The sequence below is a fragment of the Cetorhinus maximus genome, chromosome 21, assembly GCF_964194155.1.
Source record: "Cetorhinus maximus chromosome 21, sCetMax3.hap1.1, whole genome shotgun sequence".
Taxonomy (NCBI): Eukaryota; Metazoa; Chordata; class Chondrichthyes; order Lamniformes; family Cetorhinidae; genus Cetorhinus; species Cetorhinus maximus.
Genome location: NC_135899.1, coordinates 62,780,775 through 62,852,863, shown reverse-complemented (window position 1 = coordinate 62,852,863; position 72,089 = coordinate 62,780,775). Strand labels below are relative to the sequence as shown.

General features: G+C 41.5%; 1 protein-coding gene across 1 annotated transcript; it reads left to right on the top strand.

Moving 5' to 3' along the window:
* Positions 1-15,157: 15,157 nt before the first annotated feature.
* Positions 15,158-55,392, top strand: sf3a3 (splicing factor 3a, subunit 3). Its single transcript, XM_078566995.1, has 17 exons — positions 15,158-15,329; positions 16,896-16,943; positions 19,000-19,052; positions 19,626-19,731; positions 20,561-20,633; positions 21,423-21,514; positions 23,001-23,083; positions 30,321-30,459; positions 37,086-37,154; positions 39,030-39,097; positions 39,664-39,768; positions 41,100-41,169; positions 45,893-46,057; positions 47,622-47,732; positions 49,287-49,377; positions 51,737-51,792; positions 54,816-55,392. The coding sequence occupies exons 1-17, from the start codon at positions 15,234-15,236 to the stop codon at positions 54,891-54,893; spliced, it is 1,503 nt and encodes a 500-aa protein (XP_078423121.1). The 5' UTR covers positions 15,158-15,233; the 3' UTR covers positions 54,894-55,392.
* The last annotated feature ends 16,697 nt before the right edge of the window (positions 55,393-72,089 follow it).

The following is a 72,089-nucleotide window of genomic DNA, read 5'->3' as shown; positions in this document are numbered from 1 at the left end:
CACACTCACCGATCGATCCTCACACATGCACACTCACCCATCGATCCTCACCTATTCATCCTCACACAATCGCATACTCACTCATCCATCCTCACACACGCACACTCACCCATCAAACCTCACCCATTTATCCTCACACAATCACACACTCACTCATCCATCCTCACACATGCACACTCACCCATCAAACCTCACTCATTTATCCTCACACAATCGCATACTCACTCATCCATCCTCACACATGCACACTCACCCATCCATACTCACCCATTCACCCTCACACACGCCCACTTGCCCAACCATTCTCACCCATCTACCCTCACATATGCACCCTCACCCATCCATCCTCACACACGCACACTCACCCATCCATCCTCACACACACACTCACCCATCCATCCTCACACACACACACTCACCCATCCATCCTCACACACACACACTCACCCATCCATCCTCACACATACACACTCACCCATCCATCCTCACACACACACACTCACCCATCCATCCTCACACACACACACTCACCCATCCATCCTCACCCATCCATCCTCACACACACACACTCACCCATCCATCCTCACCCATCTATCCTCACACACACACACTCACCCATCCATCCTCACCCATCCATCCTCATACACGTACACTCACCCATCCATCCTCATACACGCACACTCACCCATCCATCCTCACACACGCACACTCACCCATCCATCCTCACACACGCACACTCACCCATCCATCCTCACCCATTCATTCTCACACATGCACACTCACCCATCCATCCTCACACACGCACACTCACTCACCGATCCTCTCTCTCTCACACACACACTTACCCATCCTCACACAAAACACACACATTCACCCATCCTCACACACACATACTCACCCATCCTCACTCACACACATACTCACCCCTCACACACATGCACACATTCACCCTTCCTCACACACACACACTCACACGCATCCTCACACACACACATTCACCCATCCTCACACACACACACCCATCCTCACACACGCACTTACACACACACTCACCCATCCTCACACACACACTCACCCACCCTTCCTTCCTCACACACACACACACACCCATCCACACACACGCAACCCCACACACACCCACCCACCCATACCCATCCACACACACACCCGCCCATCGACACCCATCCACACATACCCATCCACACACACACACACACACACCCAACAACACCCATCCACACACACCCATCCACGCACACACACACACACACACACACACACCATCGACACCCATCTACACACACACACACCATCGACACCCATCCACACACACCCATCCACACACACACACACACCATCGACACCCATCCACACACACCCATCCACACACACACACCATCGACACTCATCCACACACACCCATCCACACACACCCATCCACACACACCCATCCACACACACCCATCCACACACACACACACACCCCGACACCCATCCACACACACCCATCCACACACACACACACACCATCGACACCCATCCACACACACCCATCCTCATCCACGCACACTCGCCCATCCATCCTCACACACACACACACTCACCCATCCATCCTCACCCATCTGTCCTCACACATGCACACTCACCCATCGATCTTCATAATCACACACTCAGTCACCCTTCCTCACACACACACACCCACTCATACCCATCCACACACACACCCACCCATACCCATCCACACACACCCATCCACACACACGCCCATCCACACACACACCCACACTCACCCATCCCAAAACACACTCACCCATCCTCACACACACACACTCACCCATCCTCTCACTCACACACACTCACACTGACCCATCCTCTCTCTCTCACACACACACCCATCCACACACACACTCACCCATCCTCACACACACATACACACCCATCCTCTGACACACAAACACTCACACTCACCCATCCTCTCTTCTCTCACACCCACTCATCTCCTCTCACTCTCTCTCTCACACACACACACACCCATCCACACGCACACACACACATCCACACACACCCATCCTGACTCACTCACCCATCCTCACTCACTCATCCATCCTCACTCACTCACCCATCCTCGCTCACCCATCCATCCTCACTCACTCACCCATCCTCGCTCACCCATTCACTATCACACACACTCACTCACTCAGGTGTGGGGCTAGGTAAGCCTGTTGGACCAGGACACCAAGATCCCTCTGTTCACAGAGTTCTACAATCTCTCTCTATTTAAATAATATGCTGCTTTTCTATTCTCCCTGTCAAAGTGACAAGTTTACATTTTCCCACATCATACTCCACCTGCCAATTTTTCTCTCCCACTTAATCTATGTCCTTTTGCAGACTCCTTATGCCCTCTTCACAACTTAATTTCCTATCAGTCTTTGAGTCGTCAGAAAATATGGCAACCAGACATTTGGTCCCTTCATCCGAGTCATTGATATAAATTGTAATTAGTTGAGACCTTAGCACTGGTCCCTGTGGCACTCCACACATCACATCTTGCCAACCTTAATATGAACCATTAGTGTTTACCCTCTGTTTCCTGTTAGCTAACCAATCCTCTATCCATGTTTGTATGTTACCCCTGCACCATGAGCTCTTATTTTGCGCAGTAACTTTTAAAGTGGCACTTTGTCAAATGCCTTCTGGAAATCTAAGTGCAGTACATCCACAGGTTCCCCTTTAATCACATTGCATGTTACTTCCTCAAAGTCGCTCCAATAAATTAGTCAAACATGATTTCCCTTTCACAAAGCCATGTTGCTCTGCCTGATTGCTTTGAGATTTTCTAAGTGCCCCACTATAACCTCCTTAATAATAGATTCCAGCAATTTCCCTAGATCTTAAGCTAACTGGCCTGTAGTTTCCTGCCTTCTGTCTCACTCCATTCTAGAATAGAGGTATCACACTCAGAAGAGAGTAAGATGGGACTGTGCTGTAAAGCACTCGCAACATTCCGGCACTCACGGAATAAGCTCATTCATGACAGTAGGTTACGCCGCTGAGGTACCAGGGGGCAGTTGAACCCATGGAATTCTATCCTCACATGATTCAACCTCATCAGGAGGGGAGGCATGAAGCTTTGAGGAAAACTGGACTAGCTTGCTGGTAATTACTGCCTTCCCGTGATTAGTCAAGTTAACAGTTTCTGGTGATAATGGCTGAAGAAGGAGTGCTTGGGTGCAATTTTAACTGCATAAGTGAATGGGTTTTGAGTGAGTTAAAATCGGGACTCAAATGGCTGCATTCCTCAATAGGATTATTTTTATACATTCTATGGCATAGGAGTTATGATTTCCAGCTGTGTGAATTCAACTGGAAGAATTTTACCATGTTTATTTAAAATCAAGTTATTTGGTCCCTACACTTAACTTCTGGGCTAGATATCCCTCCTGCCTGCCAACAGTATTTCTTGTTTCCAGAAGGCAACTGAGTACCATTGATGAGCTGACTAGTACAATGATGCTTTTACTGTTAGAAAACAGTGGTAGAGACCATTACCCACCTGTTGCTAACCCCATGACACATCCATGCAACAGATTATGTTAAAATAACGTAGAATGTTTTACGCTTCATTTGTATTCAGCACCGACGCGTAGAAATCTGACACGATAAACAGTTTGCCTTTCTTTTGTTATCGCCTCCTCCCTTAAGTAAATTTCGAAATACAATTCTTCTTGTATCCCTGTGGTCGAAATCATGAGCACCGAAGTCAAATGTTGAGTCTGAATCAATTAGAATAAGCTCAGCTTTCTTCTATTCCACAAGAACAGATTTTTAGCCTATTTAGGGTTATCAAGCTTGAAATAGCCTGGCCGATTTATCCTTACATTTTCATGCCTCCATTTTTCTCCCTTCCTCTCCTGAAGGGTTTGATTTGTTGCTGTGTATAACTCCACAGGCAGTACTCATATTCCATTACCTCGCGCGCGTGGCCAGTGTCTTGATAGAAACCGTGGATTGTCCGTCCAACTGTGGAAGGCATCACAACCAAGCCTGGTCATTTCCTTGTCCAGGAGCAGGAACCCAAGCTAATGTTTTCCCTACCAAGCTCACCGACACTGAGGCCAATTGTGAATCTTACCTTGGGTGGAATGGGGAAAATAGCATCTCACTATTCACTTTTGTTGCTGTCTCTTTCTACATACTCTTCTTCTGACTGATAAATTCTTCAGTTTTTTTTTAGCACTACCTGACAACAGTATTTTAGAAATTGTCGACATCAGTGTTTTGGTATAAGATATAAAAATGTGTACATGAATGTCTGGCAGAGTACAAAATTCAAAATAGCGCCATGGGATCTCTTACATCCACCCAAGAGGATAGTCGAAAATACAGAACTTCCAACAATGCAGCACTCCCTCAGTACTGCACTGGGTTGCAGCACCCAAGTCCGAGAGTAGGACTCGAACCCACAACTTTCTCATTCAGCGGTGAGTGTGCTATTACCTGAGCCACAGCTGGCAAATGTTAGAAGCCGTTGTTAAGAGTGGGGGGGTGTTCATTGATTATCGCACAGTGTTTAGTTCCATTTGCAACATTTCAGATACTGAAGCAGTCCGTGCCCCATTTCAGCAAGACCTGGATGATATTCAGGCTTGGGCTGATAAGTACCAACTATCATTTCCACCACACAAGTGCCAGGCAATGGCCATCTCTAATGCTAGAGAGATTAATCACCTCCCTACACATTCAAAGACATTACCATCAGCAAAACTCCCACTAACAATATCCTTGGGGTCATCATTGACCAGAAACTTAACTGGACCAGCCATATACTGTGGCTACAAGAGCATATCACAGGCTTGGAATTCTGAGGCGAGTAACGCAACTCCTGACTCCTCAAAGCCTGTGCACAATATACAACGCACAAGTCAGGAATGTGATTGAATACTGTCCACTTGCCTGGATGAGCGCAGCTCCAACAACACTCAAGAAGCTCAACACCATCCAGGGCAAAGAAGCCCACTTGATAGACACCCCATCCACCACCTTATACATTTGGTCCCTCCACCACAGGTGCACAGTGGCAGCAGTGTGTACCATCTACAAGGTGCACTGCAGCAACTCACCAAGCCTCCTTCTACAGCACCTTCCAAACCCATAACCTCTACCACCTAGAAAAACAAAGGCAGCAGATGCATGGGAACACCACTACCTGCAAATCCCCCTCCAGGCCACACACCACCCTGACTTAGAACTATATATCTGTGTTCCTTCACTGTCACTGGGTCAAAATCCTGGAACTCCCTTCCTAACAGCACTGTTGGTGTACCTACACCACATGGACTTCGGCAGTTAAAGAGGTGGCTTACCACCACCTTTTCAAGAGAAAATAGGGCTGCGCAATAACTGCTGGTCTTGCCAGCAATGTCCAAAGTCCGTGAATAAATGACAAAAGAAATGCAGACCCTCCAGTGACAGTGGACAAATGCACCATATGCGGAGGTACTGTATCATACATACCAGAGGTATACCTGTGGTACTGTATAATACTGGCTGTACTGTATATACCTATGACATTGTATCTACCTGTGGTACAGTATCATACGTGTGCTATTGTATATACTTTTGGTACTGTATCATACATACCAGAGGTATATTCTGTGGTATTGCATATACCTGTGGTACTGTATAATATCTGTGGTACTGTATCATACCTGTGGTATTGTATATATATCTCTATATATATATCTTTTATATATACCTGAGGGAATGTATGTATCTCTATATATATATAGCTTTTGTATATACCTGAGGGACTGTATATACCTATGTTATTGCATATACCTGTGGTACTATATAATATCTGCGGTACTGTATCATACCTGTGGTATTGCGTATACCTGTGGTATTTTAAATACCTGTATTACTGTATATACCTGTGGTTCTGTATCCTACCTGAGGTATTGTATCATACCTGTGGTATTGTGTATACCTGTGGTATTTTATATACCTGTAGTAATGTATATACCTGTGGTACTGTATCCTACCTGAGGTACTGTATCATACATGTGGTATTGTGTAAACTTGTGGTATTTTAAATACCTGTGGTACTGTATATACCTGTGGTACTGTATCATACCTGTGGTATTTTATATACCTGAGGTACTGTATCATACCTGTGTTACTGTATCATACCTGTGGTATTTTATATACCTGAGGCAAAGCTTGATTCTGGGTCAATTCTAGTGCATGAAGCTGGAAAATTATATTCAAACTCACAGCCTCTTTATTAAGGAGCTTCTCCACCATACAGTCTGAAGCAGCTCAAGAAGCATCTTCTCTGGGCAATGAGATATGCACAATAAATGCTGAACTTGCCAATGAAGTCCACATGCCAAGAATGAATTTTTAAAAAGGCTCCATTGTTGGTGGTAAATAAATCAATTAGAATTCCTGATCATTTTCAGTGACCTCATGTTGGAACACAATCTTCTGTCAGCATCATGTATGAATATAACTGGTTCCAGTTATGATGTCATCCAGAATCAGATTTCATGCAATACTCACTATACACATATCCACTTGGGCAAGGTACTGGGACCTATGGCACCAAACTCCAGTGCCAGATGTTAATAGACAATTAGTTAAGAGGGTATGCTCATTTCCTCCCACTGTTTGTGCACCTTTGACTTTGCCTCTGCAATGCTTGATCTTGAATACATTTTTTTTACCATAATTCTAAGGAACAGTAAGAGCAGCAAGGCTAGCTCTTATATTTGTCTCTGTAAATACAGATTCCTTTTTATTTTCACGCATCCATTTAGAAGGGTATCTTCACCACCCCCTTCAATGAAATAAAGTCAGCCTCGAAATAACTTTACCCCAACCTTAAGATCAACCCGAACTCAAATTTAAGGCAATCTAAACCTGAATCTAAGATCAGAGCTAAACTTCAAATTAAACCATGGCCATTTTTTCCCCAACTTTCATTTGGGAATGTTTTCTGGCACCAGGTCAGCAAGGGCATCAACAAGAATACGGCTGACAACATGGACGTTGGGGCTGAGAGAAAGGTAACTGGGAATTACAAGGGCACTGGGAGTGGCAACAACAAGGATGCTGTGAGTGAAAACAGGCAGACGAGGGCACAACAAAGTTGGCCAAGACAAGCAGTAACCGAACACAAAGCTAAAAAAAAAGGACGTATCTCCACAAATATTGAGCTGGTCTGGGATTTTATGCCAGCAACTCTGGAGGGCAGGCAATGAAGCAAATGCAAAAGAATTTCATAGTTTGACACAATCCAACAGGCAAAGAAAAAAAAAAGCTAACTTTGGAAATCTTGTGAGAAAATGAAGGAGTGAGGTCCTGAAATTCAAGCAATCCCCCTCTGCCGGCAGAATTGCGGCAAAGTGGAACTCCTGGCTGGATAAAGATGCCACCTCAGCCCAAATTACAGGGTTACAGAAACACAGAATGATTCCAGTGTGTACTCTGAGGACAAGGCAGCACTGGTAACTAGGTTGTGTGTGTTTTCAGTCATTTCACTCAGGAACCTTCAATACAACAATCCAGGAGATTAGGCTTTCATTTTGTCTATTTTACTTATTCTAACATTTATTTTTATTGAAACTCCCAGCATATTTGTGGCATAAACTAGTGCCTTTTGGACTCAGACCAAGAAATGTAGCTCATTTTACAATACCAGTTTTCATTTAAAGAGCCAGATCTGGCGTCATTAAGAATTTCTTACTTGCAAATTCCAAATTCCTGCTGACAAACGTTAAGAACAGAAATTCTTGGCAGCATCATGGTTTAAGTAAGAGCAACAGGCAAATTGAGTCTGCCAAATATTTACAGTAAATGCCATTCTGGGCAATTTTGACAACGGTATGTTCTTGTAAATGATATGACCTCTATCACCAACCACTTCTTCACAATAATTATCTATATTTCCCTACACTTCATCTATTGGTGCAGCTGTATCAATAGTGATAACTTACTCTCAACAGGCAATGAAGTTTCCCCCTCTCTTTGCTCCGATGCCCATCAGGTATAGCACATGATTTACTCCTTGGCCTCTGTCAATGGCATCCATATGTCAGCATCCGAGGAAACTAGAGAACAGGTCAAGACAATGTAGCCCATTCTCTTCCCTTTGTCTCCTTGTTTTAACTCCAATTTCATTCCTTCCACTCCTTTCTTACCCTTCCAACTTTCTCCTTTCCCCCCTCCATGTGGCCAATCTTCACGCATGTTGATGAGTATCAGCCGTATTTGACTATGGCAGCAACACAAATGGGCACAATTCTGTGCTTACCCAGCGCTCTTACATCTGCACTGTGGCTGGATAGTAATCAGGAGCAAGAATCTTGTTACTCTGTTTCTCCCTGGCCGAGCAGCCTTAAGTCTAATTGTGGCTCTTGTCCTGTCGGTGAATAGCAACTGAGCCAGTGATGGGCAACCTAGGCTAGTGAGTGGGCTCCATCAGTGGTCCTCCTTCATCTCAGTGGGCTGCAAGATTGAAATTGGGCACGTGCACTAACCATGACCCCATGAATAAGAATTTGTGGGGTGTGCCGATTGAACTGTAGCAGCGCTTTGACTGGACGCAGAGGGAGCGCACGGCACTCACAGTTAATGTTGTGTGCAATCTGCACGCACCTCACTTCACGTGCCCTTGCTTTGTGTGTGTATCACTTTAGTAACACCCGTAGGATAAAAACCTACGCAGACGGAAACCAGCGGAATCTGGCAGCCCTGTGTGTGGGCCACAGTCAACAAAATGCAGTCAGAACCCTGATGGGCCGCAGGTTTCCCACCACTGAACTGAGCACAGAATGTGCGCTATATCTATCTGCTGTATTTAACCACGAAACTATCAGGGAACTACTGGGACCTTCCTGTCCATGGGGAACAGCTCAGTCTTCATTCCCCATCTCCCCTGCCTAATGGATTCGCCAGGTGGGGAACTAATGACTTAGGTTCAGCCATTCCATTGCACACTGCTTAAAACGATTTTAAAAACTGATTAAATCAACGGTGAAGTGAATGTTTTTGATTCTTCAGCCCCCACACTTATCCATCCATTTCTTAATTTGCGTGAGCCAATCTTATGCTATAGACTCTCATCCACTGGGAGCTGGATCAAGACTGTTGCCCAGAACCCTTTCAGTAAATGTATAAACTCTTACAGCTAATGGAGACAAAGAATATTGGACCTGGATCCAAGAGGCTGGTCTAACACACTCCGGCATCCAGCTCAATTCTTTATGAAGATAACCTCAGCTCAACTGACCTGTCACAACTACCATCTAAAAGATGGCCTCTGATGCCATCTAGTGATCATTGAACAAATAGCAACCACAGGAGGGGTGAAAAGCAGAATTGCTGGAAGAGCAAGGAGGAAAAAGGTTGGAGAGACTGAAAGTTCAGAGGAAGAATTTATATCTGAAACATCAGCCCATGATTCTTCAATGGAAATTCCCAGAGTGTTTCCAGCATTTTTTGCTTCCATCAATAAAAACTGTGAGCATTTGCTTTTACAATTGGCCCGCTTTTGAGGAAGTCACCTGTGCATAGAGGCAAAAAATTGGTTCTGCATTTCTTTAGTTGAACATGCTTATGTTAATCCTTAATATCAAAATTACACAAACTAAAACATGCATTAGCCACAGATTTTTAGCTATGTTGAAGTACATCCTTTTATTCCAGTAGTCAGCAACTGGCACAAAACAAAAATGAAAATGACTATTTTATCAAAAATATGATGTTACACAAAAAAGTAAAAAGAAAAATCTCAAGAAACGCTTCTCCTCACAAAGTGCAGTGGAAATCTGGAGCTCTGCCTAAAAAGTGCTGAGGCTAAGGGGCAAATTGAAAATTTCACAACCGAGATTGTTAGATTTTTGTTAGGCAAGGATATTAAGAGTTAGGGAACTAAGACATGTAGGTGGAGTCAAAACACAGATCATGAATGATCAAACAAGCCTGAGGGACCCCTGTTCCCATGTTCCTAAAAAAAAGATTGAAATTAAATATTAAAAATAAAGATGACAATCTATTTTAAAGATTGGTGAATGTGGCCCTCAACTTAACAGGATGTGTATTTCTATATTGATTCACAACATAGGGGAGACCATATCATAAGCAGTAAATCACTGCAGGAGTTCCTCTGGGTAGTGTCCTAGGCCCAACCATCTTCAGCTATTTCATCAATGACCTTCCCTCCATTGTAAATTCAGAAGTGGGATGTTCGCTGATTATTGCGCAGTGTTCAGGTCCAGTCGCAACTCCTCAGATACTGAAGCAGCCTGTGTCCGCACGCAGCAAGACCGGGACAACATTCAGATTTGGGCTGATGAGTGGCAAGTAACATTTGTGCCAAACAAGTAGGGATTGACCATCTTCAGCAAGAAAGAACCTAACCATCTCTCCTTGATGTCCAGCAGCATCAACATTGCTGAATCCCCCATGATCAACATCTTGAAGATTACCATTGACCAGAAACTTAAGTGGACCAGCCCGTGTAAATATTGTGGCTTCCAGAGGAGATCAGAGGCTGGGAGCCCTGCAAAAAGTAACTCACAACCTGACTTCCCAAAGCCTGTCCATCATCTACAATAGGTAAAGTCAAGCATGTGACGGAATGTGATGGATGAGTGCAGCTCCAGCAACACTCAAGAAGCTCAACAACATCAAGAATAAAGCAGCGCACTTGATCTGCACCTCATCCACCACCTGAACATTCACTAGTTCCACCATTAGTGTAGAGCGGCAGCAGTGTGTGCCAGCTGCAAGATTCAATGCAGCAACTCACCAAGACTCCTTCCACAGAACCTTCCCAACCTGCAACTTCTACCACCTAGAAGGACAAGGACAACAGATACATGGAAAGACCACCACCTGCAAGTTCCCCTACAAGCCACACATCATCCTGACTTGGAACTATAATGCCATTCCTTCACTGCCACTGGGTCAAAATCCTGGAACTCCCTTCCTAGCTGCACTGTGGATGTACCCTACATCACATGGCCTGCAGCTGTTCAAGAAGGCAGCTCACCACCACCCTCTCAAGGGCAATTTGGGTTTTGCAACAAATGCTGGCCTTGACAACAATGCACATAGTCCGTGAACAAGTAAAGGAAGTACAGTATACCAAATTGGATGTATATACATTGCTGTTTCATTCAGAAGACCATTTGGGGCGCTGAACGATAGGAAGTAAGGTGTTCCATTCCTGCCCTTGCATAGGAAGGTGCCAGGGGAAGGGGATCAGGTGTCCATCTTGATAGGAAAGTGGACCAGATATCATGGAGAAAACAGTCCCTTTTCAATGCTTCAAGGGGAAGGGAGGGGAAGATGGGTTTCATTGTGGCATTGCACTTCTTCTGGAATGAACACTGCTGAGTTGAGTTATTTTTAAAAATCCCTGTCTGCGGCACCTAGATAGTCAAAATTAGCAAACAGGGTTCAAAACTGCAAGTTGAATGGAGAGGGTGGGGGTGGGTGAAGGAACCCACTCAGGGTCTTTTTCCTTCAGCATCTCAGATGCTTGCTCACTCTGCAGAGAAAACAGGAAAGGTTGGCCTGTTACAATGACCTTCTCTCTCCAACTGCCCAGTGACCCAGATGTGGTCATGGTTACTATATACCAGTTACCTTGATTAGATCATGGCTGGGAATTCCTCTCTCAGCCAGGCTGCCACTGTCCAAGTAGTAATTTCTAATGGTCTGTCTCCACCCAGTTGAACACCCATGTGCTTGTTTGGATGCTTTGTTAGTAGGTTAGGAGATGGCTCTCACTCATCTCTTTCAAGGCAGTTGTTCCTGGTGCGGCTTTGCAGACAGGTTATTTCAATAATTTTGGAATGTAGAAGGTACAGTGATGCAAATATGCAGCCATCGTTAGCTGGAATGTGGCTGTAGCATTTTACTTTTTAAAAAAGATTAGTTAGGGGTTTCCAGCTAGTACATTCCGAAATCATTTTTCGGCATAAAGCATGGTCTCACAACAGACTGGAACAGGGTTCTTATGGGAATTAAGATGTGAGGAAGTGTAAGGAGGCTGTGGAAGTCAGGGAGTTTGTAGTTCTCAGTGATGGGCAGTTTATCCTCAGGCTTGGAGATACAGAAGTTGAAGAAAGGAAGAGAAGAATTGGAGGCCAAGTGAGAGTTAAGAAGCAAAGTTGATGGCATTTTTCCTAGTTCAGCGAGAGAAAAAAAAATCACAGACAAAGTCACATGTACCAGAGAAAGGGGTCGGGGTGGGAGAACACTTGAGTAGGACAGTAACAAAGCATGTGTAGTATAAGCGTATCTGGCATAGCTGGGGTTTATGTAGGGCTGGGGAAATAGAACCGTGCACAGTGTGATATAAAGAAACACATGACCTGAGGCTAGAGTAAATTGTGGAAAGGACAGAGACCTGTGTAGAAGTGTTATGAGACAGCCTTTCGGTACAGCTGAGTTATTTAAAAATTCCAGAGAGAAACTTTAAACAACTGTCATAAGCTATATTTTTATGTGGTATGTTTGAGGTGCGACTCTAAATTCAGGAATCAGACCACCAGTTCTCGAGAGGTTTTATATTAAACTAAGTGAAACATTTTATTAATTTACACAAGTTAACTATATACACATGGCTACAAATTACTACTATCATAACTTTTAACAAATTCTCAAACTAATCTCCATTAAGGCAACAGCAACCCATAGATTTTTAAGCAGACACCAGGCAAAGCATTTTCACCTTACGAATTCATAATGAGGTTCCTTTCACTTTGGTTCCTGAGGAGGCAGTTGGAGGCTTACAGTGGCTTTTGTCTTACATTGCCTCTGCTCTGCACACACAAAAACTGCTGAAGTTATAGCTAGCACAGCTCATTGAATGTAAATTCTCATTATATCACCAGCCTCTTTGAATTCCACCTCTTCTAACAATAAAACCCCTTTCATAGTACCAATTTTATTAATAATATAAACATATTGCTTGGTCTCTGCTAGCTAGATGCCAGATTTCACTCGCCTTCTTGAATGCTCTATTCAAAAAATGCAAATGCACTGTACCTTTTACATCTCAAAACTAGGACACATCAAAGCACCCAGACCAGCTGGCTTTAACCCAATTAAGACACATCCACAGACTAAGCCTCAATTTTAAAAGAAAAATATTTCTCGATAATATTATATACATTAATATCTTCATGACAAGAAGCAAGCATGGAGTTAGCTCATAGCTTGGGCCATACCCTGTATGTACCTGGGACATCACTGCAGGAGTTCCTCAGGGTGGTATCCTAGGCCCAGCCAGCTTCAGCTATTTCATCAATAACTTTCCTTCCATCATAAGGTCAGAAGTGAGGATGTTCGCTGATGATTGCACAATGTTCACCATCATTCGTGACTCCTCAGATACTGAAGCAGTCCATGTCCAAATACAGCAAGACCTGGACAATATCCAGGCTTGGGCTGACAAGCGGCAAGTAACATTGGCGCCATACAAGTGCCAGGCAATGACCATCTCCAACAAGAGAGAATCTAAACATTGCTCCTTGACATTCAATAGCATTACCATCTCAGAATCCTCCACTATCAACATCCTGGGAGCTACCATTGACCAGAAACTGAACTGAACCAGCCACACAAATACCATGGCTACAAGAGCAGGTAGCTGACTGGGAATCCTGTGCGACTAACACCTCCTGACTCCCCAAAGCCGGTACACCATCTACAAGGCACAAGTCAAGAGCGTGATGGTATACTCTCCATTTGCCTAGATGAGTGCAGCTCCCACAACACGCAAGAAGCTTGACCCAATCCAGGACAAAGCAGCCCACGCAATTGGCACAGCATCCACAAACATTCACTCCCTCCACCACTGACGCACGGTGACAGCAGTGTGTACCATCTACAAGATGCACTGCAGGAATTCACCTAGTCTCTTTTGGCAAAAACTTCCAAATCTATGCCCTCAACCACACAGAAGGACAAGGGCGGCAGACACATGGGAACACCATCACCTGCAAGTTCCCCTCCAGATCACTCACCATCCTGACTTGGAAATATATTGCCATTCCTTCACTGTCGCTGGGTCAAAATGCTGGAACTCCCTCCCTAACACCTCATAGACTGCAGCGGTTCAAGGAGAAATCTCACCACCAGCTTCTCAAGGGTAATTAGGGGTGGGCAATAAATGCTGGCCCAGACAGTGATGCCCACATACTGTAAATGAATTTTAAAAATGTATATATTATGTGTTATGAATAAAAAAGTTAGTGTTCAACCATACAAGCCTCAGAACCTTTTTGTGAGGCCTACTGGACAAGATATACAACAGAATGCTTGAAATATCCCACACGAGTGCAGATGTTCCATTGCCAATCCTCCAGCTCCGATTAAAGAATTTTTAAAAAAACCTGCAGGGCCCGGCTGCCAGAAACCCAGGCAAGAGGCATCATTTTCTTTGAACACTTGTTCGCTTAGAAAACATATTGAAGTTTGTGTGAAATAGACTGTTTGACTGGGTGAGATGGTTCAATTGGAGATGGATCCAGTCAGTTAATTCCAGTCAGATAAAAGCAAAATACTGCGGGTGCCGGAAATCCAAAACAAAAACAAAAATAGCTGGAAAAACTCAGCCGGTCTGGCAGCGTCCGCGGAGAGCGATACAGTTAACGTCTCGAGTCCGTGTGACTCTTCATCAGAACGAAAGAGAAATAGAAATGAGGTGAAATATGAGCAGGTTGGGGGGGGGGGGGGGGTGGGACTGGTGGAGCAGGTTGGGGGGGGGTGGACAGGTGGAGCTGGATAGGGGGCCAGTGATAGGTGGAGGTAGAGGAGAGATGGCCAAAGATGTCGTAGACAAAAGGACAAAGGGGTGTTGACGGTGGTCAACATTCCAGTCGGATATGGGTTCCCATAGCAATATCTATTATCTGCAGATGAAGTGGAACTTGTGGAAATGATGAGGTGTTTTTCTTAACTGAGGCAACCAGAGATAAAGTACCTTCCACGGAGATGAAGAGTTTTACTCAGAGACACCTCCCTCCTCCCCTCGACACTGGGAAGGCGGAACCTTTCTTCAGCGCTCACTGAGCGGCGGCGGGTGCACGGGTGGGGCGTCGCCTCGTACGCCGGAAGGCTTTGAACGTCACATCCGGCGGGCTGTCCAATCCGGGAGCGGGTCCGTCAGCTCGGGAGAGTCCGCGCGTGTGTGTGTGTGTGTCGCCGCCGCCATGGAGACCATCCTAGAGCAGCAGCGCCGATACCATGAGGAGAAGGAGCGGCTGATGGATGTGATGGTGAAGGAGATGATGGTGAAGAAATCCACGGTGAGGAGAGCGGGGGCCCGGGGCGGGCGGGCGAGTGGGTGATTCCCCGGGCGGCGCTGCCCCGGTTTTAGAGAGAGAGTGGGGGGAGGGGGGATTGTTGATGAGCGCTGAGTTCCAGCCGCTCCATTTCCACTCACTTTCCCATCAGTGGCCCGGAGAAGGCGTCTCTTCCCCCTCCCTGAGTTGTTCATCTGCTCTGGAAACCAATCAACATGATCAATTTTACACATGCTCCAAGGCGCATTGCCTGACGAATCCCCCGTGAGTTTACAGGAGGTCCGACCCGCTGGAGCTGCAGGAGCCTTTTCCACTTCTCTACATTCGCAGAAATGCAAAGAATAAAAACTCTGCACGTTCTGGAAACCTGAAGCAAAAAACAGAAAGTGCTGGAAAAAAACACAGTTCAGTTTGGAGAAAACGCATAATGTCATCTTTTAGGTGTGCAAGTTTCATAAGAACAGCCCTGACAATAGTTCCACACCTGCAATGTTAACCTGTCCGAAATAAAAACAGAAAATGCTGGAAAAACTCAGCAGGTCTGGCAGCATCTGTGGAGAGAGAAACAGAGTTAATGTTTCGAGTCTGAATGACTCTTCTTCAGAGCATACGTTTTTATTTTATGTTAACTTGTTCTTTGCAAAATGTAGACTGATCTGGAGAGCATTGCCTCTATTTTCTGATCTCCCTTCTTCTTTGCGCATTCCAATGCTCAGTGTAAAGTGAGGGCAGTTCTTGAAGCAGCCAGTGTGAATGGACCCTTCAAACCCAAAGTGAGCTCTAGAGTGAATCACTTCAGATTCAGTTGAAGTGCAAATGCATCCTGAGCCACTCTTGCTGTTCAGTGTCACTCCTGATTTCTTGTTCATGTTGCTGACTGTTACTGTTTCCATGTTGACTTAATTGAGTATCGCAGTAATTTTAAAAAAATATGTTTTCAAGCTTTCTGGTAGAAATTATGCATCTGAGCTGGGGTTTTTAGATTGTATGGCAGAGATTAATTGTACTTTGTTCATCATTATGGTCTTCAAATTAATTGGAGCCATCTAAACTTTAGAGGTTGAATTACTTTGGCTCTGGAGTAGGAAATCGCTTTCACTTGCACTTTCAGAATATAATTCATTCTGGAGTCTGTTGAACTGCCATCACTTGATTAGTGGTAATAATAGCATGGACTTGTTACGCTTCTGGGAGGATATCAGTTTGCTTCGATAAAATTTATACGCCTATCGTAGGTATTTTATCTTCGTGCCCTAAAGTGAATTTTTAGCAGTTGCTCAGGTTGATTTAGAAGCAATTAAAGTATAGACAGGGCTCCTGTTCACACCAGTATAGTCTAGGCTATGGATTATACTGCCTCTGTTCGATGTTGTTGTTATAGGGTCAGATGGTGAGCATTTTTGGAGGTGTGGAGGACAAACATCTCAGTTTTTTACATTCTCTTATGAAGAGAGAAGTACTTGCTGTTGTGTCAGGCTCTGTAGGTATTAAAAGTGGTGAAGCTCTGCTGATGAAAAGCAATTTCAGCCACTGTTTTAAAAATCATTAACTTTTTAATTTATTTTCCAGCTTCGAGACCAAATCAACTCTGATCATCGTGCTAGAGCAGTGCTTGATGTAAGTAAGATGGTTGTGACCTGGTCTTCGTATCTGTCTGTCATTTTAGGACCACTGTTAAATTACATTTGCTTTTAGTAAGATCGATTGTATAGATCAGGTATGTGTAGATTTGTTATGGCTCTGAATTGCGACCAGTTTCATTTGTTCCCTATTAAACATACAAAATTTCATTCTAAATAATCAACCATTTCATAATTTAAGTAGCCATTGTATTAGGCTGTATACTTGATGATAATTGACCCATTTTCTTTTTTCCTCAAAGCGGGTGAGTTTCCATGGACATTGACAATACTGCTGTTTTCAAATATGGAAAACCTGTTCAATTGGGATTGAACTTGTTTTCATATGTTTGCCCGCCAGATTTATTAAGTAATCTGGTTTTGAGACACCTCTATGTTCCTTCTGGGCCCAGCTCTCGCTAACACCTTCGTCGGTTTCCATAAGAAACACGTCCTCGATGGAATGACCCTTAACCTTCTACCCCTTGCACATTTCTGATACGTGGATGTTTGAGTCTGCAGCTTGGTGTAAGAATTTCCATTTATACCTTAATGGGCTCCATCCTGCGCTCAAATTCTCCTTTGAAATGGGGCTGTCAGACGAGCTCCCTTTCCTTTATGTGCTAGTTGAGAAATCTGCCAATGGGTTCTCTACTACTATCTACTGCAAACCTACTATCATTGGTCAATATACGCGTTGGAGTTCCTACAGCTCCACACGCTATAAGATTCGCCTTATCAGCAACCTCGTAAATATGGCCTGAGCACTTGCTTACTGTTCAAGCTTGATGCCAAAATAAGGCACATCAAAGCTATCCTGCGGGATAATGGCTTCCCCAATCAGACCATTGTTGTACATCACGCAAACTTGTGAATGGACCTAAGACTGCCACTTTCAGTCCTGAAATGTGCCCAGTCTACCTCCAATTAAAGGTAAAATATGTCAAAATTTGAGCAACAAGTGAAGTTAGCTGTTTCGTGCTGTTATTAGGCAGTCGCAACACAAGTGGCATTCGCCACTCACAGGATGCTGCTGTCAAGCCAAAAAGTTTCTGCATATCACACAAATGAGTAATGTCATATCTGAATTTCAGTGTCTGTGTGATGCAGGTGTGTAGGCCGTACATCCCAATGACTGGTAGATCGTATCAAACAGCATGTCCCTTTGGCTGTTCACAATAGCCAAAGTACTGATCATACTCAACCAGCCCATGCTTGCAAAACTCAAAACCTAGCATTCAACATTAGATATGATTCTGCTATTGGACAGCACTTACTAAACAATCACACACAGGGCCCTGTCCTTTGCAACCAGAAAGGACATGTCCACACATTGGGCCTTTTTCAGCTGAGCAAAAGCTTGGGGGCAGTTATTCACTGGTTCATTCCCCATGGAAATGACTTGACCAATCAGAGTTGACTTGACCAATCAGAGTTGACTTGCCTGGTTTTTATTTAAACAAAGGCTTGGCTGTTAACTGTTCTTTGCTACATTCTCCATAGTGACGCCTCTACCAATCAGAGCCCACTTGCCAATCAATCAGCACCCTCTTCTCATGCATTATAAATTATTGTTTTCTTTGAAATTTGACATTCTTGCGATTCAGTCCTGATGAGTACAAGTCAAAAAGCTTTGACAGTATGTCTCTCTTTTTCAGCATTACTCAAGTTCTGTACCACCAAGTAACTATAATGATCTTTATTTAAAAGGGGATTTTATGGCAGGGATGAATTATTCTCTTTATTTCTTGTAAGCAATCAGTCTTTAATTGCAGCACATTCTGGTGTGATTGAGGATGCTTTAGTTTTGAGTGTGTTGCTAGAGCATTAATTCTACAATGATTGCTGCAGGTGGGCTGGAATTAAGAGCAATTTTAAAAATGTTTTTTCACGTTATTTATCTGTAAGAACTTGGTCAATTGAAATGAGTGTGAGCATTATTTTACATTTTGAAGCTTGGAAGTGGTTTCTTTCCAAATGTTGATTACTGCCTCCTGTTCACCAGTACCAATTTTAAATTATTAAGTTTTGAGATATCTTAATTTATTTTCCAGAGATACATGGAAGTGGCTGGAAATCTAAGAGACTTGTATGAAGACAAAGACAGGTATGTATTATTACTGGTATAATAACTTCAGATAATTTTGTACTTGGTGACAAATGCTGTACAACTTGAGTATTTTTGAATTAATTAATGTTCAATGAAACATGTAAAAAGTCATATTGCACTTCAGCTGCATAAATGGTAGGGTATTGGAACAATTACACAGGTATGGTGGCTTCTCTCTGGTGAGGGTTGCACTGCATTGACAACTAACTCATCTTCTGCCCTGCTTAGGTGTTCTTGGTGTTGCACTAATATTAAAAATGTATTCCTTTTCCAGGAATGCTCCCTTGGATCTTAAGCAGCATTAGTGCCTCTGCCTCTAGTAAAGTAACTCAAAATTACAGCTTTCAAAGTCCTGTTCAAAAACAAACAAATGAAGATGTTTTCTTCAAATTTAATCAGCATTTGAAATATATCCTGTAGCTGTCCTTTGACTGCAATTGCATCCTGTTTGAGGTCTATAGAGAACATATTCAGTGCCCTGAAGGTTGATTTATTGCTATTATTTGTTTTGTCTGTTAGATTGTGCATTAAGCACTCCTTCACATTGTTATGGTTTTGTTTTGTTGACAGTATGAGGAAGGATGAGTTGAATGCCATTTCAGGACCAAATGAATTTGGAGAATTCTACAACCGGCTGAAGATGATCAAAGAATTCCACAGAAAGCACCCAAATGAGGTTGGTTCCCTCACAGACCCTGAGCTCAATTCAGAATAATCTGACATTTTTATAAAACACCTTTCCATAATTAGCATCATTATGGAATATAATTCTTTCCACTAAATGACTTAACCCGTAGAGTAAAATGCTTGCATTGAATAATAGGCACACACAGACATACAGCATGATAATATGTAAAAAAAAAATTGCTGAGTTTTTCATGAACTGACCATGGAGATCTTTTGCCGCAAGTTAAATAAACTGTGTTGTCAATGCTCTCTGTGAGCAGATTCTACAGCAAGTGGGGATAACTTATTTGCCATCATTTATTTGATTTCATTGAGAAAGATCTCTTAACTATCTTGCAATACTCGTGGAAGCAGTACTGTGAAATCTCCAAACCCCGTATTCCAGTGTCGAAGTAATATTCATTGGCATTCAGTTTGGTCCTGTTACAAAGAGAAGTTTAACTGTCCTTCGTGTAAGTCGATCCATGTCATGAATCAATATATTTAGGTCTGATGTAAATAAAGTGCTTTGCACATTGGGAAATAGTGGGGTAGTTAATATATCCTTATAACTTTACGACTGCCCTTGTAACCTGCATGTCTCTCAATTTACAGTTCGCTATCACTATTTATTGATTTATATTTATTAGGTTTCTATATATTATATCTATTCACTATTTATTGATCAACTTGTAACCTGTACATTTGATATGGTGTGAAATAAATAGAATAGAAATGTTTCAATTAAGGTGAACATCTGTCATCTAGATTTTTTTTTTAAAATTCAAATGAAACTATTTTGAGATTGTCATTCACCTTTGTCCTTTTCCTCCTTTTAGATAAGTATTCCAATGTCAGTGGAATTTGAAGAGCTGATGAAGACCAGGGATAATCCAAGTGAGGAGGCACAGAGTAAGTCTGCACAGTTTCTTTTAAGGTTTCTGCTTTTTTATATGCAACACTGAATTATTATCAATGGGTAACCTTAATTCAGCATCGGATCACACATGAAAATAATTTGTCAGTACATTATAACTAATCGCTTGTTTTTAATGTTTCAACTGCATTAAACATATACCTACTATACCAATGACCATGAAATACAAAATTCTATTAAAACCAAGTGTTACATTTTTCCATTTATCTAAGTGGGGAGATTTTCTTCCAATCTTTATAACCTGCTTATTGTTCTTGTAAACTATGGGAACTATATTTAACATTTATTACTACAACAGCCACAGACAGATATGTACACAGTTATGTACCACTTCCATGCATATTTGAATGCACTTAACACACTCATTTTACAAATGGCCGATCATTTCTACACGGCACACCTAGTCTTAGCCCATTAATGTGCAAAATATTTATTAAATTTAGATGTGTTGGTTAATTATACCCAGCACGAATGTTACATGGTTCACTTCTGAGTTGTGTGAAAGCCCCTAACTGCTGCTGTCAATAGCATGATGAATGCTTTTAGCATTGAGATATTGTTTTATTCCCTTCACGTGCAGTATTTTTACAACTTAATATTCCTCTCTGCAACATATCAGTCTATTTCGCCTCTTGACAATGTTCCATAATTGCTTTCATGAATCTCCCTAATGTCATTGTTAGTACAGTTTTCTCTCTATAGACTTACTCTGGCTTGTGATTGAAATATATGTGAATGAAAATTAATTATATTTGCTTTTAAAGATCTAGTGGAGTTCACAGATGAGGAAGGATATGGACGATATCTTGACCTTCATGACTGTTATCTCAAATACATCAACCTGAAAGGTTCAGAGGTAAGAACATAAGAAATAGGAGTAGGAGTTGGCCATTTGGCCCCTCAAGCCTGCCCTGCCATTCAATAAGATCATGTCTGATCTGCCTCAACTCCTTTCATCTCAGCTCCTCATAGCCCTTAACTCCACAATATTTCAAAAATCTGTCTATCTCCTCTTTAAATACTTTAGAGATCTAGCCTCCCTAATTCTCTGGGGTAGAGAATTCCAGACATTCACTACCCTCTGAGAGAAGAAGTTCCTTTGCATCTTGGTTTTAAATGAAACTTTTATTCTGTAACTACATCTCCTAGTTCGAGATTCCCCCCAACTAGTGGAAACATCTTCTCAACATCTACCGTGTCAAGCCCCCTCAGAATCTTGTACGTTTCAATAAGATCACCCCTTATTCTTCTAAACTCGAATGAATAAAGGCCTAACCTCTTTAACTGTTCTTGATAAGTCAACCCCTTCACCCCAGGAATCATTAAAGCATTAATTTTCTTCTTAGCGTTTTACTTATTGAATCATTAAAAATAATTGTGTGTTAACTAGAGGCTGTGTGATGGGACATGGCTTTTGAATCAGCCACAGGTTGATTGGTTCTGTGAATTTGTTAATGACTAATCTGAAATAGCACAGTGGGTTTATTCTGTGGGGATTTACCATCATGCAGGAGTACTATTTATCCTGTACACCGTTTGTCATTGTTAATTTGGTTCATGTGAATCTTCAAGAAACTAATTAATTGTTAACTGTTAGAGGCTGTAGTAAAATTGTTTCACAGGTTAAAATGCCAGTATCATTGACTGCTTAATTGATTGTGTTCCAGGAGGTATAAGTGCCAATTTCAGAAATATTCTAATGTACACAAGAGCATTCAGTTAATAAATATGCAGCATAACAACATTAATATAACTGTTGAGGTGCGTCTGTCTACCAGTTTGGATAATGTTCCCTCTGGTGGCAGGTGGTTGTATTTCCTTACCTGGGTTTTTTTTGTTCAGCAATGAAGCATTACTGATTCTGACTGTAGTGGTGCTTGTCTGAAGTATTATAGTGAATTCATATTAACATTAATGTCTCTAGGAGCCCTTCACAGCCGCTAAGATGGTTACAACTCATACGTCCTGTTATATCTGCAAAGATGAATTTCTGTGGAATCAAAGTAGTTAGATTGTCTAAATAATTAAATGTTATTACAATCTGCATTGTTGTTACGAAGATTTCAGTAAAAGATAATGGCAAGCATATGAAATATTCCTGTAACTGGGCTGTAGCTATCTTTTGCTTGAATTTCAATAAAGCACAGGTGGTGGTGGTGGTAAGAATTTGGGAGAAATGCGTCCTGGGATACAGCTGGCACTTCATGTCTAACTAACATTGGTCCCAAAGCCAGTATTTGCACCATGAAAATAAGCGTAAAACAGTTCTAGAAGTCTCTTATCTGAATGTAATAGATTGTAAAACTCCAGAGGATTTCATAACACATGTTTTCATTTTCCAGAAATCTGATTATATTACCTACTTGATTACATTTGATCAACTTTTTGATATTCCGAAAGAGAGAAAAAATGCAGAATATAAGCGGTAAGTGGAATTACTTTTTGAGCGTACATTGGCTCCTCACGGCTTAGACAGCAGATGCTTTTTTGGTTAGCAGCTGCTGCACTGTACAAAAGCTATTTTTCAGCAATCAGCTTTTAAATAAGCTGGATATTGATGGCTAATTAGGGCGGTGAAGATTTTTAAGTACTTGTCTGTTAGAATTATCACGTGTTTAATTTTACATACAGGACTCTATCCTGGCCTCGCAGACTGATGCAATTAACAACAGTACTGTTGTTTGCCACTCAAGTTAGTGCAAGTGGAAACGCCCTGTAACTGAGATTATATTGAACAAGTTACCTAATGGGAAGAAAGAAAAATTGTTTATCATACACAAGCACTTAATCCTACCTATTCATGCATTAAGATGCCCTTTCAAGAATTTCAATATTACTTTTAATTTCATCTGTTTTATCCTGCTTTTGGGTTAACCATGTACAGTCTCTGCTTTTTTTAAAATTTGCCTCACTTTTGAAACTGATTGGGCAGAAAGACAAGGGGCTGAATTCCCCCCCACCCCGTGCAGTTGATGGGCAGGCGCGCCCCTGTTTGGAGGCGCGGCGCCATTTTACGTGGGTGAGCCAATTAAGGCCCGCCCAGCATGACGCCCACAGGTAAGTACTATGCACTCTCTGTGCGGGCAGGGGGAAATGCCTAAAATCAAGAGTGCGCTCTTTCACGCATGTGCATGAAAGAGCGCACTCATCTCCCTGAGGCTAAATGCAGCCTCAGGGAGATGGGCTCAAAATGTGAAAAAGCTCAAAATAGAAAAATAAAATTTCCCTAACATGTCTCCTCGCGTGACAATGTCACATGAGTTGGGACATGTTCATAATTTCCAAAAAAACTTTATTAAAATTTTTAAAAACCTACATGAAACCTCATCCCGCCCATGGATGAGGTTTCATGTTTTTTCTAGTTCCCACTGGGGCTCCTGGCCTGCCCACCAACCTTAAGGTTGGACGGGCAGATCCACTAATTACTTGAATTGCTCTGTCAATGGCCTCAATTGGCCATTGACAGGTCGGCGGGCACGCAGCTGATTTTGCTGCACGCCCGCCTTCCTGAAAATTTAAATGGGGCGCGGTGAGGTCGGGAGTTCTGCCCGCCGTTACCGCGCATCATTTTACACGTCAGCGAGCGGGCCCCGCCCATGGAATTAACGGGACTGTATGGAAAAAGTACTTTATATTTGGTCTCTGTGGTAGCACTCAAACCTCTGAGTCAGTAGGTTGTGGGTTTACCCCTCACTTCAAAACCAGAACAGTGCTGAGGGAGTGTTACATTGTCAGAGATGCCAGTCTTTTCAGATGAGATGTTAAACTAAAGTCCCTTCTTCCTGTTCAGGTAGATTCAAGGATCTCATGGTACTATGTGAATAGGAGCATGGAATTCTTTTGCTATCCCAGGCAGCGTTTGTCTCTGAGTCCACAGAGATAGATTTAACTCGTGATGTATCTCATTTGCTGCTAACTTTGCTTACAAAATAAGTGACTGTGGTTACGATCCAGTTAGGGGCAGTTAGCCTTTTAAAAAAAAATGAATACCTCGTTTTAACCGATAGAACTACACCACAAGATTTCACTTTTTCTGTAATAAAAAACTTTATTGTATTTAAACGTCTTAAACAAGGACTATTAATAGTATGGTTTATAACTATATATGTTATACACTCAAGGTTTACTTCCTACTTCCCCCTAAAAATCTCTTATAAGACTACCCATAAGTGTATCACAGTCCTCTGGAGAATTTTCCTCAGCCCCAGCTATTCTCAAAAGTATAACTTTCATTTACCCTCTCTTGACTGTGCTTCAGTCCCTAGTTCTGGTTACTTTTCCAATACTTCCAAGATAATTGGCTGGTTACTTTCTTTTGCAATAAGACACTGTGAGGCCAAGTGTACACTCCCCCAGTACCTTCAAATGAGGCAATCTTTTAGTTTCTGTTCCTCTCAAAATTCAAACTGAGATCAAGCCTCACCCACCTTCCACATGGTCAATGATGAAGTTAGTATTTGTGCTGCTTACAGTGCAGATCTGCCTAACTGTCATTTATAACTTCTCTCAGTGAGCTGCACATCACATGGGGCCCAAACTGCAACAAAAAACCTCTCCCAGCAAACACCCAGATAAATTGAACCAAGAGAACCTTCTTATCTCCATGACAATGCAGCCTGCTCTGGGCTATCCTCCAACTGGCCTTTAAGTTAATTATCCCTTATTTATAATTTCTCCAGCTAAGTAAACCCACCTGTTGTTTTATAGCTCTATCTCTTTTATCCTGACTCTATTAAACAAACACAGGTAATCTTCTGAACTGCCATTTCTTTAGGTGTTCTGGCAATCACTAAAGCCTAGCATTTTAATTACCGTACCTTTACAACAATAATCTTCCCAGAACTAAACATTACCTCTAAAGCATTAACATGAACCATGAACTAGACATCTACAACATCATGTATCAAAAAGATATTCACTGACTGTGGAGCACTCTGAGACAAGCTGATGATGTGAAAGGTCTGATACAAGTGCAAGTTCTTCCTTCATTTCTTTCTATGCTTCTGATTTTTTTCATTGGGAATTTGGCCCAAAGTTAGTTACAATTGAATACATGTTCTTATTTTCCAAGAACAATTGGAGCTTGACTGAGGTTTTCTTAAGTTCTAAGTTGGAAATTTTCTGTAGAGTATATCTATATAAGTGATAAACTAGTACTGGTTTTGTAACCATGTGAGAAACACAAGCCTCTGGGACACCTCCATTATGTTCATTCTTTGTAATCCATTTCAGTCTCATCCATGGCTCAGTTCGTAGCACTCTTGCCTCTAGGTCAGAAGATCATGCATTCCACTCCAGAAGTTGAGAACAAAAATCTAGTTGATGTTCCAGTGCCAGACTGAGAGGGTGCCCACTTTCAGCTGGGGCTTTAAACCAAGGCCCATCCGTGCTCTCAGGTGGAGTTATCCCCAGTGTCCTGACTAATATTTATCACTCAATCATCATCACAAATGCAGATTATATGGCCATTATAGAAACTAGGAGCAGGAGTAGGCCATTCGGCCCTTCGAGCCTGCTCTGCCATTCATTTATGATCATGGCTGATCATCCAACTCAATAGCCTGCTCCTGCTTTCTCCCCATATCCTGTGATCCCTTTCTCCCCAAGAGCTATATCTAACTCCTTCTTGAAAGCATACAATGTTTTGGTCTCAACTACTTTCTGTGGTAACGAACTCCACAGGCTCACCATTCTCTGGGTGAAGAAATTTCTCCTCATCTCAGTCCTAAATGGTCTACCCCATATCCTCAGATTGTAACCTCTGGTTCTGGACCCCCCCACCATCGGGAACATCCTTCCTGCATCTACCCTGTCTAGTCCTGTTAGAATTTTATAGGTTTCTATGAGATCCCCCCTCATTCTTCTGAACTCCAGTGAATATAATCCTAATCAACTCAATCTCTCCTCATATGTCAGTCCCGCCATCCCAGGATTCAGTCGGGTAAACCTTTGCTGCACTCCCTCTATAGCAAGTACATCCTTGCTCAGATCTGGAGACCAAAACTGCACACAATATTCCAGGTGTGGTCTCACCAAGGCCCTATACAATTGCAGCAAGACATCCCTGTTCCTGTACTCAAATCCTCTCGCTATGAAGGCCAACATACCATTTGCCTTCTTTACTGCCTGCTGCACCTGCATGCTTACCTTCAGCGACTGGTGTACGAGGACACCCAGGTCTCGTTGCACATTCCCCTCTCTCAATTTATAGCCGTTCAGATAATAATCTGCCTTCCTGTTTTTGCTACCAAAAAGGATAACCTCACATTTATCCACATTATACTGCATCTGCCATGCATTTGCCCACAAACTCAGCTTGTCCAAATCACACTGAAGCATCTCTGCATCCTCCTCACAGCTCACCCTCCCACCCAGCTTTGTGTCATCTGCAAATTTGGAGATATTACACTTAGTTCCCTCATCTAAATCATTAATATATATTGTGAATAGCTGGGGTCCCAGCACCGATCCCTGTGGTACCCCACTAGTCACTGCCTGCCATTTGGAAAAAGACCCGTTTATTCCTACTCTTTGTTTCCTGTCTGCCAACCAGTTTTCTATCCATCTCAATACACTACCCCCAATCCCATGCGCTTTAATTTTACACGCCAATCTCTTATGTGGGACTTTGTCGAAAGCCTTCTGAAAGTCCAAATAAAACACACCCACTGGCTCCCCTCATCAACTCTACTAGTTACATCCTCGAAAAATTCCAGTAGATTTGTCAAGCATGATTTCACTTTGATAAATCCATGCTGACTCTGTCCGATTCTACCACTGTTTTCCACGTGCTCAGCTATTAAATCTTTTATAATGGACTCTAGAATTTTCCCCACTTCTGACGTGAGGCTGACTGGTCTATAATTCCCTGTTTCCTCTCTGCCTCCCTTTTTATATAGTGGGGTTACATTAGCTACCCTCCAATCTGTAGGAACTGTTCCAGAGCCTATAGAATCTCGGAAGATGACCACCAATGCATCCACTATTTCTAGGGCCACTTCTTTAAGTACTCTGGGATGTAGATTATCAGGCCCCAGGGATTTATCGGCCATCAATTTCCCCAACATCATTTCCCTACTAATAGTGATTTCTTTCAGTTCCTCCCTCTCACTAAACCCTGTGTTCCGCAACATTTCTGGTATGTTATTAGTGTCCTCCTTTGTGAAGACAGAACCAAAGTATGTTTAGTTGGTCAGCCATTTCTTTGTTCCCCATTATAAATTCCCCTGTTTCTGACTGTAAGGGACCTACATTTGTCTTCACCAATCTTTTTCTCTTCACATACCTATAGAAACTTTTACACTCAGTTTTTATGTTCCCTGCAAGCTTACTCTCATTCTCTATTTTCCCCTTCTTAATCAATCCCCTGGTCCTCCTTTGCTGAATTCTAAACTGCTCCCAATCCTCAGGTCTGTTGTTTTTTCTGGCCAATTTGTATGCCTCTTCCTTGCATCTAATACTATCTCTAATTTCCCTTGTAAGCCATGGTTTGGCCACCTTTCCTGTTTTACTTTTGCGCCAGACAGGAATAAACAATTGTTGCATTCCCTATTGCTGTTTGTGGGATCTTGCTGTGCACAAATTGTTTGCTACGTTTCCTACATTACGTCAGTGACTACACTTCAGAAGTACTTCGTTAGTTGTAAAGTGTTTTGGGGTATCCTGATGTCATGAAAGGTGATAATAAGATCAACACACTCAACTTCTACAATTACATTAGGAAAGAAAAGGGTGGTTAGGAGTAATGTGTGACTCTTGAAAATTGAGAAAATGATAAAAAAATAAGGAAATGGCGAATATGTTGAATGAAACTGAATAGTTAGGTGCCACAGCAATCAGTGCTGGGGCCTCAACTATTGAAAATCTTTATTAATTTGGAAGAAGGGAACATGTGTATTGTAGCTAAATTTGCTGTTGATACAAAGGTGGGTGGGAAAGCAAGGTGTGAAGAGTACACAGTCTGCAACAGGATGTAGATAAGATAAGTGATTGGGCAAAAATTTGGCAGATGGTGTATAATGTGAGTAAATGTGAAGTCATCCTCTTGGAAAAGCAGAATGTTGTTTAAATAAAGAGAATACAGAATGCTGCAGTACAGAGGGATCTAAGTGTCCTTGTACATGAAAGAGGAGAAAGTTAGCACGCAGGTACAACAAATAATTATGAAGGCAAATGGATTGTTGCCCTTTATTGCAAGGGGAATGGAGTATAAAAGCAGCAAAGTCTTACTAAATGTGTACAGGTTGTTGCTGAAACCGCGTCGAGTGCAGCTTACAGTTTTGGTCTCCTTTATTTAAAGGGGGCTGTACTTGATTTGCAGGCACTTCAGAGACGCTTCATTCGGTTGATTCCTGAGAAGAAAAGGTTGTCTTATGAAGAAAGCTTGAGCAGATCGGGCCTGTACACGTTGGTGTTTAGAAGAATTAAACCATATAAGATTCTGAGGGGGCTTGAAAGGGTAGATGCTGAGGGGACGTTTGCCCTCACGGGTGAGTCTAGAACTAGGGAGCATAGCTTGAGAATAAGGGGGTCACCCATTTTAAGACTGACATGAGAGGTTTCTCCTTTCAGGGCCATAATAGAGAGTTGTGGAGGCTGAGTCATTGAATATATTTGATCTATAGGGGAAACAATGCTTATGAGGAACAGGCAGGAAAGTAGAGTTGAAGCCAAGAATAGATCTGCCATGATCTTATTAAATGGTGGAGTAGGCTTGAGGGGCTATAAAGCTTACTGCTTCTATTTCTTTTCATATAAATGTAGCTCTTTCTTTCTTTGAAACATTTTGAAAGGTGAACTGTAAATCATTTACTTGGCAATAGTGCTGAACTTTGGAATGATTCTGATTTCTCTGGTCACTAATTCATCTAACTTTACACTGAAATTTTATCTCTTTTGAATATGAACTAAAAGCAACTTGCACCTTTATATCAGTGCATATTTTCTGCATACGATGCAATTTCACAACCACCAAATGATACTGCAGAAAATTAGGGAGGTTGATGGATTATGTGCATGTTTATGAAGCGTGCAAATGTCCATAAATTAGGAATATTTCTGAAAAGTTTTAATATCCTTATGGGTGGGTTAAAGAAAAATATGTTGTGTATTAAGGAGGAACTGACTTCAAAGGTCAAACCCGATGGGCCACAACTTCTCTCTCTTTAATTCAATTCCATGCAGGGGAGGTGGTGGCTTCGTGGTATTGTCACTGGATTAGAGACCCAGGGTAATGCTCTGGGGATCCGGGTTTGAATCCCGCCACAGCAGATGGTGAAATTAAAAGTCTGATGATGAATGAAAACCCATCTGGTTCACTAATGTCCTTTAGGGAAGGAAATCTGTCATCCTTACCTGGTCTGGCCTACGTGTGACTCCAGACCAACAGCAATGTGGGTGACTCTTAAATGTCCTCTGAACAGGGCAATTAAAGATGGGCAATAAATGCTGGTCTAGTCAGCGGTACCCACATCCCATCAATGATTTTTAAAAATTAAGCTCTTTGAGTCGAGTGCGCAATTTTTTTTTTTGGTCACTACATGCTTTGTTTTGCTTTAACTGGGTCAAATATAAATCACTATCCTCTTCACTGTTTAACATGGCATTATTGTTCTTGAAAGGGCATAACCAACAAGAGTAAAATCGGCTTTTAATTCCTCTAGGTATCTGGAAATGCTGTTGGATTACCTCCAAGATTATACAGACCGAGTGAAGCCTCTACTAGATCAAAATGAACTCTTTGGAAAAATACAAATTGACTTTGAGAAAAAATGGGAAAACGGCACCTTTCCTGGCTGGCCAGTATGTAATATTTTAATCATTCTAGTATAATATTATGTTGGATAAATATGTGTTATGGGCAGAATTTGTGTTCTCTTACTGTCCGTGATCAGTGTGTTCCATATGTGAGGTGTGTGTATTTTCTCACCATCAGAGTGGTTGTCCCAATTTAAATAATCCCAGCAGCAAGCCTTTTTGTGAGTTTTAGAATAAAGAACAAAGAAAAGTACAGCACAGGAACAGGCCCTTCGGCCCTCCAAGCCTGTGCCGATCATATTGCCCGTCAAACTAAAACATTTTGCACTTCCGGGGTCCGTATCCCTCTATTCCCATCCTATTCATGTATTTGTCAAGCTGCCTCTTAAACACCACTATCGTACCTGCTTCCACCACCTCCTCTGGCAGCGAATTCCAGACACTCACTACCCTCTGCGTAAAAAAACTTGCCCCGCACATCACCTCTACGGGGCAATTTTTTAAGGTAAAGAAGGTTATTTGTTATCCCACGCTTGTCCCAGAGGTTTAAAAATAAACGTCTCACTCACTCTCCTCACATACACTATCACAAAGATTAGATGGGAAAAAAATGATTACAGTGTATAATTGTCTCAGTCTCTCTTTTGTGGCAGGCCTGTAGTTTCTTAGATGAGTTGATGCTTTTAGTTGAAGCAAAGGTCTTGTAAGCAGAAGTTTCTCAGTAAACTGCAAGGCTTCTTGTGGTTGGATTTCCAGGAGATTTGTTCTCAGGTGAACTTGAACTTGGAACAGTTTGAGGAGGGTCCTCTCAATTTCAAGATATTGCTGTTTATTACCTTGGCTGCAGCTGGTTTAAAGGCTCCCTGAAGATGTGTCTAACTCTATAGAACTGATTCTTGCTTGCTGTTTTAAAGGCAGGCAACAATCATGGCTGACTCACCCAGTTGACCTGTTCCAAGTCCAAAGTCCTTTCTTAAATAAGATGGGTGGCCAGGTCAATAAAGGTCCTGTGTTTGTCATTTGAAATTTACCCAGTCTGGCTTTGGATGAGGAACCATCATAATACCCTTTCACATTTATTTAACAAGTTGAATTTCAATGTGCCTTTTGTGAACCAGGAAGATGGAATGCTTTAGTCCTTTTGTTGATGTTCCATCCTTAAAGGAATGTGTGGATTTCCCGGATGGCTGTGAGTGTCCATCTCTAATTAGGTATTTACTTGAGCCTCAGGATTGCCTGGAGATGATACTGCCAAAGGTAGCATAATTGGCAGTGGCTATTTTAACAGTCTGTATTTTTTGCAAATTCATAATACATTGGAACATGACATGTCAGACTTGTGTTTGTCGAAATGAAAAAAGCTAACTTTGTGGGCTTCTTGACAACTAAAACTCATTGTATTCAGTGCCATTTTCACTTCGCATGGGCTCACTTCTATTACCCAAAGTTAACGAAGTGATTTAAATATTCCTAGACAGCTGAAATAACTTGTTGAACATTGGAAAAGCTGGTAGAAAATCATCACTCTACTGCTCACCACTTGCAATATAAGTGTTAGTTTAACCAAGATAAGACCATGAGACCATAAGATGTAGGAGCAGAAGTAGGCCATTCAGCCCATCGAGTCTGCTCCGCCATTCAATGAGATCATGGCTGATCTGATAATCCTCAACTCCATTTTCCTGCCTTTTCCCCATAACCCTTGTTTCCCTTACTGATTAAAAATCTGCCTATCTCAGCCTTGAATATACTCAACGACCCTGACTCTATAGCCCTTTGCAGTAAAGAATTCCACAGATTGACTACCCTCTGAGAGAAGAAATTCCTCCTCATCTCTGTTTTAAATGGGCACCCCCTCACTCTGAGATTATGCCCTCTGGTCCTAGACTCCCCCACGACTTCTCAGCATCTACCTGTCAAGCCCCCTAAGAATCTTATGTTTCAATTAGGTCGCCTCTCATTCTTCTAAACTCAAATGAGTACAGGCCAAACCTACTCAACCTGTCCTCATAAGAAAATCCCTCCATCCCCGGGATCAACCTAGTGAACCTTCTCTGGACTGCCTCTAATCCTAGTATATCTCTCCTTAGATAAGGGGACCAAAACTGTGTGGTCTAACTAGTACCTTGTGTAGTTTTAGCAAGACTTCCCTATTTTTATACTCCATTCCCTTTGAAATAAAGGCCAACATTCCATTTGCCTTACATATTACCTGCTGAACTTGTATGCTAGCTGTTTGGGATTCATGCACGAGGACCCCCAAATTCCTCTCTGCTGCAGCTTTCTACAGTCTTTCTCCATTTAAATAATATTCAGCTCCTCTATTCTTCCTGCCAAAGCGCATAATATCACGCTTTCCCACATTATATTCCATCTGCCGCCTTTTTGCCCACTCACTTAATCTGTCTATTTCCCTCTGTAGACTCTGTGTCATCCTCACCACTTACCTTCCCACCTATTTTTGTGTCATCTGCAAACTTGGCCATAGTACATTCATTTCCCTCATCCAAGTCATTAATATATATTGTAAGTAATTGTGGCCACAGTACTGATCCCTGTGGCACTCCACTAGTTACAGGTTGCCATCCTGAAAATGCCCCCCGTATCCCAACTCTCTATCTTCTATTAGTTAGCCAACTCTCTACCCATCCTAATATACTACCCCCAACACCACGGGCTCTTATTAAGTAGCCTTATGTGTGGTACCTTATCAAACGTCTTTTGGAAATCCAAATATATTACATCTACTGGTTCCCCTTTATCTATCCTACTTGTTACCTCCTCAAAGAATTCTAATAAATTTGATGGCAGTGTACAAGAGTACATTTGTACAAGTGTACATTTCTTTCTCCTGCATTATATGTAATACGTATTGTTAATTTTTTGCCTCTGTCAAGGCCCAAATATTCCTTTTAAGGTGAATGGGGGCTCAAGATAAGAAAATGGTAGTTTCAATAAAATAGATATAAGAAAGAGCAGTTCTAGGAATATTATAGAATTGCTAGAAATAATAGTTTTAGAAGTAATGTTGATGCTGTAATTTTTTAACAATAAAGCTCTCTCACGTGACAGCCAACCACTCTACACTGACTGCTGGGTCTTTAAATGGCAGTTATCGTGGCAATAACAATCGGAAGGCATCTCTAGCCCTGGCATCAAGTGTTGCTATAGAGCAAATGTTGGAAAATATGTCAGATGAAGTATTCAGATGTAACCATATCATTTCAGTAGGTCCATGCTATGTTCACTTAAGCAGGAAACTGGATAGGGACAAAGTTGAGGTTGCCCTGTCCCATATTTAATCCTGGCAAGCCCCAAGAAACAGGCAGAGGGAAAGTGAAAAATCTTGGCTTCATGTGTCATGACTATTATTTCCCCCAGTAGTCATTTTGTGGCCTTAGAGTGAGGTTGATAATTCAAACAGAATTTGGGGCAGTAGGTCCACTGAGCAGGATTGAAATCCCCCACATTGTTTCCCGCAGGATTCTTGCAGCCAACAGGCAGACTACTACTTACCTACTAAAATCTGGATTGCAAAAAATAAATGAACAATGAAACCAAAGTCTCTGAAAAGGTTTGATGCCATTATGTAACTGAAATTGAGATTGTATTCATTATTGGTGTGAAGTGTATTCTAAAAGTAGATTCGGTTGTTGCTGTCCCATATACTGGACTTGTTGGTTTGAACTCATCACTTGACATGGCTTTATGTCATCGCTCCTAGAAATTTTGAAATGGGCACATCTAATAATTGCTAATGAATTGTATCCACCCCCTTCCAATTTTCTCCTCCTCACTCCATCCTGAAGGGTGATGCTGATTTAAAAACAGGTAAAAACTGATTAGGTGGCCGTTGTCATCCCCCACTCTGTTTCATCCGCTTGCCCCCTGCCCAAACAAGATTATTTAGTTTTGTTGTGGTCACTTTGACAAATGGACCACAGGAGTCTCAGGTACAGGTCACGATCGTTTATTCGAGCAATTGCAAGGGGAGAACCATCTCAATGCAGCTTGAGATAACACTCTGCTAAATTACAAGTGTTCAACATATTTATACATTATTGGTCACGTACAAGAACAGTTTCCAGATTCCGACCTCGTCAACATATAGGTTTACATTAAACAGACATTTCTGGTAACAGGTACATGCATCGAATGTCCCTATTTTTCACCCAGGCAGAGACCTTCCCTCCTATCTAAGCTGGGACCATCTGTTCTTCCCCTATCTGTTGAAGAGCACACTTAATCTTAGTTGTTATTGCCAATGCTCTGACTGCAGAACGGCTCCCAAGGCCTTTCTGTTGTTTGCAGGCCCTAAGGCTGTGCAAGGTTCATCTGGTAACCTTTAACTATTGACAAATTTTATTAATATTAATATTAACGAAGGGTTTCTACAAGTATATTAAGAGTAAAAGGATAGTAAGGGACACAATTGGTCCCCTTGAAGATCAGAGTGGTCGTCTATGTGTGGAGCCTCACGAGATGGGGGAGATCTTAAACAGTTTTTTTGCATCAGTATTTACTCAGGAAACTGGCATAGTGTATAAGGAAGGAAGAGAAACAAGCAGTAGTTTCATGGAACATATAGAGATTAAAGAGGAGGAGGTGCTTGCTGCCTTACAGCAAATAAAGGTAGATAAATCCCCTGGTCCTGACATGATATTCCCTCGGACCTTGAGAGAGACTAGTGTAGAAATTGCAGGGGCCCTGGCAGAAATATTTAAAATGTCCTTAGCCACGGGTGAGGTGCCGGAGGATTGGAGGGTAGCTCATCATGTTCCATTGTTTAAAAAAGGCTCCAAAAGTAAACCAGGTAATTACAGGCCAGTGAGCCTGACGTCAGTAGTAGGTAAATTATTGGAAGGTGTTCTGAGAGATCGGATATATAATTATTTGGACAGCCAAGGGCTGATTAAGGATAGTCAGCATGGCTTTGTGCGTGGTAGGTCGTGTTTAACGAACCTTGTAGAGTTTTTCGAGGAGGTTACCAAGAAAGTAGATGAAGGAAAGGCTGTGGATGTTGTCTACATGGACTTTAGTAAGGCCTTTGATAAGGTCCCACATGGGAGGTTAGTTCAGAAGGTTCAGACACTTGGTATCCATGGAGAGGTTGTAAACTGGATTCAAAATTGGCTGTGTGGGAGAAGACAGAGAGTGGTAGTGGATGATTGCTTCTCTGACTGGAGGTCTGTGACTAGTGGTGCGCCTCAGGGATCTGTGCTGGGACCATTGTTGTTTGTTGTCTGTATCAATGATTTGGATGATAATGTGGTGAATTGGATCAGCAAGTTTGCTGATGACACTAAGATTGGAGGCGTTGTGGAGAGCAAGGAAGGCTTTCAAAGCTTACAGAGAGATCTGGACCAACTGGAAAAATGGACCAGAAAATGGCAGATGGAATTTAATGTGGAAAAGTGTGAGGTGTTACATTTTGGAAGGTCAAACCAAGGTAGGACATACACAGTAAATGGTAGGGCACTGAGGAGTGCGGAGGAACAAAGGGATCTGGGAGTTCAGATACATAATTCCCTGAAAGTGGCGTCACAGGTAGACAGGGTTGTAAAGAAAGCTTTTGGCATACTGGCCTTCATAAATCAAAGTATTGTGTATAGGAGTTGGGATGTTATGGTGAGGTTGTATAAGACATTGGTGAGGCCAACTTTGGAGTATTGTGTGCAGTTCTGGTCGCCTAACTACAGGAAGGATATCAGTAAGATTGAGAGAGTGCAGAGAAGATTTACTAGGATGTTGCCGGGTCTTAATGAGTTGAGTTACAGGGAAAGATTAAACAGGTTAGGACTTTATTCCTTGGAGCGTAGAAGAATGAGGGGAGATATGATAGAAGTTTACAAAATTATGAGGGGTATAGACAGAGTAAATGCGAGTAGGCTCTTTCCACTTAGATTAGGAGAAATAAACACGAGAGGACATGGCTTTAGGGTGAAAGGGGAAAGGTTTAGGGGGAACATTAGGGGGAACTTCTTCACTCAGAAAGTGGTGAGAGTGTGGAACGAGCTACCATCTGACGTGGTAAATGCGTGATAGATACTTGGATGGGAGAGGTCTGGAGGGTTATGGACTAGGTGCAGGTCAATGGGTCTAGTGGAATAATATTTCGGCACAGACTAGAAGGGCCAAATGGCCTGTTTTCTGTGCTGTAGTGTTCTATGGTTCTATTGCTTTTTTTTTGAGTTTATTAGGTTTGCACTTTTTTTCTTTTGAGATTCTAGTAAAATTGTGTGTTTGACCTAGAAGCAAACTGCCCGTGAATACAATAACCATTTATTAGACAGCAGACAGTGTATGATGAAATAGTGGTCTTGTTAAGGGGAGGAGGAGGAGGGGGTTAGAAGTTCACACTGACCTGAATGATTTGCATGTCAGGAACCTGGAATTTGGCTATGAAACAGTTTGAACATTTTCACACAGCTGATTGCTGGACCATGATGCGGATAAAAACATTTTCTACTCTAACCTAAATATGATTCTATGACCTGACTTGTATCAAATTTATCTGCTATGAAGGGATCACTTAATTGTGAGAAGCCCAAATTTGATTATTTGGGCCAAGTCATCGAGAATTGTAATATTACATAAAGGGTTTAGGATAATCTTTTTATGTGTATCATTTATCGTGACTGAGTGAATATAATTGTGGTTTCTCTTGACAGAAAGAGACAAGCAGTGCCCTGACTCACGCTGGAGCTCATTTAGACTTGTCAGCTTTCTCATCCTGGGAAGTAGGTTCTCCTTTTAATTACTTGTGGCTTCAATTCTGTCTGGTTTGTTTTGAAGCTTATGGTGATCATTGTTCAAATTGCTTTGGCCTGGAGTTCCCAGAAAGTCCTATGTTCTATGTCTTCAAATGCATTTTTATGCTATTACATCATGTGAGAAAATTTTTTTTTTAAATATGGCTGTGTTTAATGTGCATAAATGATACTTTGATGCTCTTAAACTTTTTTCATAACACTAATAGGAAATGAAAGGAACATAAAGGATATAGATGGTATATTTTCCAAGGTTTCCTGAAGTCTCGATTGTTTATAGAGATTTCTACTCACTTTATGCAAGTTTTTAAATATTTTTGGTTCAAATTGCCATTGGCAAATTCAGTGTAGAAACTGGAGTAAATTTTCATGGGATTCAGATGAAGGAAATTCTAGCCCATTGAGTCATTAGAGGAATGAGACTAAATAAATACTATACTATTCATTTTGTCAATATGTTAAAGTCACAATTGACATCCTATGCAGCTGTGGTAAACATCCCTCCTTGTCCTTCTCAACCCATGTGTAGCCCTTGACAGAGCATGAAATTATAATGGCAATAGTTCAACAGTGTTTGGATGGAGGGGAGGCAAGGATGTGGAAGAGCACCTGCCATTTATGAAACGCTAAGTTTGGGAGAGAACATTTTAATTTTTGTCTTTTGTGTTCCTCTCCAACTTTTCTCATTTTTCTAGTTCTTTACTAATGGCAAAAAAATTGAGTTAGTTTATAGTGGGCAGCCACAGATCTCCAGTATCTTGTTCAAGTGGCTAATTTTCATGTGAGGCCATGTAGTGGATATCAACTAGCTTCCCATCTCCAAGCCTGATCTTCACCCAGTGTACTCATGCACACGTGTTCAGCAAAGATGACTGGGTAACAATCAAGGGTAGGAATGCAGACTGTATGGGCTGGATTTTTCGTGGGGCTGATGGGGGTCTTGCCTACCAGTCTGAGAACGGACGGGAGTCAGTTCCATGGGGAGGTCTGACGGAATCAAGTGCCCTTCAGATACTTCAGTGGCCACTGTCAGGCTTCCCCCACGATAGAGGTTCCTGGTGACAGAAGTCCCACTCGCCAATTATTGGTCACTGCCAACACCAGCTGCAGCAGTGGCTGCTGGTGGCACTGCACCCTAGCAGAGGCCCAGGAAAGTCATGGGACCCCAGACCAAAGATGAGTGAGGGTAGGGTGGGTGTCACTGTGAGTGCAGGGAGGGGTCGGAGGCAAAGGCAGTGGGGTGGCTTTCAGTAGCCCCTCCCCTTCCCGATGCCAGATCCCTCAGTTGGACACAGAGTTCCTGATACTGAGGGACACTCTGCACCCCCGAGACCACTGACAGGGCTTTTTAGGTGGCCTTCCGAGGGCATGGGAAAGCCTTGCAGCTCCTGTTAAATCCCGAGAAACATCATTAAATGGCAGTGGGCTCAGGGATAATGAGTGTCATTTATGAGCCTAATTGACAGCCAGCAGCTGGGAATATTGTGTCAGTCCCTGATACCCCTCCATTTAATTGGGGGAGGTTCTCCTACCGCTGGGAGACTGATGTGGGACTTCTCATGATTAAGTGGGCCCGTTGCGACAGGCTACATTAAATCCAGCCCTGTGTTTTTTAAAGGGGTTGGTGCACTGGCTGGGACTGTGGGCTCACTGATATTGGCTGATGCACTATATGATTATGTCCCTTTTGTTTTGATACAATTGCAAAAGCAGTTTATGATTGTCCTATTCAGGATTGTGCCTGCTAGACAGTTCTCTGTTCACTTATGACTGCATGGGGCATTTATAAATTTAAAAATAGTGCGGCAGACTCTCTTCATAAACTGGTTATTTTTGAACCAACAGGAATTGGCTTCCTTGGGATTGGACAGACTAAAATCTGCTTTGATGGCTTTGGGTCTGAAATGTGGTGGGTAAGTGCTTAGCTTAAGTCAATGGTTTAAAGGAAGAAACGCTATGGAGTAGAAATTCATCTCGGCCAGTGGTACAAAAAGAGCAGTATTGGATCAGCCGCCCACTGTTCACAGAGCCTGATTTTCTGTTCCATTGCAGTCGATGTTTTGTGCTACTTCCCAAGACAAATATCTTGGCCACAACCAAACTTAAAAAGTAAACAAGCTTAATTTTGAAATTTGGGAGGCTTTGCATATTTTAAAGGAGCAAGTTTTAAAATAAATGTATGAAAGGAAATATAACCTGGAAGTCGTTTTGTAAATTTGCTGTTTAATTGTGTAAGCTTTTGAAATCACTACAAAATGATTTCATTTTCTGACTATTAAAGTAGGATAATGTGGCAAGTTCTACGTATGAGGGCAGATTTGATGTACTGCATTTAATGTCTGTAGGGTTGTAATATTCATGTCCTACAATTACTGAGCTGCTGACCTTAAATACAAATTAAAGGCCATGAATATTCATTGTTATTATGCTTTCCATTAGTAGTCCAAAACATGTTAAAAACACTTTTTTCTTTCTTCAGAACCTTAGAAGAGAGAGCCCAGAGGTTATTCAGCACTAAGGGGAAATCTTTGGAGGCACTGGACCCTTCACTATTTGCAAAATCTAAATCCAAAGGCACTAAGAAGTTAGTAAATTATAAAAATGTATATTTGTGTTGTTACTTAAGCACAAAGTCCAGTTCTAGCAGAAGACTCGTGCTGCCAGCATTGTTCCTGCATTGGTTCAGTAGAACTCCTAATAAAATTCTTATCTTTGTGTCCCTCCCTCTGTGTCTCTGCCCCCGCTGTCTCTTCTCCCGTCTCCCCCCACCCACCACCTCGCTCACCCTCCATCCTCCCCCCCCCTGTCCCGCTCTCCCTCCCTCCTCTGCCCACCCTCTTGAACACTGGGCAGAATATATCTCTTGATGGGCGGGCGGGCAGCCAAACTCTGCTGCTGAAGCGGGCCCCACCGCCATTTTGAGTGGGCAGGCCAATTAAGGCCCACCCAGCGGCCTGCCTGATGGGAAGAACTATGTGCTTCCTGTGCGGGGTGGGGGAGGGATTCCCCAACTGTCAAAGTGCGCTCTTTCGCGCATGCGCATGAAAGAGCACACTGCTCCCTGAGACTAAGTGCTGTCTCAGGGAGATTAGTGACAGTGCTTCAAAGTGTCAAAATAGAAAAATAAAAAAATATATTAACATGTCCCCCTCATGTGACAATGTTACACGAGATGGGACATGTTAATAAATCTCACATAAAGTTTATTTAAGATTTTTGAAACAGACATGAAACCTCATCCCACCAGTAGATGAGGTTTCATGTTTTATCAGAAACCTGCTGGGGCTCCTGGCCTGCCCCCCAGCCTTAAGCTTGGACGGGCAGAGCGTTTAATTACCTTAATTATCCTGTCTATGGCCTCAATTGGCCATTGACAGGTCAACGGGCGGACAGCTGATTTCGCTGTCCGCCCACCTTCCTCAATATTTAAATGGGGCGGGATGACGTCAGGGATTCCTCCCAACGTCACCCGGGTCATTTTCCCGTCGGTGAGCGGGCCCCGCCCCCAAATCGCCGACGGAAAATTCAGGCCACTATCTCTACATCTACATCATCCTGTAACTCATTCCCCTCTCTTCGCCTGCATGTACTGGGGTAGATTTACATTGGCACTATGCCCTCTGGTACTTTGCTCATGTGCCCACCTTCATGTGTGAGCAGAAGCATTGAGCATGGGTAGGTAATTTGACCAAGGCCAACTCTGTCTTCCTCAGCTGGGGTGCTTGTACAGGAATAAAAACAGAAAACACTTCAAATACTCAACTTTGTATAATTGAAAATTACGGAGGGATTCTGCTATCAGTTCATGTGAATGTTCTACAGCACATAAGCTTTAAGAGCTGATGCTTTCAAGTATTGACTTTGATTTGTGAACTGCTTTCAACATAGTTAATTTTTCTCCCACTACCACTACAGGGATTCAGAGCGCAACAAAGAAATTGCTTTTCTTGAAGCTCAAGTGTATGAATATATAGAAATTCTTGGGGTGAGTTTTCTGAGATTGTTTCTTTGTCTGACGTTTCTGATTGGAAGTGTTTAAAATTCATTATGGTCATTGTTTTAAAACTGAATTGATCACTTGTTTAGTTTTGTCTGGACATTTGCTGGCTTTCTCCCAGCAGACCAATAGAGTATCATTTTGATTTAGCTTGCATAAAAGATTTACTCATCTTATTATTACGGGAAAAGCAGATCCTATATATCACAGTGAAAGAAACCTGCTATTGTCACTGATTGTATGGAAAAGTAGCATTTGGTATCACAGGAGCCTGCCTTACTTGCCTTGTCATTCCACAATTGCATCTTAGTGGCTTAAATTTCATATTCATAAAGGGCAAGAAATGTGAGCACTTATGACCTGTAACCAAAATCTGTCAATAAAAAATAAAGCAAAAATTTAACCAATTAAGCTGCTCAAAATGCTTTAGCAAGAAGCTTTCACCTGGTACCTGTGTCCATTTTTCTTTCTAACAAACCCAAATGTTTAGGGCTGAAAATATGTTTTGTAACAATAGATGCTTAAAAAATATATATTTCTCAATAATATTATTATATTTACCAATAAAACTTGCATTGAGTGGTCTCAAATTGTTATTCTGAGGCTTGTACCGCTCTCAAAAATACTGGGTTTGAAGTTGATGCTTTTCCCAGAGATGTCACTCCTTTAGCTAAGCAGATTTCCCAGCACTGCCTGTACCTACATTTTCCGGGTTGCTTTAAGGGAAAGAGGATCTGCGTGTTTATTGGCGTGGCCTCAGTGCAACTTTTAAGAATTTATTTCCCTATGTTATGTTAAGATTTATGATCTTGTTTTTCCAAATGATTTGAAAACAAACCAGAACATGAATTTGAAGCTTGAGGTAAAATTTCACCAGAAAACAGTTATCAAGTGCTTACTTTTTTATTACTTAATACACAATACAAGTGGAACAATTACAGCATGTGCTTACTTTGTATTGGCAAATTCAAAAACAAGTTGTTTACAGATTTGATCATTTTTCTCCATGCGAAAATCAAGGCTTGTATTTTGTTAAGCCTTTAACAGTAGTTGAACTGTTTTTTCCCCAAATTATTTGAAGATGGGCTCAAATAAATTCAGACGATTTTGAGGGTGGCGTGTAATGAAACTGAAGTCCTTTTCTTCACACTAGAGGAAGAAGGAGCACCAAGACAGTCACCAAGAGGCAGGAGATAATTACAGTAGCTAAATTTGCTTTGGTTATACTGAGAATTTGGAAATATTTATAGAAAGGTTTTAATATCGCAGCAGTGCTAACTATTTTTTGAGACACCATGGGGAAGAGAAAGAGAAATTATTTATTCACCAGAAACCAATCAGAAAATGCTTGCTTCTGTATTTTTGGACACTGGTTTTTGAAAGTCTTTTTTCCAAACTCTTAACACTGGAGATGGGAACACCATCACCTGCAATTTCGCTTCCAAGCCACACACCATCATGACTTGAAAATATATCACCGTTCCTTCACTGTCACTGGGTCAAAATCCTGGAACTCCCTAACAGCTCTGTGGGTGTTCCTACACCATATGGACTGCAGCGGTTCAAGAAGGTGGCTCACCACCTCCTTCTTGAGGGAAATTAGGTATGGGCAATAAATGCTGACTTAGCCAGCGATGCTCACACCCCATAAAAGAATTTTAAAAATGCATATTCTTACCTTACCCTTATAAGAATGTAATATTTGACTTGCCAGAGGGAGGTTTGTGCGTAACCTAGTGAAAACAGCAATTCACACACACTTACTGATTTTTTAAAAAAGTCTTATACCCTATCCTGAAATTACAAAGCACTTTTCAGTTTGCAAAATTCCTTGACCAATTGGCAACAAACCTCTGTGACCTGAACCTCTCTCTAATGAACATTGTGATCTCAAAGAGAGAAACCTCCATCTTCAGACAGTTATTGTGGATTATGTAGTTTAACACTCTTGTCCTTCTAAAACAGTATATTGTCTGTATAGCAAAAGACAATGCATTGTGAGATCCACTTGTATATAATACAATGTTGAAATACATTACAGGGACCTTGTTTATGATCCTTATCCCAAATGTAAAATTCCTCTCACGTTATATTTAATTATTTGCAACCTATCTATTCTGTAAAATGTATTGGATGGATAAATCTGTAGAATCAGTTTCAGTTTATTCTTCAGTTGAAATCTACACAAGTAGTTGGCTCATTGTTGCTACAGAATCTGAATAGTAGACATATGTTCATGGGTGTGACTGCAGTGTGAGGTGTTTTTGGCTTTTGTACTGCTCTCTTGAAGGGTGACCAATGATTGTGCATTTCCTAGCTCCTGGCTCTGTAGAAGTTGTCGGTGGCTTAGTGATATGTTTCTGTTTCTTATGAGAAAAATTGCAGACAAGCGCATTATGCTTGTCTTTTTGGAAGTAATTTTTAATTATTGTATTTTCCAGTGAAATAACTCTCCAGTGTTTTCTGCCCTTCCCCCTTTTTCTTTCATGAGTTCTCAGTTGTATTGTATAGAGACAGAGTCATTACAGCCCAGAAGGAGGCTATTTGGCCAATTGACTCCATGCCAGTTCTCTGTAGAGCCATCCAGTCAGTCCCATTCCCCTGTTTTATCCTGTAGTTTTCTCAAGCGTCCTTCCAATTTCCTGTTGAAATCATTGACCATCTCTCCTTCCACAACCTTTATAGGCAGAGTGTTCCAGGTCATTACCACTTGCTACATAAAACAATTTCTTCTTCACACACTGCATCTCTTGCCCAAAACCTTAAATCTGTATCCCTTAGTCCTTGTACTATCAGCTAACGGGAACAACTTTTCTTTGTCTACCTCATCTAAAGCTGCTGTAATCTTGCACACCTCTATCAAATCTCCATCTCAACCTCCTTTACTCCAAGGAGAACATTCACAGCATCTCCAGCCTAACCTTGTCGCTAAAATCCCTCATCCGTGGAACCATTCTGATAAATTTCCTCTGCAACCTCTCAAAGATCCTTATATCTTCCTTAAAGTGTGGTGACCAGAACTGGATACAACACTCTAATGGCAACCCAGCCAAAGTTTTATAAAAGTTCAGCATAACTTCTCTGATTTTGTACTCAATACCTTTATATATGAAGCCCAAGATCCCACATTTGCAAATTACTCTTCTCAATGTCCTGCAACCTTCAAGGATCTATACACATGAACCCGCAGATCCCTACTTCCCTGCAAGGTCCTTAGAATTATGCCAATAAGTCTATACTGCCTCTCCCTATCCCTTCTGCCAAAATGAATCACGTTATACTTCTCATTATTAAATTCTATCTTCCACGTGTCTTCCCATTGTGCTAGCCTATCTAGGTTCTGTTGCAGTTGATTGGTATGATCCTGTTTGTCACAGCTCTAAGTTTGGTATCACTGACAAATTTTGAAATTTTAATTCCAATATCCAAGCCATTTTTATAAATGAAAGAAAGCATTGTTCCAAACACTGACCCTTGAGGAACACCAATGTCTGCCATCCTCCAATCTGAAAAACAACTATTTACAATGGCTTACTGTTTTCTATCTTTAAGCCAATTTTTATCCAAGTATTCACCACACTTTGTGCAATTATATACTTGCATTCCAAATCTATTTTTGTATTCTATGTAGTCCTTCTTAGTCTGCTCATATCTAATTTGGTGCTACTTCCTTTCTAATACTATCCAACATCCTCATTCCTTTATGCACTTTATTCCTCTTTTCTACTTTAATCTGCTGTTGTCCATCCCCCTGCCAAAATAAACCCCCCCCGAACCACACTAGTGAACCTCCCCACGAGGATACTGATCCCAGTCCTGTTGAGGTGTAACCAGTCCGTTGTCTCCAGTCAAGAGAATGGTACAGCATGTTCTTTGACCACTGCTCATGTTTCAGTGAAACTAGCTGCTAGGTGGTGTGAAAGAACGACTTGAGCAAGAAACTTCTCTTTTTTTAAAAAAAATTCTAAGTTAACGACGCATAATTTTAAATCCCAGCAGTGCAGCTATGAAAATGTTATTACTTGGCTGTCAGCCATTTTCAGTGTCTCCTGTGTATACAGTCTTGAGAATATCATGTTCCCAAAGACATCCCCGCAAGACTTCTTTATCACATGCTCGGAGGGATTTTTGAGATTTTTTGCAAAATAATCGAGTCCATTAGCCTTACAGAAAAAATATTCAGTGATTGAAAATATAAACAAATTTGCCCGTATCAAAATAATACATTTGTTGTTTTTGAACATTGTCTATTCAAGTGCAAGATTTGGAAAAATCTTGATGATTCTGGACTGATATTTCAGCATTTTGATGCTGAAATGTTATAGTGTCGAAGGGGTAAATGTTTTCATGGCGCAGGGAAAGAGCAGACTTATTGTTACTTTCATGTAGTAGTAATTGTAGCGAATTGAAATTAACTGGAGGTATATTGATTATGACCCTGCAGTATATCTCATGGAGTTAGTTTTCATTGCATAAAAATATTGCATAAAAATTCTACGTCTGCCTGATGCAATTTCTAACATTTAGTAAGCTGTAAAAATTATTTATCTAATTATCCACTGCTGATTATTAATGTAGAATTTGTACAATCATAAAATAATTCCTGATTCTCAAAATTCACTGAGTTATATCCTGTTTTTGTATTTATGTTGATGCAGTGATGTACCTGTGGCCTTTTGAGTGTTCAATTATATTTTTTTCCACCCTACAGGAGCAGAGACAGCTCACTAGAGAAAATGTACAACGCAAACAAGCTCGGACTGGCGAGGAACGAGAGGAGGAGGAGGAGGAGCACGTCAGTGAGAGTGAAAGTGAAGATGAGGAGAATGAAATCATCTACAATCCCAAGAACCTACCATTGGGTTGGGATGGCAAGGTGAGCTTAAAGGAAAATGGCCAAAGATCACACTTGTACTCCCTAATGAGTCACTTTAATCTTTGTGATTAAATAACAACATTCAATAGAATATTGTAGGATCTAAGTTTTAATTCTTAACTGCTGAGATTCTTGTAATCACTGTTATCCATATCCTGCTATGGTGTTTTATCTACTTATCCACTTTTGTAATTAAAATTGAATCACGTTTGTGAAGTTGAAGAAGAAATTACACGGAGTCAAATTTATATGCCATAAGGTTAGGTATTACTCCAAGGAGAGAGGGGGTAAATTGCTGGGCAAAAATGAGGAATCATAATTTTTTACTTCATGATAAGACCTAACAATTGATCAGTGATAAATCTTCCTCACCCTTGAAATTGAGCACTCTGCAGAAGAACATGATGTTTAAATGTGCTCCTAGTGCAGTAAGCCCCTTAGTGGTGGTGAATCTACTTCTCTCCCAATGGAGAAAAAAGGAAAGTAACTAAATTTAAGTAATGCTCCAAAAAAAAAACAAATAGTAAAGGCTGGGTATTGGGTTCCTCAGTGCTGATCAACTCCTAACCAGGATGCCCGACACTTGAGTCCTAGGGCAGAATTTTGCCCTTGATGGGCGAGCGGGCCCCACCGGCTCGGCGCACTTCCTGTGCGGGGTTGGAGGGAATCCCCAACTGTCAAACTGCTCCCTGAGGCAATGTGCTGTCTCAGGGAGTTTACTGACAGGTAAGAAAAGTCAAAAAATAGAGAAATATTAAAATTATTCACATGTCCCCCTCATGTGACAGTGTCACACGAGATGGGACATGTTAATAAGAAACATATAAAGTTTATTAAATTTTTTAAAAATGGACATGAAACTTCATCCCGTCAGTGGATGAAGTTTCATGAATAATCTGCAGCCCGCTGGGGCTCCTGGCCTGCCCGCCAGCCTTAAGCTTGGACGGGCAGGGACTTTAACAAGGTTAATTAGCCTGTCAATGGTCTCAATTGGCCATTGACAGGTCGGCAGGCAGACAGCTGATTTCGCTGTCCGCCCGCCTTCCTGAAGATTTAAATGGACCGGTATGACATCGGGGGTTCCTCCCGAAGTCATCCCGCGTCATTTTCCCCTCGGTGAGCGGGCCCCGCCCCCAAATCGCCGAGGGGAAAATCCTGGTGCTAGACTTCCCTAAAAGTCACATGCAAATCTCTTCAATAGTTTAAATGCCTTCAAGTTCAGTCATGATACTGTGACGTATTTAATAGAATAAAAGACCAAAAACTAGTTGCATAACTCATGTTTAAGCTAGGCCCAAGTGGTGACTGCCTGAGTTCTGTGGTAGTTTATTTTTGGTCCAGGTTGTGTTATTTTTCTTTGAGTGGTTTTAAATATTCAGTATGATGTATTGGTGATATTTCTGTGTGCTTTAGCAATTATTTCCCTAGTGTATTATTCAGTAACCAGCAATGCTATTGACTATCAGTAGATGGCAGAGCTAATTATTTTGTAATTCTCAGTGTGATGTTTTTGGATCGTAATTTTATCGTTTCAATTTTTGTGTCTCTACATTTTCCATTTCAGCCCATTCCATATTGGTTGTACAAGCTACATGGTTTGAACATCAATTATAACTGTGAAATCTGTGGAAATTATACTTACAGAGGACCCAAAGCATTCCAGCGCCACTTTGCTGTAAGAATAATGACTTGAACTTTGTGTGTAAGCTTTTTCATTTAAAAAAACACAGTTCTGAATGGAATTTATTTATGCTGGTTAGATATTCCCCTATGCTGTACCATGCACTAATTCCTGGACAAGGGACTGTGTGTCAGGGTTATTTAATTAGCCTGTTTTATAATTGGCTTCTAGGTGATGTACATAAGTTACTTGGGTGACTCCCATTCAGACTTCCTCTCCCTTCCCTTTGCGAAGCTTCCTAGCTTCTCTGCTTGGTCCTTCTCAAATGGTCTTGGTGGGGAATTGCAACTGAGGTGGTAGTGATTTTATTCTGAGAGTGGCACTCCATCTGAATTCCAATTTCCCTTAGTGTCTCCCCAGACCAGGTATTTAGGGCTGAGTGGCTAGGGAGAAAAATTAATTGCTTCTAGGCTCTCTTCATGTGCTCTGAAGTTGATTACCTCTGCGGAAGTGACTAACTTCAGCTTAGCACTTCCTGTAGCAACACAGCTAAGATTGGTAACTCAGTCATATGGAAGTTACAATTAATATAGTTGCTGGCATCTTCTGTTAGAAGATGGGGCGAAAGTAGCCATGTGGAAAGGTGCCTGCTCCCGGCTTTGCAGTTACACGGAGCAACAAAGCTGAGATCAGGAAACCCTGGCTACGGTGATCACGAGGACATGGGAATGCTGTATCACCTAGTCCTTTAACACAGTCTGATTTTTGATATGTAACATTTTCTGCTGATTTAAAATGTCAGTGATGGTGATATTAAGCTGGTTTAACCTGTTTTATATACACACCATTGGAGGCTGCTTACTTTATTGAACACTTTTTTTAAAGAAAAGGCCATGGAGTTGAGTTCCAGAAGAACCTGCCATTTAAGTCTGGGCCAGGGTTTTCCAGTTCTTACCTGGGCCATTAAATGAGCATGCTATTCTAAAGATATTCTGCTCTGTCCAGCGAGTTTGATGCCATCATGCTTTATTTCAGTATATACAATCCAGGCTAGTGATTAGTAACTCAGTGTTCAATTGAGGAACCTACAAGATTAGTTAGAACAGATTTGGGAAGAGAGGAGATAAGAGTAGAATAATCTGACCAAGCTGTTAAATAGTGTATGATTGAATAAATTCCTCTGCTCTTGTAAACCAGCTGCTCAGTAAATGGCATGACATGGATAGATAGTTAAAAGCAAAAAACAGCGAACGCTGGAAATCCAAAACAAAAATAAAAATACCTGGAAAAACTCAGCAGGTCTGGCAGCATCTGCGGAGCGGAACACAGTTAACGTTTCGAGTCCGTATGACTCTTCAACAGAACTAAGTGAAAATAGAAGAGAGGTGAAATATAAGCTTATATTTCACCTCTCTTCTATTTTCACTTAGTTCTGTTGAAGAGTCATACGGACTCGAAACGTTAACTGTGTTCCTCTCCGCAGATCCTGCCAGACCTGCTGAGTTTTTCCAGGTATTTTTTATTTTTGTTATGGATAGATAGTTGTTGGTTTGTTCAAGTTTTCCATATTGCTTCATGTGAATGTCGGTTTTTTGTATCCTTTTCTAGGAATGGCGTCATGCTCATGGTATGAGGTGTCTTGGAATCCCTAACACAGCACATTTTGCAAATGTCACTCAAATTGAGGATGCAGTATCCTGTAAGTATTTTACTGTTAAACTCAGGTCAAAACTAAATAAAAGCTCATGGTAAATCTCCACTAACCCAAAGCATTTCCTAGAACAATCACTTAATCATTCTCCACCACTTTCCCTGCCCGCATTTATCCCAGACAGCCACCTATAACAGACAAATGGTACTGACCCTTTATCATCGCCATAGGCTTCGATCACTAAGTATTTTATACTTCACATGTATTGAGGGTGTTGGTGATTTTGTGCAGTTCAGTACATTGCAAATTAAAAGTCTGTTGACTTCGGGGCAAAGTGTTTACAATTACGGAGAGTTATTCATTCCTACAGCCTATTACAGTTGTATCATCCATCATGCATAATGAGCAGGTCATTTTAGCATGAATACAGCTGCTGTGCACAAGGGGGACTATTTTAAAAATTGAGGGAATGCTGGAAATATGCAGCAGATCCGTCTGTATCTGGAAAGATAAGACAGGTTAATGTTTCATGTTGCTTATTCTTTTGGTATAAAAAGTGTATAGTACATCTATTCATTTCTGTGGAGAGTTGATTTTAGAATATTCCAAACTATCTCCATTTATAGAGCAAGTTTCAAAAAGAAATGGAACAGTTGACCCTTGATAAAAATTGCAGATTGTTGAAAAGATACTTGTATTTGTTTAAACTAATGGGTAACTGGAAGGTTTTTTCTTCACAGCTATCATTTTGAATTTTCTACTTTTCAACCACCCCAAAAGGAAAAATGGGACAAGCAGCATCTTTTTAAAAAAAAAATTCTTTGAGAAATTAAGAAGCAATATAGTATTTCAGAAATGTGCTCTAGATATCTAATGGCAGTTGGAACATTCTTCTTTGTTTCCTTAAATCCTAAGCTCCTGAAAATTGACATTTGAGAATGTGGAGGGATTTGCAACGGGTGAATTATATATTTTGGGGAAATAATTGAAGAACGTAGCCATCTCTTCAAAATTCATTTCACTTGTTGTGGTCCATCTTTCCAAATGTCTTTTTGACGTACGTTTTTATAAGTTTTCTTGCATGCAGCTTATCATTGTGTCAGATAAGAGCTCATGGCCCTTTCCATTTGACACCAAATCTCAGAAATCACTGAATTGCAGTAACAACACTCTGAAATGGCTCCTGTTAAATTTGTCCAAGTGGAACTCTGCATTTCGCTGAAATAAACCCTGCTTGAAATACTGCTGCACAGTGATAAGATTTTCCTCTTCACTGCACTTCCTTTTAAACATTCATTTCACTTGTGCCTGGCATTACCTGCTGGGCGTGACATTGTGTAATGTGGGTGCTAAGCTTCTCAAACGAGGAAAGTTCCAGATTCAATCCAAACCCTCTGCTGATTTTAACTGGTCTTAGCAATTGAGGTATTGTAATTAGCAATGGGGGCCCACATTAAGTGGCAAAATTCTGGCTGTGATTCCATCTCTAGACTGCTGTACTTGTATATTGTTTGTGTACAAAGCCATCTCTAGCAGCTAGACACCTGTTCTATGGTAACTGAATAAACCAAGTTCCATTTCTATTACATGGATTCATGATCACGGCAAATCACTGGCCTGGCCTGCTGGTTGATTTGTAAAAGGCCATTACATTGCTTTTTTTTTAAAAAAACTGCTATACCTTCTTACTCCACGTCTCCTCACTTTCAATTTGATATTTCAATCTGAACTAAAGTAAACTCAGAATGGCAAACGGACCTAAGAAAACTGACAATGTTCATGTTTGGTTATGTTCTCAACTGTGCCATCTGTTTTGATCTCTGGTTCTAAAATACTGCTTCTCCGTTTTCTCTTGCTTTCATTCTTTCTGCCATCCAGACAGTGGCAGGACATAGAAAGAATGAGTTCCTCTGTGAAAATACATAAATACAACAGTTCTTTCACTGTTACTGGGTCAAAATCCTGGAACTCCCTCCTTAATAGCACTGTGAGTGTCCCTACACCACAGGGACTGCAGAGGTTCAAGAAGGCAGCTCAACACCACCTTCTCGAGAGCAGTTAGGGATGGGCAATAAATTGTGGCCTAGCCAGTGACACCCACATCCTGTAAAATGTATTAAAAAAAAATTCTCCTGTTGGTGCTTGGTTTGAGTTATATAATTCACTGTAGAAATGTTAGCATTGCTTATTTTTTACATGCCTACAAGAGGTTAATTAGAATCCATTGTGTTATCTGTTTCAATTCTGTTTGTAAATCTATTTTCTCAATGCATAAAGAAATTGCATTTTTTGAACAAGCTTTGGCTTCAGAGACAATTGCTATTTTCTGGGACTGGTCTGACATAAAGAATTCATGCTACTGTTTCATTTGGACCAAGAATAATAATAACTTTGTTTTTCTAATCAGTGTGGGCAAAACTGAAGCATTCAAAGGCAGCAGAGAGATGGCAGCCAGACACTGAGGTAATTACTGTAAATGAGCTGCTTGAACTGTGAATGAGGCACATTACTTAACAGATTCTACTAGTCTGCTATGGAAATGTTTGAGGATGGGCCAGTGTGGAGTCACATAGCCCTTCAAAGAGAACTCAAAATGGAAAATAATATAAATACATGGACCTGAATTTTTCCCGTGTCGGGCAGGAGCGGGCGGGGGCAGTCGCAGAGCCAACCGCTTCCCGCGATTGGCTCCACACTGCCATTTTACACGGGTGGGTCAATTAAGACCCGCCCAGATTAATATGTGAGCAGTAGCACTACCTGTGCGGGTGGGGAGAGGAGGGAGAGTCAGGTCCAGCGCTCTTTCACACTTGTGCGCGAAAGCGTCTCCCTGAAACACAGAGCTGCCTCAGGGAGATTGAAGCGCTCTAGAAAGAAAAATAAATGGAATAAAAATTTAATGACCGTGTCACATGAGATGGGACATGTATTTATTTCTCAGAAATTTTTTAAATTTAATTCGTAAATGCTTTAGGAAACCTCATCCCGCTAGTGGATGAGGTTTCCTAAAAAACGTAAAGGCCTTTTCGCCTACCCGCCAACCATAAGTTTGCACAGGCAGTGTAAGTTTGACATTAATTACTTCGTTAATGGCCTTAATAGGCCTATCAATTATCGGTTATCGGCGGGCACTCAGCCGACTCCGGCGCACGCTCGCCGAGCAAAACATCACACACGCCCAACGCCATTGCGCGTCATTTTATATGCCGATGTTTCGGGCCCACCCCCCCCCGCATGCCGACTGAAAAATCCTAGCCATGGTGTAGTTAGTCAGCATTTGAAAAGACCTATTAACGTTTTGGATCAGTACTTATTCCCGGAGGGACTTTGATAGTGCACAGCAAAATCAGTGAGTGGAGAACAAGTGGAGAGCATTTGTACAGACAAACTAACCACAATGAAATATTTAATGGGTTTAATACCCAATAAACAAATTTTAAAGCACAAATATCCTGTCAATCAGACATCTAAAGGGTATTGAAAAGACAAAAGGTGAGTTAAACAGCTCTAAAATGAAAAGGAAAGCTGGAGTGTGAGCTGGTTAAATAAATTATTTAGGCAACTCGGTTGCAACGCTTGAATCAAAAACAGAAAATACTGGAAAAACTCGGCAGGTCTAACAGCATCTGAGAAGAGGAAAAAAAGTGTTACAGTTTCGAGTCCGTAGGTGTCTTCTTCAGAGCTAAAGAGAAGGTCTCTTTAGCTCTGAAGATGAATCATACAGACTCGAGACGTTTTTTTTCTCCACAGATGCTGTTAGACCTGCTGAGTTTTTCCAGTATTTTGTGTGTTTGTTTCAGATATCCAGAATATGCAGTATTTTGCTTTTATGCAATGCTTGAATGTTCTGCTTAAGGATTCAGGCACAATTTAGCTATATTTGTGTTTCAGTGAAACAGCGTGCCTGAAATTTAATAACTAGCTCATGATAGATACGCCAGTTACTTTTATATAATGATACAACTCTTTCCCATCTCTCAATATTTCCTCAATAACATTCTGAATAGTTACAGTATCATGCAACACACAATGCTTGTCTTGGTTTGGAGACTTCTAATTGCTAATAGTTGGCTGCTCTCACTGCAATCAGTGTCAGCCTATTCCAGCCAGCTTTACTAATTGGGAATCTGTAGGAACTGTTGTCATTCCCTGGTAATGTGGTAACCAGTCTGAGAATTCATCAACTTACAAACCCGCTCACCCTAAAGAAGTGTAGCGCCCTCAAAGCCTGTTTGGTCATGAATGCAGCTGCAGTAAATGCAGCTCTTTCTGCTTATTTAGTTTGCCACCTTGTTTTTCAATCAGGTTTGCCATATATGTTTGTAGCATCTGCTACAGAGGCATTTCCAACTGTGAAGCTCACTCGTGTTCTATTTTGGCACAGTATTTATGATTTGGAACTTTCTCCTTTGAAAGGCCTGAGCCATTCAAAACTCTTAAGTTGATCTTAGTTTTGTGAGCCAATTGATTTGCATTTTATTTAGATTTGCTGATTTAATATACTCCAGTGTTTCTTTGGTGATTGAGTGATCCCCTAGCCAATTCTTGCTAGCTAGAAATAGCTAGAAATTCTGTAAATTTTACAAAAAATTCTAGTTGATTTGGCAATCAGCCTGCTCATTCTTGGAAAACTGATAGAAAAAGTGCCCATATGTAGCTCCCTTCATTTTGCCCAACTCTAAACGCTGGACTGACTTATGCCACTGTCATAAAGCATTTACTTGGGCTTTGGGAAATTGGGTAGCCTTGGGTAACAGGGCAAGCATATTGCCCACTCTGTTAGTCTGGTGTTTTTGTAGCATTTATACAATACTCCAGATCCTTTTTGTGAACATGTCACCAATTTATACATAAACTATTTTTATTTCACAATATTAAAAAAATGTGCATTTAGCATGGTCCCTTTGGATGTCCCAAAGTGCTACACAACCAAGCTGTCACTTTTGAAGTATTGTTGCAGTGGTTTTGTTGACGAGCACAGCAGGTAATTTGCAAATGGCTATAAAGAGCAATGAGCTGGATAGATGGTTAATCTGTTTGTGATTTTGTTTGAGAGATAAATGTTTGCAAGGACACCATGGGAACTTATCTTGCTGTTCTTCGAATAGAGCAGTAGGATTTTTTGTGTCAATCTGAACAGGCATATGTGGCCTTGGTTTAACGTCTCATCCAAACAATGACCCCTCTAAAGGTGTGGTACCAAGAAAGTGCCAGTGGTGGAGTGGAGCTTTTCACTTGGGTTAGTACTACCAAGTCAAACTGAAGCCCCGTGTGTGTGATTATTGTAGCGATTCTGATTCTTTTGTGCCGTAAAATCTTATACTAGTTAATTAATGCGCAGTTGCTTTAATGTATTTTATAAATTCATTTGTTTCTGCAATAGGTGAAATTTAACATGCAGCCTTGGTAAACATAATGAAAAGCAAAAAAAACAGAATGCTTTCTGCAAGATATTTTAACCGTTGACTGGTAATCTTAAATTTCAGGAAGAATATGAAGATTCAAGTGGAAACGTAGTTAACAAGAAGACCTACGAAGATTTAAAGCGACAAGGGCTCCTCTAAAATGTAGTTCCTTCCAGACCGTTGTTTCATATCTGTAATGATAGTTATCATTGGAGACACTTTGTTAGTTTAGATTCTTTTTCTTCCTCTCATTAATTCAAGGACCATGTCCTATACTGCCCAGAGTCTTTATCTAACGCAAAAGACTGTGAAGAGAACTGGGTGTTTGGCAAATTTGCATAATTTTGCATCTGAAATATTTAACTTTGCGAAACTGGCATATTTCATAACATTTTGTGGGTTTTGCATTATAGCTTATAAAACAAGTATGGAAGTTAACTTCCTCTCTTAGGGGCATGAAAATAGGAACCCTTGATGGAAGTATGGGTCTCTTGTTAGTGGATGGAGACATTTAAGATTAGACTTAAATTTGTCAAAGAAGAATATTATTTATGGTAAACAGTAATCTTTGTTTAAAACAGTGTGGCCCTGTATGTTTTTCCCCCAATTTCTGTGCTTCTGTCATTCACTTTTTAATAAAGCAAAATTGTGATTTTTATTTTATTGCCTTTGAGTCTGTTTTAAAAGTTTTTTTTCTACTTCCTGTTATTGTTATTTACTTCCTGTACCACTTTCCCACCATTCTGTTTCCACCACACCTGCCATAATGCCTCTGGCTCTGCCCAGCTTCATCTCTAGGGCAGGTGGTGCAATTCTCCATAGGGCACCTATTTTAGGCCTGTTGCCTAGTTCCCCACCCAGTGCTTCTCTTTGTTACTCTGAGATGAGCTTTCCCCATCCATTAACTCCAAAGCATGTCCCAATCTGAGTGCCAACCCCTTCCTTACATCTCATGCTGTACAGCAAGAAAGCCATAATTGGATAGTGTGTATAGAGGTGGGTTAACATTATGCCACAGGTAAAAAGTGTCATGAATTAACAAGTATCAAGCGCTATAATGGAAGCATAGGGAGAATTTAACTGAATACAGAATTTGCTGACAATATATTGGCAGCTTTAATGGGTACATTGTTATTAGCATGTAAATAATCCAGCAATTTGTGGCGGGGAAGAGATATGCCATGAGTTGCAAACTGCTGCAAATGGCTGAACAATTTGTGTCATTCTGCCATTATAGCATTCTAGAATAATTACAGTGCAGCAGGAGGCTATTTGGCCTGTCCAGCCCATGCAAGAGCAACCCAGTTAGTCCCACTCCCCCAACCTTACCCCAATTTTGTTTTCCCTTCAAGTACTTATCTAATTCCATTTGGAAGCTGCAGTTGAATATGCCTAAACTACCCTTTCAGGCGGTGCATTCCAGATAATAACCATTGCTGCTTTTTAAAAAGAATAAAAATGTTTTTCCTCATATCACCTTTGGTTCTGTTGCCAATCATCTTAAATCTGTATCCTCAGGTTCTCGGCCCTTCTACCAATGAAAACAGTTTCTCTCTATCTACTTTGTCTAGACCCATCATGATTTTGAACACCTCTATCAAATCTCTTTACTAGCTTCACAAACAAAGGAGCTCGCTGTCAGTTTCATCATCAATTTCAAGAAGTTGCACTTGCACTGTTAAAATAAATTAAACTCACCACATAAAGTTAGGGCTGACACTTATCAATCTAAGGACCCTTTAAAAAGATTTTAAATCTTTAAAAGGATTTAATCATTAAAAAACCCCCCTCTCTGTGCCTAATTCATCATATTGCCTTTTCTGTAGTTTGCACTGTTTCTTTTTCTATCCTTAAATCTCATTGATTAAGGAGATAGATGTTTGGTTCAGTCATTCATCAATATCCCAGATGCCCCATTGGCTTACTTTTCCATCATCAGTTTGCACTTCCAGCAATTTATAGCACAGTTTCTCAAGCTGCAGGATGAGATGTGCCATGGCAGCAAATTCTGGGCCAGAGTGCTAGTTTATTCAATGAGTTTCTAATTTTAAATGAAACAGAATTTAAGTTGAAGGAGTGCACTCGATTCACATGACGAGTGAGTAAAAAATAAACACAGACAAAAACAAAACTTAAGAAATCTGAAAACCAAATGCAAAATACACAGGATGAAATTTAATGCCCGTAGCTCCCTGCCCCCTTCCCCCTACCTGAGTAGTGGGCTGGAACCTGGTGAGGGTAGGGTGGCAAGTTGACAAACCCATCACCTGATTTAGGTTGGGTGGGGAAAGCCAACGCTGACCTCCCCATCCCTTGGCCAATTGAGGCCCTTTAAATGGCCACTTAAGGGCCTTATCCTGCTGCCTCTGGCATTCTAACCAGCGGGGCTGGGGTTGCCCACGCCATGTGGGCAAGTCACCAGGTTTAAAAAGGCCTGAGAACCCCAATGGCGGGTAAGTGAGTGCGTGATTGGGATTTAATCCCATCGGGGCTCCTGGAAATGACCACAGCAGGACTACCACCAGCTATCTGGCTGGTGGACAGGGCCACCACTGTGCCCATTGAATTTCAGCCCCAATGTCTAAAAGGTAAAGGTTTGAGTGCAACTAGCCCTTCATTACTGAGTCAGATCAGATCTATCTGCTATACACTTCGAAAACAGAAAACATGTATATTTTGGAAGATCATACAGGGGAATTGGAGGGGGGGGGGGTGCTGGTGGGGGGCAGCGGGGAAACAATCCAGTTAAGTTGTAAAGTGTTCTTCAATATCGCACCCAACTTCTAATTGCAGTATTTGAGCCTAGTTTTGTTTTGTTGTCCGTGCTCAAAGGGTCCGTTCTATTTATAAATGTTGAGCTTTGACCTACAACACGCAGTTGCCAGTTTATCTAATAATAAATGTTGGCTATGTTGAGTCCCAAAGTACCGCCAGGGAAAGGATTGCATCACGAGATCAATTACTTTATGATTGTGGTGGGAGAGATTTATCATGAGCGCACATCTCATTGTACTGGCAATAACCTGTAATTTGAGTGCAATTTTTTTTTGTTCTTTTCAAATGTAGTGTCGTGTGATTTATTATGCTGGGACTTATTTTTCCAGTTGGCTCTGGTGAGTTAAGGATATAATTGAAGCACCACTGACCGAAACTACTGGACTTTTGAGATTGCACTGTTACAATTACAAGAGTTGTGTGAGCGCAGAGTAAGCATGCTATTGCCTCTGGGAGCCTCGTATAATTATTTAAGAATCATGCTTCACACTTACTAACCAAAAAAGGAAAGAAGGCAGCTAGGTGCTGATGATCCACTGATTCTATGCTGTGCCTTTTAGGGGAAGCAGCTGTAGAGAGGGCCAATCAATTGCTGCTGTAACACCTCCCATGAGAAATGACACTGGAAACATTGACACATCTGATGCTACTAAGGAAGCAATCATTGCTGTGTCATTCCACCGCACCCCACCCCCAACCAAAGAAAGAAAGGTTTGCATTTATGTAGCATCTTCCACAATCATAGGACACTCCAAAGCACTTTACAACCAATGAAGTACTTCTGACATGTAGATACTGCTGTAATGTAGGAAACACAGCAAACTCCCACTAACAGCAATTTGATGATGACCAGATAATTTGTTTTTTTGATTCTGATTGAAGGATAAATATTGACCAGGACACCGGAATAAATGCCCTGCTCTTCTTCAAAATAGTACCACGGGATCTTTTATCTCCACTTGAGAGGACAGGCAGGGTCTTGTTTTAATGCCTTATCTGGAAGACTGCACCTCCAATAATGTGCACTCCCTCAGTACTGGGATGTTAGCTTTGATTTTTGTGCCTTTCAACTCCTTTGAGAACTGAAAAAAGCTTGTGCACTAAAGCAGGCATTTGTTCATAAGCATTTTGTTTAATTTCTTGAACACTTGACAGGGTAGGTATTGCTCCTTCATTGATCCTTTTTCAAGCATGATTCATACTGGTAACAGTTGACATATAGGGCCGAATTTTGACAGAAACCTCAGGAACCCAACATGATGGTCATTTTCAGGGTTTTTAAAATATTCTTTCATGGGATGTGGGCGTCGCTGGCAAGGCCTACATTTATTGTCCATCCCCAATTGCCCTTGAGGTGGTGGTGGCAAGCCACCTTCTTGAACCGCTACAGTCCATCTGATGTGGGTATTCCCACAGTGCTGTTAGCAAAGGAGTTCCAGGATTTTGGTCCAGCGGGATTGAAGGAACAGCGATATAGTTCTTAGTCAAAATGGTGTTGGAGGGGAACTTGCAGGTGGTGGTGTTCCTTGTCCTTCTAGGTGATAGAGGTCGTGGGTTTGGAAGGTGCTATTGAAGGAACCTTGGCGACCTTCTGCAGTGTGTCTTGTATATTGTACACACTGCTGCCACAATGCTCCTGTGGCAGAGGAAGTGAATGTTTAAGTTCATGGATGAAATGCAAATCAAGCAGGCTGCTTTGTCCTGGATGGTGTTGAGCTTCTTGAGTGTTGTTGGAGCTGCACTCATCCAGGCAAGTGGAGAGTATTCCATCACACTCCTACTTGTGCCTTGTAGATGGTGAACAGGCTCTGGGGAGTCAGAAGGTAAGCCAGATACCTCAGAATTCCCAGCCTCTGACCTGTTCTTGTAGCCACAGTATTTATATGGCTGGTCCAGTTCTGTTTCTGGTCAATGATAACACCCAGGATGTTAATAGTAGGGAATTCAGTGATGGCAATTCCATTGAATGTCAAGGGGAGATGGTTAGATTCTCTCTTGCTGGAGATGGTCATTGCCTGGCATTTGTGTGGTGTGAATGTTAGTTGTCACTCATCAGCCCAAGCTTGAATGTTGTCTACATCTTGCTGCAATTGGACATGGACTGCTTCTGTATCTGAGGAGTTGTGAATGGTGCTGAACATCATGCATCCCCTCTTCTGACCTTATTGATGAAGTAGCTGAAGATAGTTGGGCCTAGGACACTACCCTAAGGAATTCCTACAGCGATGTCCTAGGACTGAGATGACTGACCTCCAACAACCACAAGCATCTTCCTTTGTGGTAGGTATGACCCTGACCAATGCAGAGTTTTCCTGCCGATTCCCATTGACTTCAGTTTTGCTAGGGCTCCGTGATGCCACACTCGGTAAAGGGCAGTCATTCACACCTCACTGCTTGAGTTCAGCTTTTTTGTCCATTTTTGGACCAAGGCTGTAATGAAGTCTGGAGCCTAGTGGCTCTAGCTGAGCATCAGTGAGCAGGTTATTGGTGAGTAATGGAGGGAGGCTGAGATAAATAATCTGCCTCTGGAAAATGCTTTAGCCTTGTCTTTTGCACTCATGTGTTAGGTTCAGCCATTTTTGGGAACATTCATGGAACTCCCTCCTACAGTTAGTTACTTAGATGTCCACCACCATTCACAACTGGATGTGGCAGGACTGTAGAGCTTTGATCTAATCTGTTGGTTGTGAGATTGCTTAGCTTTGTCTGTAGATGTGCGTACTCCTATGTTGTAGCATCACTGGATTGGCAGTTCGTTTTTAAATACGCCTGATGCTGCTCCTGGCATTTTCTTCTACGTTCTTCATTGAATCAGGGTTGGTCACCAATAATAGTAGAGTGAGGGATGTGCTGGGCCACAGAGTTACAGGTTGTGTTTGAATACAATTCTGCTGTTGCTGATGGCCTACAGCATCTCATAGATGCCCAGTTTTAGGCTGCTACATCTGTTCTGAATCTATCCCATTTAGAACAGTGGTAGCACTACTAACCACAGTGGAGAGTGTCCTCGGTGTACAAGTAGGCCTTAGTCTCCACAAAGACTATGAGGTGGTCACTCCTGCCAGTACTGTCATGGGCAGATGTATCTGCAACAGGTGAATTGGTGAGGATGCGGTCAAGTAGGTTTTTATCCTAATTCTTATTCTTTCACCATTTACACAAGCCCAACCTGGTAGCTATGTTCTTCAGAACTCAGCTAGTAGCTGTATTATTGAACTACTTTTGGTGATGCCATTGAAATCCCCCACCTAGAGTACACTCAATGTTTCTTGTTTCAACATGGAGAAGTGCTAATTCATTGGCTCGGTGAAGGCAGTGAGTGATAATCAGCAGGAAGCTTCCAAACCCATCTTTGACCTGACCCATGACATACAGCAGTAGCTGAACTTTGAAATGTGTTAATTAATTGTGAATCATTTTGGAACTTCCTGAGGAAGTTATAAGGTGTATATGCGCAAGCTCTTCCTTCTCAAAGAAAATTTAAAACTATGTTCTTCAGTACAAGCACTACTTACATTCCTGAAAGGATTTCATAAGGAGGGATTTGTTTTTTGCATATTTGAATACCATAGTAAGATAATTCCAAATACGACTCTTACATTTTCTTTAACGATAACAAAAAATTTGTTAAATATAAGCAGGTCCCATCAAGATGGAGACCATCTTGAAGTTAAGTGATTTAGAGTGTTGTCCTTTATAAGAGATGCCCATGGTAATGTTGAAGTGAAGGGAGATGACAACCAACCACAAGGCAAGTAGAAATTGACTGGAGCTGCTCTTTAGGACCTTTCTGTATTCAAGATTGAAGTTGGTTAAATTATTTTGTGCAGATATTGGCAATTCTAAAGTTCAAGACTTTATAAGGCTTAAATTAAATTGAGGGGTTGACAATTGATTAGAAGGTAAGAGACTGAGAGTGGCAGTAAAGGAAAGTACTGCCTGATTGGCGGGATGTTTCAATTGGTTATTCCCAAAGATTAGTACTGGGGCCTCAGCTTTTCACCATATACATCAATGACTTGGATGAAGGAATATCCAGTTGTATATCCAAGTTTTCAGATCACACTAAATTAGGAGGGGCAGTGGGCTGTGTAGATGGGAGAAGGGAGTTACAAAGGAATAGAGGCAGATTAAGTGAGTGGGCAAAACTGCAGCAGGTGAAATTCAGGGTGGAATTTTATGGCCCCTCCCGCTGGTTGGATCATCCATTCCTGTTGAAGCCAGTGGAGTTTTGAACGGGCTCGCTGTATTTTACATCCCTGAACCCGCCACGATGTGGCCATAAAATTCCACCCTCAATGTGGGAAGTGTGAAGCCATTCACTTTGGATCTAAGAAGGACAAAATTTTCTTAATTGCTAGAGCACCAGGACTGTGGAAGAGCAGAGAGATTTAAGTGCTAAAGTACACAAATCACTCAATGCTGGTGCACAGGTACAAGTGTGAACAAACAGAATAATGAAACGTTGGTGTTTAAGTCAAGGAGGCCGAGGACAAAGTGATACTTCAGTTTTACTGATCGGGTCAGGTCTCATCTGATGTACTGCATTCAGCTTTAGGGCCCTACATTTCAGGAACAATATATTGACCTTCGAGAGGTGTATTCACCAGAATAATGCCAGGGCTTAAATGGTTAAAATTATGAGACCAGGTTGTATAATCTTGGCTTGTATTCCCTTGTGTTTAACAGTTGAAGAGAGATCTAATTGAGCTATTCAGAGTTATTAAAGGATGAGCCAGGATAATACAGAGAAGCTATTTCCAATGGTGAGGGAATCCAGGCAAGGGGGTATGATCTTAAAATTAGAGATACGCTATTCAAGAGTAAAATCAGGAAGCAGTTTTCCACACAAAACGTAGTGGAAATCTAACATTCTTTCCCCCAAAACTGTGGTTGCTGCATCATTTCAAAACTGAGATTGACATATTTACTAGATAGGGGTATCAAAGTATATGGATTGAAGGTAGATAAATGGAATTAAGGTATAGGCCTAATTACTCATGTTCCTATGGTTCTATGAAGTCATAGAACCCCTTATGTTCTTGTGGCAAGACACAAACAATGCTGCACATTACCAAAGAGTGTCCCCTGTACACACTAAGTAGCGGATTAATCACCTTAAACTCTGCAAATGAGGAGGCTATCGCTTGGCTTCCGGGATTTGCATTCACTAACTAATGTGAAGTCATTGCCAAAGGTCTCAATAAAATAAATAAAAACAGGAAATGCTGGAAAAACCCAGCTGGTCTGGTAACATCGGTGGAGAGAGAAACTGTTAATGTTTCGAGTCCGTATGACCCTTCTTCAGAGCTCTGAAGAAGAGTCATACGGGCTCGAAACATTAACTCTGTTTCTCGCTCCACAGATGCTGCTAGACCTGCTGAGTTTTTCCAGCATTTTCTGTTTTTATATCAGGTTTCCAGCATCCGCAGTATTTTGCTTTTATTTTGTCTTAATAAAAGAATCATTTCTGCTAATCTGATCCTGTTTGGAGTGGTGCTGAAGGAGACCTGGCATCAGATTGAGAAAATAGAGACAATTTATTCACAAATAAAATAGCTAGTGAGTTATGTGCCCAAGATCATTTTGTGGCAAGTTTTAATATATTCTCACTTTTTGTGAATGATTAATCGTACCTCTTTGTGTTAAGTTAGTGTGCAACTCCACAAGAAAGAGTGCATTTGAAATGTTAGTCCTAGTTTAACTTCTATTTCTGTAATTTTAATAAAATCTTACTTTTCAATAAATTTATACCCATCCTTGCCTTTTAAACCCAAGAAGAAAAAGTAGTTCCATCAGTGTATCTCATCACTCCAGTGGAATGACATTGCTCATTATTTGGTAATATTCCTATGGGGTTTCTGCATTATTTCTAAATCAAGCCATGTGACAGACCAATAGCTTAAAAAAGATGAAAGCATGAGTCATGTCACAAAGGTCCTCATGTGGCTGGTTGCTTTGATGCCAATGCTCTTGTCACATGTAAATCATGTTTGTGATTGGTCTTAGTCCATGGTTGTTTAGTGGCAGTAAGTCCAGGTTTAACAACATGTATATTAATGGATAGAGGATACATATTTCTCATTAGTTAAGCAGTAGGGCAATTTTATTACATTGAATATTTTCTATTAGTAGCTAAGGAACGATTGCAAGAAATGGTTTACAGGCTTATTTTCAATAATAAATAAAAAGAGAAATACTTGAAATACAAAGAGGGATTATATTCGAAGCATCTGAAAAAGGGGAGTGCCAGATCAACATTACAGCCCATTATTAGATCCTAACTTTCTAATTTAAATATTACAGTGCTGCTGACCTGGATTATTAAAGGAGTCATATGCCCAGGATCGTCTGTAGAGTGCCATATTTTGGGGACATCAATTTATAAGCTTTTTGCTCGTACTTGACCCTCTGCCACCAAAGTCAACCCGGAAGTATAATAATCTTTGGGAACAATTTTATTTCACTTGAGTACAGGTTAGCAGCAGAATATCCCTGAGAGGATTTAAAAGAAGGGATTTGCTTTCTACATATTTGAATACCAGATAATTCCGAAAGTGATTCATACATTTTCCAGTGATTCATACATTTTCCAGAAGGTTACACGTTAGAGAACATCCGAAAAGAACATGGAATAAAATTCAACATAAAGATCTTCAAAATCAATGATATGGTAATGTTACAACAGGGATAGTCCTTAATAAAATTCAATGTTATAAAATAGAATTGGATAAAATAATTAATCATGTGTACTCTTCTTAAAGGTACATGTTACCGCTTCGGTTTAAAGATAATAAATTACTTTCACTTACGAAGGAAGGAAACAAGCAGGTGAAAGCTATTTACTTTTTGAGACCATACAATGCCAAATCTTCGCAATGAACAAAATATTCAATCAATCGAATGCTAAGACAGGCTGCAGGCAGTCAGTGTGGGGGAGGGAGAAACTGAAAGGCTGTTGTCTCTAATTGCACTCCTATGATTAACTGACACGTCTCATTTGCAACAACGGCACTGAAGATTTATTTGTTTCAGCGAATGACAGCTCACTCAGTACATGGACTGTCAGCCTTATCTTTGGGAGCGCTTCAAAAGTTGGGGATAAACTACTTAAATGTGGACAAATATGCTTGTTCTCCTCTGTTTTCTCCACATTTTATACACAGGCATAGCATGTATGCTCTGCAAACGCTAAAATTGGTTTAGTGGACAGTTTTAGGATTATACAAGGCCAGCATCTAGATTGACAGTAAATGAATGATGAGTTTTAAAAGTGATTTATTTGGGTAAACAGTTAAAGGAGTTACATGCTTTGCTGTTGGCTAAAGGCATTCAAAACAAAACTATCACTGCGTTATTTAATGTTTGTGTTTTCCAGCAGCAGCAGCATTCCATTTTCAGCAACATTGTACATTCAGATTTGTTTTTTGTTTGATTTTTTCCGATTTTCTCCCCTCATCGCTTGGAGGCTTTGACACGTGTTGAGGTCTCTTGCGCACGTTAGTTCTCTGGGACTTGGGCCAACTGACCAACCTCCATCAATGTATCTGGAAGGAAAGTGTTGATGGCTATTCTACTGTGGAGGGTGTTACAGCAAAGGCTAGTTCTACTTTTACTCCATGTACACCTGCAAACATTTCCAACAGGCATTTTGAGGAAATGTTTCCTAAAGAGTGTGGGTTCCAGAGATAATTTAGAGGTGACTAACCCATCCCTATCCTAGTATCCTAGAGTGGCATCTCTAACCATGATCTCAAACTATTCTGTGGTTTCCTTTATATCTAGAAGTCAAAAAACAGGGCTAAAGGTCTGGAAACTCAGAATCGTTGTCTATCTACCCAAAGACAGGTTTCAGTGTAGAAGCTTTCTATTCCCAGTGAATTGTGTAATAGCCAGTAAATTCCAGAAAGATGTCTGTGTTGAATTCAGTGGATACCATTGTATAGTCTTCTCTGGAGAACTATAATTTTAATTCTGTCTATTCTTACCTAGAGTGAAAGAGCAAGTAAAAAAGACTAATGCACTGAGTTCAGCCTTTTCTGAAATATTTAAAAGAGAAGCTAGCACATTTGATTTAATTCTATCAACATAACCCGCTATTCCCTTCTTCCTCATATGCTTACCTAGCCTCCCCTTAAATGCACATATACTATAAGCCTCAACTATTCTCTGTGATAGCCAGTGCCATATTCTCACCACTCTCTAGGTAAATAAGTTTCTTTTGAATTCACTATTTGATTTTTTAAAAATTCATTCATGGGATGTGAGCTTTGCTGGCTGGGCCAGCATTTATTGCCCGTCCCTAGTTGCCCATGAGAAGGTGGTGGTGAGCTGCCTTCTTGAACCGTTGCAGTCCATGTGGTGTAGGTACACCCACAGTGCATTAGGGAGTGAGTTCCAGGATTTTGACCCAAAAACTGTGAAGGAACGGCGATATATTTCCAAGTCAGGATGGTGAGTGGCTTGGAGAGGAACTTCCAGATGTGATGTTCCCATCTATCTGCTGCCCTCTTTCTGGATGGTAGTAGTCGTGGGTTTTTAAGGTGCTGTCTCAGGAGACTTGGTGAATTCCTACAGTGCATCTTGTGGGTGGTACACACTGCTGTTACTGTGCATTGGTGGTGGAGGGAATGAATGTTTGTTGATGTGGTGCCAATCAAGTGGGCTGCTTTGTCCCAGATTGGGTCAAGCTTCTTGAGTGTTGTGGGAGCTGCACTGATCCAGGCAAGTGGGGAGTATTCCATCACACTCCTGACTTGTGCCTTGTAGATGGTGGACAAACTCTGGGGAGTCAGGAGGTGAGTTACTCACCTCAGGCAGAATTCCTAGCCTCTGACCTGCTCATGTAGCCACATTATTTATATGGCTAGGCCAGCTCAGTTTCTAGTCAATGGTAACCCCCAGAATGTTGATAGTGGAAGATTCAGTGATGGTAATCCCATTGAACGTCAAGATGCGATGGGTAGATTCTCTCTTGTTGGAGATGGTCATTGCCTGGCACTTGTGTGGCATGAATGTTACCTGCCACTTGTCAGCCCAAGCCTGGTTATTGTCCAGGCTTTGCTGCAATTGGACATGGACTGCTTCAGTTTTTAGCTTTTAGCTTTTTGTTTTTATCTCTGCTTCAGTATCTGATGAGTCGCAAATGGTGCTGAACATTGTGCAATCATCACTGAACATCCCCAGTTCTGACCTTATGGTGGAAAGAAGGTCACTGATGAATCAGCTGAAGACGGTTGGGCCGAGGACACTACCCTGAGGAACTCCTGCAGTGATGCCCTGGAGCTGAGATGACTGACCTCCAACAACCACAACCATCTTCCTTTGTGCTAGGTATGACTCCAACCAGTGGAGAGTTATCCCCCTGATTCCCACTGACTCCAGTTTTGTTAGGGCTCCTTGATGCCACACTTGGTCAAATGCAGCCTTGATATCAAGGGCAATCAATATCACCTCACCTCAGAAGTTCAGCTCTTTTGTCCATGTTTGAACCAAGGCTGTAATGATGTCAGGAACTGAGTGGCCCTGGCAGAACCCAAACTGGGCATCAGTGAGCAGGTTATTGCTGAGCAAGTGCCGCTTGATAGCATTGTTGATGATCCGTTCCATTACTTTTCTGATGGTCGAGAGTAGACTGATGGGGCGGTAACTGGTCGGGTTGGATTTGTCCTGCTTTTTGTGTACAGGGCATACCTGGGTAATTTTTCACATAGCTAGGTAGATGCCAGTGTTGTAGCTGTACTGGAACAGCTTGGCTCGGGGCACAGCAAGTTCTAGAGCACAAGTCTTCAGTACTATTGCTGGAATATTGTCATAGCCTTCATCTCCACAATGACTGTGCAGTGGTCACTCCTCCCGATACTGTCACAGGCAGATGCATCTGCGGCAGGCAGGTTGGTAAGGATGAGGTCAAGTATGTTTTCCCTCTTGTTGGTTCCCTCACTACCTGCTGCAGACCCAGTCTAGCCGTTATGTCCTTTAGGCCTTGACCAGCTCGGTCAGTAGTGGTGCTGGCGAGCCACTCTTGGTGATGAACATTGACGTCCCACACCAAGGGTACATTCTGCGCCCTTGCCACCCTCAGTGCTCCCTCCAAGTGTTGTTCAACATGGAGGAGCACTGATTCTCAGCTGAGGGAGGGCGATAGGTGATAATCAGCAGGTTTCCTTGCCCTGATGCCATGCGACTTCATGGGGTCCGGAGTTGATGTTGAGTGCTCCCAGGCCAACTCCCTCCTGACTGTATACCACTGTGCCACCACCTCTGCTGGGTCTGTCCTGCTGGTGGGACAGGACATACCCAGGGATGGTGATGGTGGTGTCTGGGACATTATCTGTAAGATATGATTCCGTGAGGATGACTATGTCAGGCTGTTGCTTGACTGGTCTGTGGGACAGCTTCCCCAATTTCAGCACTAGCCCCCAGAGTGTGGGTAAGGAGGACTTTGCAGGGTCAACAGAGCTGAGATTGCCGTTGTCATTTCCGGTGCCTAGGCTGATGCCGGGTGGTCCGTCTAGTTTCACTCCTTTTCTGAGACTTTGTAGCAGTTTGATATAACTGCGTGGTTTGCTGGGCCATTTCAGAGGGTGTTTAAGAGTCAACCACATTGCTGTGGGTCTGGAATCACATGTAGGCCAGGCCAGTTAAGGACGGCAGATTTCCTTCCCTAAAGGACATTAGTGAACCAGATGGGTTTTTACAACATTGGACAATGGTTTCATGGTCATCATTAGACTTTTAATTCCAGTTTTATATTGAATTCAAATTCCACCATCTCCCCAGAGCATTACCCTGGGTGTCTGAATTACTAGTCCAGCGACAATACCACTACGCCATCACCTCCCCAGTATCTATCTTATATTAATGGCCTCTAGTTGCATTTCTCCCTGTAAGAAGCTAAAGAAAAAGCCATGCACTATGTGCAAAGACAGCAAAACAGAGGATGATTAAAGAGTATAATTCAGGAAGAAGTCAACTCTGCCTCGGTATTTACCAGGTAGACTAACATGGTGCACATGATACTAGAAACGGAGATCAAAAATGATACAAAGATATTTTTGGTACAAAGGAGGGAGATGATTAGAGGGAAAGAGCGTTGGAGTCATTTACAGCACAGAGGGATGCCATTCAGCCCATCAAGTCCATGTCAGCAACCTGCTCGATCCCAGTAGTCCTGAAAGTTTATTTCCTTTTGAAAATCATTGATTGTTTCCACCACCCTCGTGGACGGCGAGTTCCAGATCATTACCACTCACTGTCTAAAAGAGCTCTTTTTCGCTTCCCCCCTGCATCCCTTACCCAAAACCTTAAATCTGTGAACCCTAGCCATTGTACCATCAGCCAATGGGAAGAGTTTTTCCTTGTCTACCTTATCTAAACCTGTCATAATATTGTGGATAAACTAATAAAATTTAGACAGGATAATATCCCTAATCTGGATGGATTGCACCCACACAAAATCATAGAATCACAGAATTTTAACAGCACAGGAGACCATTCAGCCCATCGTTCCTGCACCAGCTCTCCAAATGAACATTATGACCTAGTGCCATTACCCTGCCTTTTCCCCGTACACCTGCACATTGTTTCTATTCAAATAATCATCCAATGTCCTTCTGAATGCCTCGATTGAACCTGCCTCCACCACACTTCCAGGCAGTGCATTCCAGACCCGAACCACTCGTTTGTGAAAACATTTATTCTCATGTCACATTTGCTTATTTTGCAAATCACTTTAAATCTGCACCCTCTCGTTCTTGATCCTTTTACAAATGGGAACAGCTTCTCCCTATTTACACTGTCCAGCCCCCTGATGATTTTGAACATTTCTATCAAATCCCCTCTTAGCCTTCTTCTCTCCAAGGAGAACAGTCCCAAGTTCTCCAATCTATCCTCATAGCTGAAGTTTCTCATCCCTGGAACCATTCTTGTAAACCTCTTCTGCACTCTCTCCAATGTGTTCACATCCTTCCTATAGTGTGGTGTGCAGAACTATACACAATACTCCAGCAAAGGTCTAATAAGTGTCTTATATAAATTCAGCGTAATCTCCCTGCGCTTGTACTCTATGCCCCTATTAATAAAGCCCAAGATACTGTACGCTTTATTAACTGTGCTCTCCACCTGTCATGCCACCTTCAATGATTCATGCATATATACTCCCATGTCTTTCTCCTCCTGCACCCCCTTCAAAATTTCACCCCTTATTTTATATTGTCTGTCCATGTTCTTCCTACCAAAATGCATCACCTCACACTTCTCCACATCGAACTTTTTCTGCTACCTATCTGCCCACTCCACCAATTTGCCTACGTCCTCTTGAAGTTCCACACTATCCTCACAGTTCACAACACTCCCAATCTTCGTACCATCACGTATTGAAGTAAGTTATGGAAGAGATAACAGAGGCACTATTATGTATATATAAAACTAATTAAAGAAGGAAATAGTGCCAGAAGAAGAAAAAGTTATGTTAAAATTATATAGAGCCTTGATTAAACCACACTTGGAGTACTCTGAACAGTTATAATCTCCAATGGAAAGCATATGGAAGCACTGGAGGAGGTGCAGAAAGACTTACTAGAATGATACCACAACTGAGAAATTATTCCTGCCCAGAATAATTAAGCAGGTTGAGTCTTTTTGCCTTAGAAAAGGGAGCACTGAGGGGCAGCCTGATAGAGATCTTTAAGATTATGAAAGAGCTTAACATGGTAGAAGCAGAGAGGATGTTTCCACTTGTGGGTAAGTCTAGAATTAGGGGTCATAAATATACGATAGTCACTAATAAATCCAATAGGGAATTCAGGAGAAACTTCTTCACCCAGACCATGGTGAGAAAGTGGAATTCACTATCATAATGAGTAGTTGAAGCAACTAGCATTCATGGATTGAAGGGAAACTTAGATAAACATATGAGGGAGAAAGGAATAAAAGGACATGTTGATAAAGTTAGATGAAGAGGGATGGGAGGAAGCTCAGATGAAACATAAACATTGGCACAGACCAGTTGGGTTGATTGGCCTGTTTCTGTACTGTAAATACTACATAACCATGTAAGCCACATTCTTCATATGTGAGTCTGGATGTGAGAATCAGCAAACTATTCAACTGTAGAAGACCAAAATCAATTCTGTCTTCATCCAATGTTCACTAAAGGTGCTACTGGGAGATGAGTTCTGAAGAAGAGTCATACGGACTGGAAACATTAACTCTGTTTCTCTCTCCACAAATGCTGCCAGACATGCTGCGTCTTTTTTTCAGCATTTTCTGTTTTTATTTCAGATTTCCAACATCAGCAGTATTTTGCTTTTATTTTACTGGAAAATCACTGGCCTTCATGGAATCATACTTCACAACGCCAATGCCTTTAGGGAAATACTACTTAAGGAATGCATTTTCCTATTAAGTGAAGATATTCCACTTGATGCTTAAGGCAATAAGAGCAGATCTTTTATCGTACTAATATTCAATAATTCCTGAGAAGCCGTACTGTGGGAGTTGATCAGTAGCCGCCAAGAGACTGCAGCACATCCATAAGTGCCTCTGGTATACCGTGTGCTCCTCAGGAACTAAAATGTTTTATTTTTATGGTACAGACTGTTGGGATTAAAACTACACACACGTAACTGATGTTAACATACCTAAACTCATGGGACTGAAGGAAAGAATAGCCACAATAGTTACAGTAAAGTAAAACAGTAGTGCTTTCAGTTAAGTAAACAGCCTGGCTAAATCAAAATATTATTTGCTCAGTAACTGCTCTCCCTGGAATCCATTAAAAACCTGTTCGTTTCTGCATTTAGGCTAAAAGTTGGAAGATGGGATTTACATAGTTTGTGGCAACACAGCTTCTCTGCTCTTCTGGGATTAAACCTATTGTCACAAGTTGTTTATTTCCCTTACATCATGTGTTGCAATATTGGAAGCAATATTCTGTAATATTAAAACTGCTGGGGTTTGTCACTCAAGGTCATGCAATGCCATTGAAATTATGTTCTACGGGGAAATGACTGCACTATCAACATAATTCTTCTTCGGTCCAAAGGGCCTGACTTGTGCTGGGAGCAGAACTGAGAATTAGAAATTTTAACCTGGTGTACAGATTCAACAGAATTATTTTACATTTCAGATTGCAACTATTTTTTATTCATTCAAAGGATGTGGGCGTCACTGGCTGGGCCAGCATTTATTGCCCATTCCTAATTGCTCTTGAGAAGGTGGTGGTGAGCCGCCTTCTTGAACTGCTGCAGTCCATGTGGTGTAGGGGCACCCACAGTGCTGTTAGCATGGTAGATCCACGATTTTGACCCAGTAACAATGAAAGAATGGCGATAATTTTCCAAGTCAGAATGGTGAGTTACTTGGAGGGGAACTTCCAGGTGATGGTGGTCCCATCTATTTGCTGTCCTTGTCCTTCAAGAAGATAGTGGTCGTGGGTTTGGAAGGTGCTGTCTAAGGAGCCAACTAAAGAGTAAATATAAATAATCTAGACTACAATATGTAAGAGCAGCTTTGCATGTTTAGACTGCAGTATGCAAGAGATCGTGGATATTAAGACTATTAAGGGTAAACACCTCT

Bases quoted from the DNA above. Each gene is read 5' to 3' on its own strand.
- sf3a3 (XM_078566995.1), top strand. From the start codon at position 15,234: ATGGAGACCATCCTAGAGCAGCAGCGCCGATACCATGAGGAGAAGGAG. The intron at 20,634-21,422 runs GTAAGTCTGCAC...TTGCTTTTAAAG, and splicing joins TCCAAGTGAGGAGGCACAGA to ATCTAGTGGAGTTCACAGAT. The intron at 46,058-47,621 runs GTGAGCTTAAAG...TTTCCATTTCAG, and splicing joins CATTGGGTTGGGATGGCAAG to CCCATTCCATATTGGTTGTA.